Genomic DNA, 72,089 nt, shown 5'->3' with positions numbered 1-72,089 from the left:
ATCTAACTCCAGGCAATGCCATTAAGCAATCAGAGACTATTTAAAAACCAGTATTCTTTTGTTAATCAGAGATGTCACTTATTTATTTATTTTTGGCTGCGTGGGTCTTCACTGCCGCAGGTGGGCTTTCTCGAGCTGCGACGAGTGGGGCTCCTCTCCAGCTGCGGCGCCCGGGCCTCATCCCCGCGGCTTCTCTCACTGCACAGCACTCCTCTAGGCCCTCTGGCTCCAACATCTGCGGCTCCCAGGCTCTAGAACACGACCTCAGTAGGCTGGCACAGGGGTTATTTGCTTGGTGGCACGTGGGATCTTCCTGGACCAGGGATCAAACTTATGTCCCCCTGCACTGGCAGGTAGATTTTTAACCACTGGACCACCAGAGAAGCCCCTAAAAATCAATTTTCTTAATGTGAGTACATCTGATAATTGTGGAAAGTGTTTTATTTCTTTGTGCATCCTCTCTTTGTACTATTATTCCTGTTATGTTTAAACTTTAAGATTCCATGAAATTATAACTTTGGAGTTCACTTCCCCTTCTCACATTATGAATAAGTATTTCCCTTCCCACATTGGTCAGGTTACAAAAGTCCTTTCTCAAGTTACACAAAAATTGGGCATTCATCATTGAGAAATTGTAATGAAATAAGGAACTGATTTTTCAAACATGTGATAAAACATAACCTTGTTGACAAAGAGATGGGAATGTTCCTATTTTAGTTTCCTCTTTCTAGACGAGTATTCTGATTTCATTTCTCTGTTAAGTATGACTTTTGAGTTTAAGGTTTGGTTTGATCTTTTTATTTGTGCCAAATCAATTGCATATCATTAAAGTTCTTTCACTGAACTAGAAAGCAGTGATTTCAATCTGTAAATTAGCTCTGGTAACATCACGAAATGCTGGGGAGAAGAGAAGAAATAGTTGGAAATAGGGGAATAAGGTAGTGTACTTGGGTTGTATTTTTTTTTTCCCTTTCTTGACAAACATTTTATTGCTCCTCTTAAGAAGCAAATAAGATAATATGCTCAACTTCTTATTAACAACAATTTATCTGTACACACTGAATTGAAGATGATTCTCTCTTCGGCATCAATCTAAATTAAGATGCAGCCACACATTCTTTTAGCCCAACACCTCACCTCAAGTCAATATCATACCTCTGTAAGGTGACTGGTTGCTGACATGTGAGTGGTCTGTTTCCAACTCTGTCAAATCGGAAGTGAACTCACATAGCATCATTGTTCACACGGTCTCACATGAGCTGAACCAGAGATTATGAGGGGTAGTATCAGGGCTTTACACATTTATTTTGGAAAATAATTTCCTTGACTGCTGATTCAAAAGGATTTTCAATTAAAGAGTAACTTATTAATAGTAAATTAGAAATACTGTAAGAATATGGAATGATAAACTCTGCATACAGAAACTATATGTATTATCTTAGTAATTTTTATGTAAATCTCAAACTATTCTAAAATTAAAAGTTTATTTCTAAAAAAGAAGTATAAGAGAGAACATAGTATGCTCTGGAAATTCCCTTTGAAGTGGGGAGTGGAAGTGAAGAATTTGGCTAGGCAGGCAAAAAACCTTTTACACTATTCAAAGGAGATTCAATGTGTAAATTGTATAGGCTGGATGAGGATTCCTAGAAGATCTGTGGATGGGCTTCAGGGGTGTTGCAAAACCTCCTGAATTGTATGATTATATTGTCTGTATGTGTATATGTTTGCTTTTCTCTGAAGAAAGTTAAAAACTTCAATTATTATTCAATTATTCTTAAAGGGAAAAGCACCTAAAATGTGTTAATAATCACTGCTGAAGGTAATGTTGAAACTGAAATATTCTGAGCAAGAGATATGAAACAATTCCATTTTATGTGCAAAAAAGATCCCTTCTTGGTAGTCCAGACTACAGTGATAATGTATGTGTTTGGAGAAGGAAGGCAGGAGTTAAAGCCAAGATGGTAATAAAGACCCTGATCTTCAGACTCTTTTGAATTGTTGTCTACTTTGCAGGGGGAAAAAATGATCCCATAAACACCCTACCCTACTGTTGCCACTTTCCTGAGAAAAAAATTACTGAGCCTTTGGGATGAAATGCCATTTTTTTGTAAACCAAAGTTTGATGGGATTATAAATGCATCTACTTTATCATTGTAGATAAATGTACTGTACCAAAAAGGTCTTAATGACCTGTATAACCACAATGGTGTGATCACTCACCCAGAGCCAGACATGGCGTGTGAAGTCAAGTGGGTCTTAGGAAGCATTACTATATATAAAGCTAGTGGCGGTGATGGAATTCCATCTGAGCTATCTAAAATCCTAAAAGATGATGCTTTAAAGTTCTGCACTCAAAATAGCAGCAAATTTGGAAAACACAGCAGTGGCCACAGGACTGGAAAAGGTCAGTTTTCATCCCAATTTCAAAGAAGGGCAGTGCCAAAGAAAGTCCAAACTATAGTACAATTGTACTCATTTCACATGCTAGCAAGGTAATGCTCAAAATCATTTAAGCTAGGCTTCAACAAATGTGAGTCGAGCAATTTCAGATGTACAAACTAGATTTAGAAAAAGCAGAGGAACCAGAGATCAAATTGCTAACATCCATAGGATCATAGAAAAGGTAAGGAAATTCCAGAAGAACATCTATTTCTGCTTCATTGAGCACGCTAAAGCCTTTGACTGTTTGGATCACAACAAACTGTGGAAAATTCTTAAAGAGATGGGTATACTAGACCACCTTACCTATCTCCTGAGAAACCTGTATGCAGGTCAAGAAGCAACAGTTAGAACTGGACATGGAACAAGGGACTGGTTCAAAACTGGGAAAGGAGTATGTCAAGGCTGTATATCGTCACCCTGCTTATTTAACTTACATGCAGAGTACATCATGTGAAATGCTGGGCTGGATGAAGCTCAAGCTGGAATCAAGATTGCCAGAAGAAATATCAATAACCTCAGATATGTAGATGACACCACCCAATGGCAGAAAGCAAAGAGGAACTAAAGAGCCTCTTGATGAAGTTGAAAAAGGAGAGTGAAAAAGTTGCTTAAAAGTCAACATTCAAAAAACTAAGACCATGGCATCCAGTCCCATCATTTCATGGCAAATAGATGGGGGAAAATGGAAACACTGACAGACTTTATTTTTTTGGGCTCCAAAATCACTCCGGATGGTGACTGCAGCGATGAAAAAAGATGCTTGTTCCTTGGAAAAAAAGTTATGACAAACCTAGACAGTGTTTTTAAAAGCAGACACATCACTTTGCTTACAAAGGTCTGTCTAATCAAAGCTAAGGTTTTTCCAGTAGTCATGTATGGATATGAGAATTGGACCATAAAGATGGCTGAGCAACAAAGAATTGATGCATTTGAACGGTTACGCTGGAGAAGACTCTTGAGAGTCCCTTGGACTGCAAGGAGATCAAACCAGTCCATCCTAAAGGAAATCAGTCCTGAATATTCATTGGAAGGGCTGATGCTGAAGCTGACGCTCCAATATTTTGGCCATGTGATGCAAAGAGCTGACTCATTGAGAAAGACCCTGGTACTGGAAAACACTGAGGGCAGGCGGAGAAGGGGACGACAGAGGATAAGATGGTTGGATGGCATCATTGACTCAATGGACAAAAGTTTGAGCAAACACTGGGAGATAGTGAAGGACAGAGATGTCTGGCATGCTGCAGTCCAGGGGGTCACAAAGGGTCAGACATGACTGAGCGACTGAACAACACGGTCACTATGCACCGGCATCCTGCCAACAGAGAAGAAAAACTCTTCCCCCTGAACAAGGATTCCCACACGCTGCAGCAGCAGCTGTCTCCAGGCTGGGTTCTGGAGAAGGACTGAGGCTTACAAATAGTGACAGCAGCTATGATGAACAGGGCATTTTCTTGAGCTGTCTGGGATGTCCAGTTTCAGGATGAAGCTAGAGTAACTATAGATACTGTGGACTGAGTAAGTATCCTTGGATTCTTTGAACTTCAAAGGAAGAAATGTTTAATAAAGAAGATAGAACACAATTTCCTGTTAATGTGGCCAAGTGGGATCTTAATTAGGAAAACATCTCTGAATGGTGAAGCCCAACACTAAGGCAGGCCACCTTTCAGGATATAGAAGTAGCTGTAATTCTACTGAGTTACCTACCTGTAACTCAGGTACTGGATAAATATCCTTTCTTTTCAACCTCATCTTACCATGAAGAGGTTATGTGTGGCTGAATTAGCACCATCAGAGTCCACATGTCCCATAAGTGATATAAACTTGGCTCCAGATGCTTTATACATATTTGCCCAAGTAACCTATCTAAGAAAAAAGAAGGAATGATTGAAAAGCTGCACTAATCTCTATGATCCTGGCCAAGATCATTCTCATGAAGTTAAACTTTATAAAGTACGTGCTCATGCTCACAATTTATACTCTATGAAGCTCAATCTTTTCCTCTATAAAATGAGCGTATTAATGTTCATTCTGTAGCTTTGTTGAAATCACACCATGAAGATGATAGCAAAATTTAAACAACCAAGGAACGACAGCTCCTTTTCTACCTTCTAAGTTCTTTTTCCTCTCTAAACAAGAAAAACAAATTATTTTAATACATCACATGCCATAGCATTTACATAGAACACTCTTGACGGTCTCAACAAACCACAAACCCAAAGATAAGTACAGGATGAGAAGATTTTATCATAGTTGATGAATCTTATACTACAATAAGAGTGAGAGAAAACAGAGAAAATTTGTTACCTTCATGGCATCTATTTATTAGTTGATTTTAGAAATATTTGAGGAAAAATAAACAATAAGAAATACCACCTGGAAAGACCGCTATTAAAAACTTAGCACAGTAATCAAGACAGCATAATATTGAAGGAAAAATAAGACACATAGGTCAATGGAACAGAATAGAAAGCCCAGAAACAGACTCATACAAATATGCCCAGTTAATTTTTTACAAAAGAGCAAAAGCGACTAAATGGAGGATGGAAAGCCTTTTCAATAAATCACACTTTATGCAAAATTGTACTGAAAACAAATTTTTAATTTAAACTAAAAAACTTATAGAAAATAACAGGAGAAAATCTTTCAGACCTAGAATTAGGTAAAGAATTCTTAGGCTTGACACCAAAAGCATAATTCATAAGAGGGAAAAATAGATAAATTGGTCTTCATCAAAATAAACTTTTGCTCTGCAAAAGATCCTATTCAGAGGATAAAAAGACAAATTAGAGACCAGGGGAAGATTTTGCAAATCACTTATCAGACAAAAGTCTTTTGTCTAGAACACATAAAGATCCGTCAAATCTCAACATTTAAAAAATAATAATCTAATTAGAAAACTGGGCATGGACACAGAAAAGACATTCACAGGCATTTCTCCAAAAAGGATAGGTATACAGGTGGCAAAAAAACAACTGAAAAGACTTTTAACATTATTATCCATTAGATAGATGCTAATTAAAAGTACAGTATCCTGTCAAAATTAAAAATGGACTTATTATACAACCTAGCAATCCACTTTTGGATATTTATCCTAGAGAAATGTCTTCTTTCCACATAAGAACTTGTATATGAATATTCATAGCAACTTTATTCTTAAATAGCCAATAACTGTAAACTATCCAAATTTCCTTGAGGTTCCTTAAGATGTTGTATATATCAACTGTTTGCCTCTTTTTTAAAATCGCTGAGTAGTATTCCATGGTGTGGACACACCAGTGTGTTTAACCATTCACCCACTCAACGAAATCTTACTAGTTTATGGTTTTTGGCTATTAAGAATAAAGTTGCTATGAATATTTATATACTTCTAAATAATCACTAGAGTCAAAGAAGAAATCTCAAGAGAAACGAAAGAATTGTTTAAACTAAATGAAAATAAAAATACAGCTTACGAAAATGTATGCAATACACTGAAAACAGTGCTTACAGAGAAATTTATAGCATTAAATACATATATTAGTAGAGAAGATGTAAAATTAAAAAAGAAAAAAAACCACTAAAAAAAAAGAAAACAAACCTAAGATTCTACCCTAGGAAACTAGAAAAAGAAAAGCAATTCAAGCCAAATGCACAAGAAAACATATAATACAAATTAGAGCAGAAATCAATGAAATTGAAAATAAGAAAACAATAGAGAAAATCAACAAAACCAAAATCTGGCTCTTTGAAAAGATCGATAAAATTGATAAACCTCTACCAGGCTGAGTTCAAGAGAAAACACAAATCACTAAATTCTGGTATATGTGCTGATCAGTCCAAGATGAACTTAGAAAAATTATGCTAAGTGAAAGAAGCCAGTCACCAAGGACTACCTATAATATGATTCCACCCATATAAAATGCCCAACCCGGGGAAGTACATAGAGACAGAAAGTAGATTGGTGATTGCCAAGTGCTGGGGTTAGGGGTCAGTGGGTGATAGCTGAAGGATACTTCATTTCTTTTTGAGGTGATGAAAATGTTCTGAAATCAACTTTGGTGACAGGTATACGTATCTGTGAATATATTAAAAACCACCTAAGTGTACACTTTAAATGAGTGAATTGATGGTATGTGAACTATATCTCAATAAAGGCATCCAAGAGAAACGACATAGTGCAAAAAATCATATACAACAGGCTGAATTTTGTAAGAAAAGAATGGGGGGGTGACAAAATATTTCCGAACAAAAAGCTTATCTATGCATAATATTTCAGGGAGGACCCAGGAAACAGAACATATTTATTGCCTGCAAGGAAGAGAACTGGTGACTGAAGGACGTGTTTGGAGGAAACTTTACACTGTATTATCTTTTTGCATTTTTTGAATTTATATCATGTGCCATATTATTAGACAGATTTACCATGAAACTAATGAAGCTTAAATTTTGGGCCCCTCACTTGCACAGGCTCTTCAGAAGGCCCCAAGAGGGCCCTAAGAACATATTTACCTGTTTGTAAAATTTATGTTCCTATTTGTAAAATTTCCAAAAATGAGATGTGTTAACTTCCAACAACTCACCTTGCTATTTCTTTCCACTCCAAATTCCCCTTCTTTTACTTCTCCTTTTGTGATGTGTGAGGAAAGGAGAAGAATGACTCTGGCTGCAAACATTTCTGGGAGCCCAAGCTCTGCAACGAGAGAAGCCTGAGCACTGCAGCTAGAGAGCAGCCCATGCTCGCTACAGCCAGAGAAAGCCCAAGCGTAGCAAGACCCGGTTCAGCCAATAAATAAATAAATGAAAATTTTTAAAAAGAAATGTTTCACCAGTTTTATAGAGGTATAAATTACAAAAACTGCATTTTAAAGTATACAATATGATGTGTTTTTATATATGTATACACCCATGAGGCCATCACCACAGTCAAAAAAAATGATCATATTCTTCACCTTCAAAAGATTCCTCTTGTTCCTTCCTCAAATATGTGCTTTGCAAAGATTTTCTTCCAATATTTTCATTATCTTAGCAGCATCTTTTTATTATTTTTTTTTAGCAGCATCTTTTTAAAAGCAAAAGTTTTATAAATTACATTGAAGTTCATTTATTTGTCCTTTTCTTGATTGTGCTTTGGTGGTTGTATCTAACGAACAAGTCACAAGATATTTGCTTATTTTTCTTGTAGGAGTTCTATTGTTTTCATCTTGAGTTATTTTCCATATGTAGTGTGCAGAGTGGATTCAAGTTCACTTTTTTGCATACCGACATCTGGTTGTTCCAGCACCACTTGTTAAAAGGCCCATCCCTTCTCCACTACATTGCCTTTGTGTCTTTAAAACATTTTTCTGTATTTACAGAAAAGTTGCAAAGACAGTACTGACAATTCTGTCACTGAGTTTTCCCAATGTCAATTTGTTAGTTTTGCAAATGAACTAGAATTACGTAAGATGTAGACATTAGTAGATTACTACTAACTAAGTTCTAGGCTTTATTTGATCCCACTAGTTTTCCCACTAATGTTCTTTTTCTCTTCCAGGATCCAACAGGGGATACCACATTATATTTGTTTTCATGTCTTCTTAGGTTTTCTTGGTTTACACATAAATAAAATAAAAATGCACTTAGACCAAAGTCTTCAACAGGGACAAGAAAGAACATTAAATATTTTTCTGAAGTGCTAAGAGTTGTGGCTATTAAGATTTTAAAGCAAAAGGGATTTCCCTGGTGGTGCAGTGGTTAAGACTCCATGCTCCAATGCAGGGGGCCCAGGTTTGACCCCTGGGCCAAGGAACTAGATCCTGCATGTTGCAGCTAACAGCCTACGTGTCGCATCTAAGGATCCTGGATGCAGCGACTAAGACATCTCACAGCCAAAGAAATTTTAAAAGGAAGGTCAACTGTATTAAAAGAAAAGATTTTAAAGCAAAACAATTTTCTTTCAGAGTTCATAATGACCAGTAGCATTATTAAACAGCAAATATTTCATGGGAATCATCACAATAGCTGCTGTTTTTAATCCAGGAGCATTCGGAAAAATACTAAAATGAGAAAAGCTAATTAATATTTATCCAAAACACTTTATTAAAAATTAATTTTAAATGGAAAAATATGTATCAAATTAACTGGTAAATAAACAAATCAGACAGCAAGTAATACTCCATTACTGGAGATTTTATTTCAGATGTAACAGCCCTGATCAATTGTTGATTATTGTGTAATACGGTTATTATAAAAAACCTTATGAGTGATTTTTAACTTTCTTATCAACTGGAAACTAGCTATGGCTTTATTCAACAAAGTGGAGCAAGTTCTGGATGACCTGAACCTGTTGTTGAATGATATTTGTAGTCAGTTGTATGATAAGAAAGCTATAATGAAAGATGTGAATAAAGCATTCTTTTTAGGATTTGTTGAGTTGGACTCAACATTTTGCAACTATTACTTGTGTTCTTTTCAGGTCCATCTGGCAGATGAAGTATTTTAAACATGCACGCCAACTTACATGATCTACCCATGATAAAACTGTTCAAACGTTTCAATAGGAGTTCAAAAACATACTAAGGTCTCTGAACTATATTTTCAAATATTTGAAGAAAAAACTGACGATAAAGAAAGTGCAACATGTTTTTTCCTACAAGTTGAAAAAGCTCAAATAAACCATTAAAATTATTAAACAATCATAAATTTACAAGAAAGCTGAAAGAGAACATCATAAAGAACTATTTTCCCTGAGTCATTTGAGAATGAATTGCTGAACTAATACCCATTATTTTAGGTGTACTCTTACAATGACATTCTCCTACATAACCACAATCAAAATCAGAGAATTAACACTGATACTTTACTACCAATTCAGACCTTATTCAAGTGTTGATAATTATCCCAACAACGTGTTTTAGAGAAGAAGAATCCCATTTACCATCACACATTGACTTTATCATGCCTCTTCAGTCCTTTTAGGCTATAATGTTTCCTTAGTGTTTTCCTGACTTTTATAATCTCGACAGTTTTGAAATCATAGTAATTTACTTTATAGAAATATCATTCAACTTCGGTTTATCTGATTTTTTCTCATGACTAGATTTAGGTTGTGTATCTTTGGCAGGAATATTACAGATACTAGTCTATATTCCTTTCAATGCATCCTATCAGTTAGCACCTGGTTTTCATTTGTCCCATTACTGATGATAATCACTTTGATCACTTCAATTAAGGCGGTGTCTACAAGGCACCCTGGAGAAGGGCATGATAACCCACTCCAGTATTCTTGCCTGGAGAATCCCATGGACAGAGGAGCCCGGTGGGCTGCAGTCCGTAGGGTTGCAAAGAGTCCGACATGACTGAGCGACGGAGCAGCATCGGCAGCTCCAAGGCACCTCCCCTGTGAAATAATGCTTCCCCTTCATCATTAGTAAGCACTTTGCGCGGAGATGCTTGAAACTATGTAAATATCCCGTTCCTTCTCAGTTCACCCACAAGTTCAATTTGTTTGACGGCAGAGTCTGCCTGCAGTGCGGGAGACCCGGGTTCGATCCCTGCATCGGGAAGATCCCCTGGAGAAGGAAATGGCAACCCACTACAGTATCCTTGCCTGGAAAATTCTATGGATGAAGGAGCCTGGCAGGTTACCCTCAGTGAGGTCGCAGAGAGTTGGACATGACTGAACGACTTCACTTGACTTCATATAAACTCATGCTTATTTTTATAATGTGTTAAAATCTTTTATAATTGTTTGCAGCTTAGAAAATCGTGGTAAAATACATAATATAAATTTTAATCTCTTAACCATTTTTAAGTATACAGTTCAGTAGAGTTAACTGTATTCACAACATTTCCTGTTGTGTAATAGGTCTCTAGAACTTTTTCATTAAGAAGTGAACCTCATATCTACCTGAACACAACTCTCTTTCTCTCTCCCCGCCCAAGCTCCTAGCAACCAACAGAAACTACTTTCTGTTTCCATGATTTTTATGGGAAATTGGCATCATAAGTTTCACTGGGGACTGAAACAGGTGTTTCATGAAAGTGGAATAACACAGTACTTGTCCTTTTGTGACTGACTTCTTTAACTCAGCATAACGTCCTCAAGGCTCATTCTTATTGTAGCATGACAGGATTTCCTTTTTTTAAGACCAAATAATATTTCATTATATGACTAAAACACACTTTCTTCATTTATTGATGGACATTTGGGCTGCTTCTACTCTTGGATATTGTGAATAATGGCACAGTGAACATGGGTGTGTGACTATTTCTTCAAAATCCTGCCTTTTGTTACTTTTGGAATACATACTCAGAGGAGGGGTTGCCAGATCATACAGTAGTTCTATTTTCAGTTTTTAAAGGAAAAATTACATGCTGATTTCCACAGTAGGTGGAAATCATTTTACAATCCTACCAGCTATATACAAGGATTCCAATGTCTCTAAATCCTCACCAACAACCATTTTATTTGTTGTTTTGGGTTTGTTTTTTGTTTTTGTTTTTTTTGATAGAGGCCATCCTAGTGGGTATAAGGTGATATCTCATTGTTGGTTTAATTTGAATTTCTCTACTGTGGAAAATTCCATGGAGGGAGGAGCCTGGCAACCTAGAGTCCATGGGGTCACAAGAGTTGGAAGCAACTGAGCTACTAAACATCAGTGATAAGAGATGTTGGCAATCTTTTCATATGTTTATTGGCTATTCTTTGGAGAAATGTATATTCAGGTCCTTTGCCCATTCTTTAAATGGGTTGTTTTGTTGCTGAGCTGTTAAGAGTTCTTTACATATCCTAAACATTAACCATTTATCAGATATATTGTTTATAATTTTCTTCCATTCCATAGTTATCTTTTCACTCTGTTGATTATTTCTTTTAATGTGCATAAGTTTTTACATTTGATGTGGTCCCATTAATTTATGTTTGCTTTTGGTGCCTGTGCTTTTTATATTATAACCAAGAAACTATTGCCAAATTCAGTGTCATCAAGTATTTCTCCTATGTTTTCACCTAGGAGTTTTAAGGTTTTAAGAGGAGAGGAGGATTGAGTATAGTTTTCAGAAGCAATGTGTCTACATTTAAATTTCCAACTTTTGGGCCCAAAACTGTTACTCAATACATTTGTTGTTTTGGGGTGCACTGCCACAGCAGTGCTAGGAAACAAATACAGAGGGTGTCTCCCTTACCCCCTTATTATCATTTCTGGTTTCTAAATAGAAGGTAGAAGGAACTTTGGTTCCGTCACCAACTTCACTGCCCAGTATAATTGTCCACTTTAACAAAAGAATTGTTACTAGAACTGCCTACATGATTTCCCAAAAAGATTCTAATTCCATATGCTAACTCACAAATTATCCTAAATAAATAAATATACATAAGGAGTATACAAGCGCGCATGCTCAGTCCCTCAGTTGTGTCCGAGTCTGCAAACCCCTGGCCCACCAGCCTCCTCTGTCCATGAATTTTTCAGCCAAGAATACTGGAGTAGGTTGCCATTTCCTAGTCCAGGGGATCTTCCCAACCCCTGTACCTGAAGGCAAATGAACTTCTCCAGTGTACGTGTGACTGCAACATGTGAGGCTAGAGTTATGGTGAGAGTTTGTGTCCTTGCCAAGTGCTTGCATTGTCAGAAACAGAGGCTCTTTTTAAGTAGATAGACACAAAATTCTGGTAAAAGTTCATCATGCCCTCCAAGTCCCCTGTGAGGACACTGGCTTACTATGCGAGAACAAAATGAAGGTCCATCATTAGGACTGTGGAGGCCTTAATGAGGTCACTATTCCAGAACTTTATATACACTCACTACTCCCTGACCAGCTCATTGGGAGGTGGCTATCTTGTAAAAACGTGGGCTCCTTGGGAGCTTCAACTTTATACCAGGCAACATGTGGAAGATGGCCTTTCAAATGTGGCTTGGCCATTCCTGAATACAATATGACACTCAGATTGTCTAAGACCCCAGACATCCACTGATTAACAACATTTCCTTCCGGTTACTTTCCCAGAAAATGTTTTCTTCAGTCATCCCCTCCTGAATTCAGTCCAATCATCCTTTTATCCTCACCACTCCATTAATATCATTCCACTCAAAGTCATCATGAATTCCAGACGTCAAATCAAAAGGTCAACTCAGTCTTCATTTTATCATAACTGTCAATAGCTTGTGACACACCTCACTCTGTTTTGCCAAACTAGGCTTCCGAGACACCCTCCTTTTCTTTCCCTCTCCCTCATTTCCTTCCCTCTCTATCCCACACTCCCCCCTTGTCTCCCCACACTTCCATCTCTCTCTTCTTTCTCTCCTCTCTTCCTTTCTTCCTTGGTTCTCTTACCTCACGAGCTGCTGCCTATCTTTTTGGTTGCATCATTCTATCTTCCCTATTTCTAGGAATAGGAGCCCCCTTTTTCAGGCTGTTGACCTTTCTTCATCCATCATTGTTCTCCTGGTGATCCCACCTGGTCCCACTACTTTAAATATTATTTAGACACTGATACCTCACACTGTTGTACCTCTAGTGATGAAATCGTCCTAAATTCCAGATATGTACATCCAAATGAGTACCTATCTCCATTTGGTAGCCTAATCGTTGTCTCAAACTCAACATGCCCAACATGAAACTTTTTATTTCTGCTTCCAACAACAACAAAAAAATTCCCACCCAACCCTCCAGTCTTTATCTCAGTAGAAAATAATTCTATTTTTTTTCTTTCTTAGGTCAAAGACTATAGAGATATGTTTGATTTCTTTCTCTTTCATTCAGCTTTTGTCCATCAACAAATGAAGTCAGCTCTACTTTTAAAATATACTGCCTTACTGCTTCTTCACTACTGTTGCCTCAATCAAACCACTTCAATTTCTCACTACACTAATGCAAAATCATTCCAGTTGGTCTGCCTGCTCCCACAACTGCTCCCTGACCATTTCTTCTCCAGATAGTGACCCGTGATAAAAGGGGGATTATGACACTCCTCTACTCATAGCCTTCCATGTTTCCTGTCACACTGTAAAAACTAAAATCTTTACCATTCCCTATAAAGCCCTACCCAATCATGCCCCCAAACACGTTCCTAAATGCATCTCCAACCATTCTCCTCTTCCCTCATCCTACCATCCTTTGCTGCTTCACTTACCCTTCAGGGCATTTGCTCTTGCTATTCCCTCCACTAGAACGGTCTCCTCCTTGATATACACACGGCTGACCCCCTCACTGTCTCTGCATCTCTGTTCAAACTGCACCTTATAAAGGCCTTCCCTGATGAACCTGTATAAAAATACCCTGCTTTACTTCACTTAATAACTTTAACATCAGTTGGTAAATTTGACATTAAAAACAAGCTCCAAGACTAGAAGGAATGTTATCCATCACATCCAAGGCTGCATGTCTAGCTCCTAGATCTGTGGTCGGCACATGTGTTAAATGAATGAATCTCTCCCACCTGGAGAGAGATGCTGACTATACAAATTCTGATTTTAACACCATATTTGACATCACATAAACCCCTCCTCCCAAGATATCCTAAATACTGCAGCAACACCTCTGTTGGGACTAATCCTGAAACGTGCACATATAGACACTCAAAAAGTTAAGTTTCTGAGCTATGTCTTCTTCAGCCAATTTAGCTCCATAATATTCAAAAAGAACTCAGTCACAGACAGGAGCCCTCCAAACTGAGGGAAATATACCCACTGCTTCAAAGAAAAATTACCTTTTCATTTCTTCACTAATCTTAAGATGAAGGTGGTGGTGGTGGTGGTTTTTTAATGTGGCCCTAGAAGAATGCCTGGCATCTAGTCAGCACTCAGTAATTGGTAATTAAGGCCTTTCAACTGGAAGACATTCCTCACTGCCATCCACACACCAGCCTCCCTAACCCAGCCTGGCCCGCCGCCTAGTGGTAGGTGCTCCCAACACTTCGCTAGGGCCCCCTTCTGTCTCAGGAGGACTCTAGCTCTGGTTATCTCCATCTTAATTTCTTCAAGAAGCAGATTGCCTCCACTGTGGGAGTCATTAGCATGAATAGTTGTTTTCAAACAGTTTTTGAAAAAAAGGAGGCACCACATCACATAAGGAGGACAGAAATGGCTTGGCACAGGTATATTACTAAGTACAAAATTTCACCCAGAGTGGCTCCGCTGCTGCTAAGTCGCTTCCGTCGTGTCCGACTCTGTGGGACCCCATAGACGGCAGCCCGCCAGGCTCCTCCATCCCCGGGATTCTCCAGGCAAGAGTGGCTCTAGGAGGCAGAAAACTCCAGAACAGTCTGCTCAGTCCACATCCACGTACATTGACTGTATTGCCCACTGCATTCCCTCTAAGACAAGGGATACACAGAACATACTTTTGTGTAGCCTCGCATCTGACTCAACTTTCAGAATGTTTACCTGGTTACTAACCATTGTTGGTACTGCACTTCTCCCAACACCTATGCCCTGGGACGCTGGTCCCCAAGCAGTTGGCTTCCTTTAACCCATACTGTATTTTAAGGCTGTTCTGAGAGAAAGTATTGTCATTAGCTCACTTTTGATAAACATAAAACCTTACGGTGCTGGAAAAGACTCATGAGAGTCCCTTGGACCGCAAGGAGATCAATCAATCCTAAAGAAAATCAACCCTGAAAATTCACTGGAAGGACCGATGTTAAAGCTCCAAACTTTGGCCACCTGATGTGAAGATCCAACCCATTGGAGAAGATCTTGATACCTGGGGAAATTGAGGGCAATAGGAGAAAGGGGCAGCAGAGGATGAGATGGTTGGATGGCATTACCGACTCAACAGACATGAGTTTGAGCAAACTGCGGGAGACAGTGAAGGACAGGGAAGCCTGGCGTGCTGCAGTTCATGGGGTCAGAGTCGGACACTGACTTAGCAACTGAACAAAAACAGTGCTTTACATTATTTGAAAATTTGAAATAAAACATAAAAGCAATACTAGTTTAAAATACACTTTTCTAGACTATACATGCTTCTTTCTTGTTAAGAATCTGATTAGACCAGGAGACTGGTTATAACATTATCTGTCTACCATCATTATGCCCTCAACAGATTGTGTGCATACTTCAAGTAAACTGGTACCTAAATGAATCTTCAAACATAAATAGGAAATCAGTTGTTTTAAAGTAGCATTTGCAACATTTTTGGAGATCTACCTTAAGTATTAAATACTTGTTAGTGGCATTATCTAGGTATGACAGCATGATCTAGAATTCAGCTGGACTTACACAACAGGTTATTGCTATAATTGCAATCTTATTTTGTATTAAATACACCTAACATGTATTCACAGTTCAAACCATACAATTAAATGCAATATGCCACCTCAGGAGCCTCCTGTGGCATGCTCCCTTCACTGTATTCCTCTGTCTCCCTGCCTCCAGTACTATACTGAATGTTGTTCATGACTTCCTTGAACTTTTCTATTGTTTTCCTTGTATCGGAATCTCTAATACATTTTCAAAATTTTGCCTGTTTTGGAACATTATATAAACAGAATTATACTGTGTGAATGTTTCTGTGACTTCCTTTTTCTAGTCAACATAATTTTAAGATTCATTTATGTTGCTGTGTGCAGCTAGAGTTATCTTTTCAGCCCGAGTAGTATTTTCATTGTACAGATATCCTACTATTAATCTATTGTTGGTGGATATCTGTGCTGTTTCGTTTTTTGCTATCAGAAATAATGTTGCTATACACATTCTTGTAAGAGCCTCCACACACAAAGAAGCAAGTTTCCCTGGTGTGTATATATATGCACATTTACTTTACAAAGTAATGCTAAACTGTTTTCCAAAGTCATTCTAACAATTTACATCCTCTCCAGCAGTACCCTTCATTGCACCATATCCTAGCCAACACTCAGAACTGATCTTTTTTTTTCCCCTGGCCTATATACTAAATGTGAAATGGCACCTGTGATTTCAATATGCATTTCTCAGATTCCTAGTGAAGTTGAACATTTCACATATTTATGGAATATTTTTGTGTGAAATATTAACTCATGTGTTGCCCATTTTTCCACTGGATTTTTGTCATTCTCTAATAGAGCTGTAATTTATTATATATTATTGATACTAATCCCTCATTAGTTTTATGTGTCAAGTATCTTTCCCCACTTTGTTGTTGTTCAGTCGCTCAGTTGCGTCTGACTCTGCAATCCCTGTCCTTCACCACCTCCTGGAGCTTGCTCAAACTCACGTCCATTGAGTCAGCAATGCCATCCAACCATCTCACCCTCTGTTGTTCCCTTCTCCTCCTGCCTTCAATCTTTCCCAGTATGGGGACTTTGGGAAGTCACCACTTTGGGGCTTGTCTTTTCTCTATTAATATGTGTTTAATGAACAGAAGTTCTTATTCATATTTATCAGTATTTCCCTTTATGATTTGCACTTATATCTTAAGAAATCCTTGTCTAATCCATGGTCATGAAATTATTTCCTATGTATTTTTTCTTAATAGTCTAGCTTTGTCTGTCCCATTAAATCCACATTTAATCCACCTAGAATTGATGTTTATGTGTAGCACTAGGTAAAGAGTCCATTTTTCTTTTTCAGTATAATCCTTACAATTTCCATCTTAGCATAAACTCTAGTTTTCATTTACATGTGGTTTCTGATCCCCCTGCATCATTCCATGGTGTATTAATTTATTGCTGTATAAAGTTTGCACTATCTTATTACAGGTCTTGGTATGGGACAGCAATTCTTCCCTTCCTCTCGTTTTTTAAAATTTTTATTAACAACAACAACAAAAAAATGTATTTGGCAGCATCAGGTCTCAGTTGTGGCAAGATGGATCTTCTATCTTCATTGTGGCACGTGGGATCTACTTCTCTGACCATGGAACTTAGCCGGGCCCCTTGCATTGGGGACAGAAGTCTTAGCTACTGGACCACCAGGGAAGTCCATATTATTTGCTCTTAATTCCACATAAAGTTTAGAATCAGACTGTAACATACAGGAAAACTTGACAAACCTCTTGAAATTTTAGTTGGATCTGTATTAATGCTAAGTCAATTTGGAGGGAATTGTTATCCTTACATTAAATCTTCTGATTCATGAACATGGGTTTGTCCACTGATTTGAGTTCATATCAAATCAAAAGGACTCAAAAATATTCAAAACTTCCTCCAAAAGGACTTGCACACCTTTTATTAAATTTAATACTACTTAATCTGTTTCTATATTGATGTTCACAGAGCTTCATTATCTTTTGATTCTAATAACTGTAGTCTTTCATAGAATCTCCTATATTCTGTAAGTAATGACCACTAAGCCCCACTGTCACATTCTCTATATCGGCTCTTCTGACCCAAAAGTGGATTACTGCTTTGCTACTGAATCGTCCTAAATTTGTTTCCTCACCTATAAAATGAGGAACTCCAATGGAATTGGTTTCTTAAAAATACCACATGTGACAGCAGCCAGTAGATGTCTGTCGCTTCAACTGCCTTCTTACAGACAGCCCATGGTTTTGTGTTCTCATGGTATTTTGCACATTGCAGTCATTTTCAATATTCATTGGGTATAAATTATTTCATTTCCTCTCAAAGGGCAAAAAGAATATCCCTTGGCTTATATATCCTTTCTGAATGCCACATATAGCACAGAGTGGACACTCAAACGCTTAAAAAAAAAAGGCTATTCACCTAGGATTAAAAATAAAACAGGTATTATGTAGTTAAGTCAAATTAAGCCCACTCTCTTACACCTACCCTGAGAATTCTATTCAGAATGACATTAGAATACTATATACTCTTCAAATAAAAGTTAAATATATTCTCCAAATAAACAATCTACATGTAAATACAAAATATGTAGGTACAAAATTCCTTCCGTCCAAGTAACACTTATGTGACTAAATATTTAAATATTTACAATATAAAGATATAAAGTTTTCTTAATGGCATTCATCAGAATGATCAAGAGTATTATTCTCATCATCACCTGATCTTTTGGTTTGACTGTACTGCTGTGACTTAACAGGGACAACGGCTTAGAAAAGAATCTTTCAGATCTTGGATGAGAGCTTGGCTTGGATTTTTCAGCTCTTGAGTTTGCTCTAAATTGGTTATATTATTTGGGGTCTGAATGCATACACTTAACTGTTTCCTCAATTATAAGATGAAATTACTAAATTATGACATACCCTTTTATTTCTTATATAAAATTAACACTAGATGGCAGCAAACACTAAAATATTTTAAAAACTAAATATTTTAAAATATTAAACTACTGTAAAAAAATCACATTTTTTAAAAAGATACCAATTTTCACCTCTAAAATCAGTAATTTTAAAAGCATTCATTATTCAAAAGGAAATGGAGAAATATCCATTTTCACATTCACAGCCCTCTGTGGTCAGAGGGCAATTTTATGGGCCAAAATCATCAACTGTTCATATTTATTAAATCAAGCACAAGAAACTACTTTCTGAAGAATATGTGCATTTATAATTACTCATAAGAATATTCATTATAGTATCCTTCATACAAGTCAAAAATCTAGTGGAATAACATGAGTGTACCCAATGATAAGAACTGATTAAAATGCTCTCCACCTAACCTACTATACAGTCTCTATAAAACTCATTTACACATTCGTGTAGAAAAAATTCTTACTAATTACACAAGACTCAGTGTGTGTGTTCTGAAACTACACTGATAGTATTTTCTGTGATTTCATGACTTAATATTAGGTAAAGCAACAAAATATGAGTGCAAACACAAGTGGTTCAAAAAAACTTCATTAAATGCCTTGGAAAGACTGGTTAAACATGAGTCATTTTAAAAATCACAGTTGATAGAGACATTACATAATGAAAAGGGTCAATTCTCCAAGACACATAACAATGCTTTATGCCTCTCACACCACTGTCAAACTACATTAGGCAAAAATGACAAAACTCAAGGAAAAATAAAAATAAAAATCACAGTTCACAGTGTCATACTTCACACCCGAAAGATGGCTATTATAAGAAAAACGGAAAATAAGTTTATTCGAGATATGGAGAAACTGAAATTCTCATGCATGGCTCATGGAAAATATCAAACAGTACAGCTGTTGTGGAAAAGCTTCAGGGTTCCTCAAAAAGTTGAATATAGAATTACCCTGTGCCTGTGTGCCCAGCTGTCTTTATCTTTGTGACCCCATGGACTGTGTAACCCACCAGGCTCCTCTGTCTGTGGAATTTTCCAGACAAGAATACTGGAGTGGGTTGCCATTTCTTATGCCACGGGATCTTCCCAACCCAGGGATAGAACCCACGTCCCTTGAATCTCCAGTATGGGCAAGTAGTATCTTTACCGCTGCACCACCCGGGAAGTTATAGAATTATCGTGCGTGTGCATGCTAAGTTGCTTCAGTTGTGCCTGACTCTTTGCAACCCCAGGCTCCTCTGTCCATGAGATTCTCAAGTAAATACTGGACTGAGCTGCCATGCCCTCCTCCAAGGATCTTCCCAACCCAGGGATTGAACCCACTTCTCTTACAGTTTCTGCACTGGAAGGTGAGTGGGTTCTTTACCACTAGCACCACCTGGGAACTACTGTAAAATTCAGCAATTCCACTCCCATATATGTATCTAAAAGAACTGCGAGAGATTTAAGCAGATACTTACTTATACACTGATCTTCAAAGCAGCATTATTCATCATAGCCAAAAGGTGGAAACCTAAATGGCCACTGACAGATAAATTGATAAAACAAAATGTGGTATATACATACAATTTTGACTTAAAAGGAATGAAATTTTGATTCATGCTACAACATGCATCCTGAAAACTGTATGCTAAGTGAAATAAGCCAGCCACGTAAGACAACATATTCTATAATTCTACTTATACAACATATCTGGAATACACATATTCACAGAAAGCACAGAAGTTGCCAGGGAGGGTCTAGAAGTGGGAGAGGAATGGTCAGTTATTGTTTAGTGGGTACAGGACTTCTTTAGGATGGAGTTCTGGACATGTAGGGCTTCCCTTGTGGCTCAGCTGGTCAAGAATCCTACTGCAATGTGGGAGACCTGGGTTTGACCCCTGGATTGGGAAGATCGCCTGGAGAAGGGAAAGGCAACCCACTCCAGTATTCTGGCCTGGAGAATTTCATGGACTGTATAGTCCATCAGGTCACAGAGTAGGACACAACTGAGCGACTTTCACTTTCTGGACATTATAGAGGTAATGGCTGCATTGCACACTGTGAATATACTTAAGGCCACTAAAATGGTTTAAATGGCAATTTTCATTATTTTGGGGTGATTGTTGTTCAGTCCCTAAGTCCTACCCAACTCTTTGCAACCTCAGGGTTGCAAAGCCAGGCTCCTCTGTCCCCCACTGTCTCCCAGTTTGCTCAAATTCATGTCCGCTGAATTGTTGATGCCATCTAACCATCTCATCCTCTGCGTCCCCTTCTCTTGCCCTCTATCTTTCCCAGTATCAGGGTCTTTTTCAATGAGATGGCTCTACGCATCAGGTGGCCAAAATATTGGAGCTTCAGTATCAGTGCTTCCAATGAATATTCAGGGTTGATTTCCTTTAGGAGGGCTTCTCTGATGGCTTAGAAGGTAGAGTCTGCTTGCAGTGTGGGAGACCCGGGTTCAACCCCTGGGTCAGGAAGATTCCTCTGAAGAAGGAAATGGCAACCCACTCCAGTATCCTTGCCTGGAAAACTCCACGGACGAAGGAGCCTGGCAGGCTACAGTCCATGCAGTAGCAAAGAGTTGGACAGGACTGAACGACTTCACTTCCCTTTCTTCTCCTTTCATTTAGGACTGACTCGTTTGATGTCCTTCCAGTCCAAGGAATTCTTCTCCAACACCACAACTTGAAAACATCAACTCTTCCACTCAGTAGCCTTTATAGTCCAACTCTCACATCTGGACAGGACTACTGGAAAAACCATAGCTTTGATTATATGGACCTTTGTTGGCAAAGTGGTAACTTCTTAAATACTTCTCGGCCTGCACAACTTTCCAAGGAGCAAGCGTCTTTTAGTTTCATGGCTGAAGTGACCATCTGCAGTGATCCTGGAGCCCAAGAAAACAAAATCTGTCACTGCCTCCTTTTTCCTCTTCTATTTCCCTTGAAGTAATGGTACTGGATGCCATATCTTAAGTTTTTTAAATGTTGAGCTTTACACCAGCTTTTCACTCTCCTCTGCCACCCTCAAGAGGCTCCTGAGTTCCTAACTTTCTGCCATTAGAGCGGTATCATCGGTGTATCAGAGGCAATTGGAATGGTTTTGGTCACTGCTTCCTGTGAATCTGTCCACAGTTCTTCAGGCACTCTTGTCTACCAGATCTAATCCCTTCAATCTATTTGTCACCTCAACTGTATTATCCTAAGGGATTTGATTTAGGTCATACTTGAATGGCTTATGTGTGTTTCCCTACTTTTTTCAATTTAAGCCTGAATTTTGCTAAGGATCTCATTATCTGAGCCAGTCAGCTCCAGGTCTTTTTGCTGATAGTACAGAGCTTTCTCCATCTTTGGCTGCAAAGAATATAATCAATCTGATTTCGGTACTACTATTTGGTGATGTCCACGTGTAGTTGTTTTTTGCATTGTTGGAAGTGCGTGTTTGCCATGACCACTGTTTTCTTGTGTTGTGTACTTTACAATTTGAAAGATGCTGAATTAGCTCTTATCACTGTACTGTCATAAGCTTAAGTTAACAGGATAAGGTGGTAGACCTAAACTTTCAGGATATTCATTATTTATTGAACATCTACATGTAATTTGCTTATTTATGTAGACACTTGGGACTTAGAAGATCCGTGCTTTCATATGCCCTACAGTCTTAGATACAACAAACATAACATATTGTGCTAATAATATGTATTGTTAGCTAAAAAACACTTTAGAAAAAGCAGGATGAAGGAAGATAGTGGGTTCCATTCAATAGCAAGGTGAAAATAAACCTCATTAAGATGACACTGTCATGCAGATATCCAAAGCATTCCAAGCAAGGAACATGGCCTAAATGCTGAGAGGAACATTTTGTTGTTCAGTCACCAAGTCGTGTCTGACTTTTTGCGACCCCATGGACTGCAGCACGCCAGACCCCTTTCCCTAGCCATCTCCCAGAGTTTGCCCAAGTTCGTGTCCATTGAATCAGTGATGCCATCCAACAATCTCATCCTTTGTCACCCTCTTCTTTAAGAATTTTAGAGGAAAGGAACATGCCTGGACTGAAAAGGGAGGCCAGGGTACTTCCCTGGCAGTTCAGTGATTAGGACTCCAAGCTCTCGCTACTGAGAGCCCAGGTTCAATCCCTGGCCAGGGAACTAAGACCCCACAAGGCATGTGATGTGGCCAAAAATAATAAAAAGGAGGGCCAGAATGGCTGGAATGCAGTGAGCAGGGAGAGAGGTACTGGGAGCCAAATCACAGAGGAACACTTTAGGGACGGAAGCTTTACTCCTCTAGGAATGGGGAGTCATAGCAGGACTCTGAACAGAGTTATGACAGAAACTCTGACCGCGGTGCCAAGAACAGACTACAGGGAGGCAGGAGCAGAAAGCATGGAGGCCTGTTAGGAATCACCCCAGTGACACAGGGAAAAAAGGAAAGTAGTGGGAGTGGTAATTAAGTTGTCAGATTCTAGATATAGTAGACAAAAAGATTTCTTGCTGTACTGGATGTAGGGTGTGAGGAGTCAGTAATTTCACAGTATTGGCCCTAAGCATTTGAAATGATGCTGATGCTAGTTGTTGGGGCTGAGCCGGTGGTGGGGAATGCGTGAGGGTAAAAGAATTCAGCCTTGGCATGTTATCTTTGAGATGGCTATCAGACATTCAAGTAGAGATGTCTAGCTGCCAGTTAAGTCTCCAGTTGGAGAAAAATGTCTGATTAACGTCTAGTAAAGCATCCTCTAAAATTAAACTAACGTTCTCTGAAACTTAAGACTTAAAAATAAAGCAGCCTAAAAATCTTTTAGGTTTCTAAATCCTAATTTTAGTCAGATATCATCTGCTTTAAAGACCATCAAAATGGCAACACACACGCACAAACAGAAACACTATCCAGGAGGGTGGCTTAAAGATCAAAAACCAACAGTCCATTTCCCGTTATACTGCATGTATATGGATTATTATCCACACCATACACAACGGCTAACAAATCATAAGTCAAACAAAAGAGACAAACTGCCAAGTCTTATAAAAACTGTGTTTTATTTTCAATACAAGATAAATACCATGCTCGTTACTAGTGCAGTTTAAAGGCCAACAATGGCCAAAGAGCAAACTGCGGAACAGTCACCTAAATGCTAAAGAAAGAAAAGACAGAAAGGAAACATTAAACACAAAACTGCAATTACAATCATTTTAATAAAATGGAATGAGCTTTTTAATAGAAGCTAATATGGAAGTCTATTTCTCATGGACATCAAAAAGATGTGTTTATTTGTTCAAATATCACCTTACCTTTTGCACAGAAATTTTATTGTGAAGTCACCATAGAGTCAATAGCTAAAATTTTAAGACTTTCTTTGGCCTTCTGGTATTAGATAAAATTATTTACAAACCGTGGTTCAGTAATTCACGTATACTGGTAATATGATACAATTTTTTGTTAAGGGCTTTCCATTAAAAATTGTAAAACAACTTTGTAAGGCTGTACAAGGCTGTAAACTACTTTGCTAATATATCATGGAATGAAGAGGAAGGAGGAATAATAGACCTTTTTTTTAAGGCTAAAGTCGTCAATGTTATAGATGCATTCCTTAGAACACATTATGATTTACCCCAAAGGATCTTTTCCCATTAAATACCACCTGAGTACTACAATTTTCAAAGTAAAAAAATAAACATGAATTCACCATTTGAAAATAATTTAACTTACAAATGCTGGGAAGGATTACGCAGTAACAATAAGACGAAAAGAACACATCTTCAAAATGAAATGTTTCCACTAAATGCAGGGTCTGTCCAATTATGAAACGGATGTAAAACATTTACATCCATGACGGAGTTTTAGGTTACTCCCACATGAAAAACTCTCTGAAGTATTTACTATCTGTAGATACCGTTTCAAGATTTGTGACTTCAATTAAACTCTACTTAGTATTTTTAAAAACTCCCATTACAAGAGGCTAATTAATATAGCAGGAAGTCTTTAAAACATTAAAATGTATATAAACCTAACCAAGTGTTTATACGTCCCATAAAAAACCGTAATAGCTGCACATTCAGAGTGAATACCAACAACCTGAAATTTTAAAGAAACTGGTTAAGACAAACCTAAATCAATCTGAACACAATACAACTGCCTGAATATTGAGTATTTATAAAACTTCGTATTCCTTCTTTCTGATTCCAAGAAAGAAGAGTATAAGAACTTTCTCCCAGAAGCCTAGACATTTTAAAACACATTTTCTATTTCAGCTTACAATAAATTATTTTAATCCTGAATCTTTTGAAATCTCTAAATCAAAATTCTCACATTACAAACACAAGGAATGCTATATGTAAGGCCACATCTTAATAAATTTATAATTTTTGGTTTAGTATTTGTTAAAAAATTAGTCTAAGGCTTCTAAGAGTCAAGTTGCTAAAAAAAATAAAACAAATACACCAGTGTTTAAACTGAAGGTTAATGTAGAAAACAACAACACAAATACTGTAGAACAGAAAAATAGAATGCTTTGCTACAAAAATCCCACTTAATATATTTAAGCACAAAAATGTCTAATGTGTACAATGGATAAGCGTGCACTTAAAAGTACATACAGCTACAGGGCACATTACAGATGGCCACGGGATGCAAATGAACTTAATGGATAAAATTTAAAAGGCAGGTATATGTAAAACAGCTAGGATTCAGTACTGTGTTCTCAGTAAAGGATTAGAACATAAACTTCCTCTTAAAAAAACAAGCTAATGCTTAAAACACAAAAGTGAGGCCATCTTACAAGATACAGAAAACACAATGATCATTCAGGTATGAAAACCAAAATGTGGAGAGCACTGCAACAAAGTCTTGCAGTGTATCTCATTGTATCAAACAGTATGTATTTAGGTTATTGGCACATTTTAACACATAAAGGAAAGAAAGTCTTTACCATTCCAACAATTTTCCCCTTTCACTATAAAATGTTATACAACATTGATTAAAACCACCATGTTTAAGAACAGACCATAAACTAGTAGAAAACAAAGTAATATTCTCCATAGGAGAATTAACTGAAAATAATACCTTAAGCTACAATCCATAAGTTTTTTGTGAACTCCAAATTGTAGTTAACTGCTTAAGAATATTCTAGGTAAATGGGCTAAATTATCATCATTAGCCACTGCAACTTACTCCAAATCTTGCTTACGAAAATTGACAAAACACTCACAAATTTATACTGGAATATCCTTTCCAAAACCTGTGTCCTTTAGCACACTCAATTCAAAGGGTTGCTTCAGAAGCAGTACCGTTTAGTGCTCTATCACTCATTCATAACTTTACCAGCTGAAAGGAATGTGACTGCATAGCACGAATAAATGCTATGGCTTAAAATTAAACTCAAGTTTTGATTTCACAAAATTATACTCACAATTATTATCAGAAAGAAATAAGAAAGGTCTCTGGGACTCTTTTTTGGTGTCTATGTAAAGATTAATCTCTTTGGATTGTTTTTAACATTAAAAAAGTTTTCAGTAACATCAGCCCATTAAAAGGGGGGGCGGGGGGACGAAGAATAAAACAAAGCTTGTCTTTTCACCCTTACTGCTATATATTCATGTATCAGATAAAGACTTTGCAAAAACTGATCAAAAAGTTATTCCCTTTTGATGACACTTAAAAATTAATAGACTAACAGCAAACAAGTATAGTACACTCACATTGTCTGCAACAAAAGTAAGTAATGAGATCAGCCAAGCAGGGAGAAGAATGATATAGAATGAGCAATTTAAAGGGTTCCACTGATAAAAAAATGAAAACATACATGAAGGATTTAATTAGTATAAAACTTCCAGTTTTCATTTCAAGTTCAAGCACAGTTAAGATTTTTATGATTCCATTTTTAAACTTTTCAGAGAAAATTGTATCCTCATGGACATTTACTTACCTTTTAAACTATTAACTAATTCCCTTGTAATATTTATGTCCATACTTCTTCGCATTACGGCATTGTAATATTAAAAAAGCTAAGAAATAATAAAAACTAACAACACCTATACACAAAGCAAGAAAACGGATTTTGATACAACTCTCAAATGTTAAAAAGCCAACTGCATTTTCAACAAGATAAAAAAAATCATTTCTGAGAGCAAACAGTTCTGATGAACACCAGTGATTCCATGCATAAACACCCTAATCACAAAATGTTTTAAAATAAAACTGGCAATATTTGGAACAGCTAATTCTTAAGAGCTAGTATGATAGTGGACAACATGAAAGTGAAGAACTGCAGTTCTCTGGAGGGCTTCTAAGGTTGCACGTTACATAATATCCAGGGTGCTTAAATTAGCATTGTCCTAAAATTTAGCTATACTTTAAAAATGTGTATTATCAGAAGATCTCTCAAAGATTATTAGATTTTAAAAACATTAAAAACAAGCTTAAAGGTTTTAACTCAAATTTTTGAAGCAGTGATTCAGAATGACCTTCCTAAATTGACACTCTGCCTATGCTGATTAAGAATACATGCTAGCCAGGTGCTTTTAATGTGGGCTTATATGCAAGGCAGGTTTGAAAAAAAACGTTTGATTAACTAGGTAACTTTAGCATGAATTAAATAGACTGCATGAATACACAGAACTCCTTAAACTGTGGAGACAGGTACACCTATAATCTCCCATTACACATACAGGAGAATACAACCCAATGTTAATAAGCATCACATCCTTCAGAAGTCTATTTTCTGTAACTGCAAAAGAAAACTAAGGCTTTCTTTACTCACATTTGTCTGCTGCACAGCTGCCTATATTTACATCGCCCATGGCTTCAAAAATAAACCATAAGCACTATCAATATAAAATAGCAAATAACTGCTGCATCAAATCAGAATTGTCAAAATATTTCTTCAATGCTAGCAGTTTACAATTAAGCGTTTCAGTACATGTGTCTTTTAATTAAGCTGCATTACTGTAGCAAATCACGTGTGGGTTTTTACTAAAATGTTAAAATCACAAAATCTTTGTTGACCCCTAACACAATGACTGGATTGCTATATCGTGAAATTTCAGTTTTTTACAAGTTTACATACCATTCAGCAAAGTCACAAGCTTAACTAGGTAAAAACAGCTAGAAAAGCAGAATATAGAAATATTAAATATCCAGATAATCACCTATTCTAATATCAAAATCAAGGGCAAGAGACACTTAATTAGTATGTTTAATTCACTGAACGCAAGATTAGGTTGATGCATATCCAAAAACGCTATTGCAATGTTGGTTTTTTTTTTAAACGACAGTATAAATGTCATAGTAACATTATCTTTAGATATTGCTGAACACAAGACTTTCCCTGAGGTGTAAACATCAAATAACTTGAACAGCTTTACACATCAGCCCCATTGAACAGTTTATTACAACACTACATCTACTGTAATCAAAGTGGTGCTGTTTACAGACATCATCATATGAACAGTTTTTTAACAAGAACAAACTACTATAAAACAAGCATTTACTTGACGTTTTTTTTTTCCAATTGCTTGCACATTATAATGGCCAAATGTATATAACCAGTAATAAAGTTGCAAAAGCTTTAACTTTTTAAATCACACAGGTTTCCTTCAAATAAAACAGTTAAGCAACATAAAAAATAAAAGTAGAGCTACTGGTTACCATTTATGCAGATTTGCTTTATTCAGATCTATTCCTGTTCATTTTATCCATGAATCCTTACAGGTTCAGTTCAATCACAAGAAGCAAACTGCTGGACAAGCGTCATTCTTCCAGAAGACTGTTTTGTCTTGGAAGGTGTTCCTCTTCCTTCAGCTGTAATGTGTCAAAATTTATGATGTAGATTTTGCTATTCCCCATAATACACAGAAAAACGCTGGCTTAACTATACATACACAAGTCGTGCATCTACTTCACTGTTACGTATTCTAACACAAAATAAGAATTAACTGAAACAGTAGCTGCCTTTGTGATGGAGAATGCTCCCAATTTATGTGATGATTAAAAGAGACATTCTGATTTCCTTCTTCTTAAGTATTACTGCCTTATAAATTTAATGACTGAAGCAAATGAAAATGTAGCAGCTACTGTTTCTGTGAAGATGGAAACATTTATAAGTCATTTTCTAAAGTATTCATACTACAAAAATGGAAAATGCCTGTATGATTTTAATGTAAATATTTTTCATTCATCCACATAAATTCTATATAACTTATAAACAAATGAGAATTGAATATAAATGCAATAAATTATTTTACAAATTAGTTGTATTTGACAGTATACAGGAACTTCTGAAAGTATAAATCAAACGGACCTCCATGTTACAAAACTTGTAAATATAAGCTCAGTATGCACATGTAAATAAATATGACATTCACGTACAAATCTTTAGACATATACAAATTTATAACAGTACTGTCACTCTATTTCACCTATATCAAAATATCTAATGTATATAAACTAAGCCAAAACCAGCTAAATGGGAATCTACAAATTTCATTGAAAACTCACAAAAAGAAAAAAAAAACCCAATAAATGAGATAAACTAAAATTTTAGGAATACATAAAAATGCAAACTTCAGGTAGAGGTTCACAAAGGAAACATATTCAATTAACGTGATATTAGTGACCACTGAAATACCAGTTATTTGAAATATAAATTCCAAGAGAGCATGTCAATAATAAGATGATGTAAGAGGCAAAAGGGCACATTGTTTAGTAACAGTCTTCCATAAAATTAAGAATACTTTTTGGTCTACAATTAAGAATAATTAGTGTTCTGTCACAACTAACTATAAATTTTCTTTGAAGTCCTTTCCTCCTCAACTAGGGTGTAAGCATTTAAGAGCATCAATACACATATTCACATTGCCTAGCAGTAAAAACCTAAATTTTACAACTGCAAAAGAGAAAAGCAGATACTATAATCCTGAAACTTTCAAACTGTTTTTATTTGCCCTTATTTTTCATATACTTAAGCCTTTTTTAATGCTACCTTTTATTGTACTTTATCTTATGTTGATAAAGCTTTTGGTGGAATTATTTCACAGAAAAAATCTAGGAAGATGGCTGGCTTTCACATATCTTTACTACTTTTCAATATACTTAAACAAACTGGTATTGAAGCATTAAAGAGAGACAAAGCATATATTCTAACCAAAAAAAAAAAAAAAAAAACAACATTAATAGGAAATTCACAATTCTTACTGCAAGAGAACACTATCTCCCTAATTATTCTGTCATATTGGAAGGGTTAATTAAAAAGGAAAAATTAAGTCACAATGAGCAAAACAAAAATACCCAACCCTTCCAAAAACCATATGGCATATTCTGCAATTTTATATCATTCCGAATGGAGAAGTTCTACTACTTTATATGTAAAGAATCCTGTATGTGAAATTACAACATATATCTTTAGGATGAATACATTTATTGCTTGCTTTAGAGATAAGACTTTTACTACTAATAAATCTCTAATTTTTACCATACAAACATAAAATCTGGGGGATAATCTGACAGTTTTTATTTCTACTTCTAAACACTTTACATGTATCCATTTGGAAATACAAATTTTACAATCTCGAAAAAAGGCAAAATTGAAGGCAATACAACCCATTTCCAATAACCCAATTCCATATTATAGTCTCAAATTTCTAGGCAGAAATCTACATAAACAAAGATATAAAAAAGAAGCTTAAAAGTAACAAATACATTCAGTGGTCATATTTTCAGAATACCATGCAGTCAAATCTATAACGTCAAAGCCACACAATGTCTTGCTTTAGCTATCAGTTATAGGAAGATCTATGTCAACAGATGTTAAAAAAACTGAGACAGATGGAATCTATGGCTCTTTAATGAGTATATAAAGTGATCACTAAGTTAAAATTTCAATACAGAGAAGCACCTGCATTTTGAGATAAGCCCAAGAACAATGGTGTGGGTGCCCTATCCCTTCTCCAGGGGATCGTCCCAACCCAGGAACCAAACAGGGGTCTCCTGTGTTACAGGCAGATTCTTTACCAGCTGAGCTGCCAGGGGACCCCGAGATAATTTAAGATCAAGTCAGCATTAACAACTCAAATTATGAATGCTTCTGTTAGAAATTTATCCAAGAAAATTTACTGGTATCAGTTATTTCATCTTTCAAGTAAAAGATTCAAATATATATTAGATATGGATCTCTTACAGGTTTTCACATTAATATATTGAATTTGAAGGATTCTAATTTATTAACTCAGTATAATAAAATTCACTTTTTATCTGAAAATTTCCTGATGAGAGGAATGGAGATGAGGTGGGCAGAAAACAGAGAAGTATCTAAATACAACTCTTTTTAAAATCAACATCCCTTCTTGCATTGACTAGAACACAGTACACAAAATCTTGTTTATGGTAGATATTTACAAAAAACTCCCTTACTACCAAAACATTTTATACTTTCATCTTTCCACTTCTAGAGACAGTACTTACCTCATTTTAACTAAAGAATTTTATTACACTATGAAATAGAATTCATGACTGCTGCGCCAGGCAGTCTACTAAATGGCAGAAAAATAAACTTCACAAAGAATACTCATCTTTGCTCCAAAATCTGACAAAATGGCCATTTCAAAATAAGCTGTGATTTAGATTTCACTGTTGAGAGTTAAAACATGCTACCACCAAGGCATATTATATTAGTAAATCTGGATAGCATACATGACACCCTTACTCCTTTTTTGGTTATTAGGCTTCTTTTAAACAATGCTAACTATTCATTCTAATTAAATATTTATTCAAAACAATCTAATTCACAAACTAAACCAATGGTAGCAAATTTTACACTGAAATGAAGGTGAGAGATCAAAGTGACTCACACTGGTACTGATTTTTTTTTTAAAGAAACAGGGAACATTAATTATTTGTAAACAAAACCATATTCTTAAACCACAGTGAGCAAAACACACTACACATACATTCTAGGGATCACTTACTACCCTATTCTCACTGCAATTAACATACCTGTGTAGTCTCACATGTTTCGCTAATAATACTAAAAGCAAGGGAAATTAAAGCAAAAGTAAGAGGTAGCATACCCAAATGAAGCAGTTAGAATATACGGGGAAACATAAACACAGGGCTGGGCAATACTAGTCTGATCTCAGATGACCTAAGAGTTGCAGAAATAATTTTTAAATCTCATCACCACCAGTATCATTTATCAGATAATTAGAAGTATTTAATTTTCACCTAAGACTCAAAGTAACACTAACTCTTAAGGAGATAAAACATCTTAACATTTAAAAAAGAACATTCGATTCTTTGGGCTTTTTTTGTTTGTTTTTCCCAAATTAATGCAAAGCTAAAAAACTGAGTAAGGAATGCAAAACACCCTAAATCTTGTACAATGACAACAAAATCTAAGATCATAAAATTTATGATAGGAGAAGAGAAATCATATAGCAAAGGAAAGTATAATTATTTAACCTATACCCCATACATGATGCTTAAAAATCTAATCAAAGGAATGGATAATGATTTGAGAATGTGTCAAGTCATGTGTCGGGGAGAGGAAAAGCATGAATAAAAAGTATTTTTAAAAAATCCTTTCATTACTCTTCAGTACACAAACAAAAGCAGAACCATTAACAGAAATGTGCTGAGTAGTGTTGTTCCCAACAAGTAATAACAGAAAGACGAAAGAAAATAACTAGAAAATAAAATTATTTCTGTAAAAAGCATATAATATTAAAAACACTGAACTACTTTTGTTTTGCTCAGAGTGGTCTGAGAATTGAGGCAAAAATTACACAATACGAAGCACAATGTATTTACATGCTGAAATTCACAATATTGATATCTCATTAAAATATATTTGAACTTAGATATTAAATGCTTTTAGAAAAACTAATACATTTTTTAAATGAGAAAATGCAATTAACATTACCAACAGTTCAAACACAAAAAAATTAAGATGGGACAGACATTAACAGCTTGCCAACATCATTAAGTTTCCAGTTAAATTAAGAACTTGCCCTTTAAGCCATTCATCATCACTTTAATAATAGGTCACATTATTGTTTTCTTTGTATACAGACTTAACAGTGACATTCACTTCAGCTTCCAAATTACTCTTATTCCATTTAGTCCATTTAAGGTTTACATGAAAGTTCAAAAGGACTCATATTTTAAAACTTCTAAAAAAGGTCAATAGACCTTATTTTGATGGTAATTAAATGTGCAAATTTTTTTATTTGTTTAGGAAAGTTTTTCACTTGGATATATTTAATCCCAATTCCCCCCACCTCACTTATTCCATGTCTACATCAGCAATAAATACTTTTTGGTATATAGCAAAGGTACAATATTCCAGGTTAACAAAATTTTTTGCACTGGAAATGCTTATGTAAAATTTTGCTTGGATGAAGGCACATAACAATATTACAACTCAATTCTGATTATAATGTACAAGCAAAACATGGGAATTTTGGTATGGTACACATCAGCGATTAAGAAAAAATGCCGACAATATTTAGTTTGCAAGTTAAGAATTCATAGTTAATGTCTGAATGTAATGAAACTCAAACCATGATATAGTTAGGTGTACCCATTACTGGAATGTAATGTTAGTTAATTCAAGGTATTTAAAATTAACAATGGACTTTTCAGAAAGAGTTTATCTATTTATGCTAGTTTAACTAAAACCAGTAGGAAAACCTGTTAATTAACTTTGGATATAAACTGGTTCAGAATGCCCCTGATGGGCATGTCCAGTCCTGAAGAAGATTGAAAATGTATGCAAGTTCCATTCTCATGACTTCAGTAACCAGAAGCTTGTTGATAACTGACAAAGTCTAAGTAAAAATAAAACTTGAGGGACCTGTATCTTACTTTAAATGAAATGACTGATGAACATTAAGCATTTCACTAAGGTGGCCATAATTCACCTAAAGCAACTGAGGGGCACTCGGAGTTTTTTTTAAGACGGGATCAGGCCCATTCAACTTGGGGAGAGGAGGGGGACTACATCTAAAAAATCTAATGTTTATTTTTATATGATACAACATTCAATTCTTACATACAAAAACAATATCAATTCCAAAAAGCTTAGTTTTAAAAGTAAAAAAAAATTTTGCCTTATATTAAAATAATGTTTTGAAAATTGTATTAAGTTCTATAACACAGTACATGGAGAACTTTAAAATTACAATTTGATATATATTCAAGATGCATATTCATAATGCAAGGAAAAGTATTAAAACTTGCCTTTCACTTCAAAAAGCTCTTAAAACTGTAAATAATATAATAACTTATTTGTATACCACAAAAATAAGACTTACATTGCTTGTTTCCTAAGTAGTATTACTTAAAAAAGGATCTCATTTGCTAAAATATACCTACTTTACTTAAAGAAACTGCTATTCTGTCACAGAATTACATACAAGTCATTGGTTTTGCCCATTACAATTTAAACACTACCAATTACTGAATTTTCAGTATTTCCCAATTTTAGTTACGGAAAATAGTCATGTAAAGTAGTAACCTATAAGGGATTGGTTTTAGTCTAATTTAATTTTGATATGCCACCAACCTATGAAGAAAAAAAAACCTGTTTACAGAATAACTTCTGTGTCACATGCACAAGCCTTATAGTGCCCTCTTCCCACTCTTCACATGAATAAATGTAGTAACCTATAAGGGATTGGTTTTAGTCTAATTTAATTTTGATATGCCACCAACCTATGAAGAAAAAAAAACCTGTTTACAGAATAACTTCTGTGTCACATGCACAAGCCTTATAGTGCCCTCTTCCCACTCTTCACATGAATAAATGCTGTTCACAAATATAAAAATAAAATTACACGTGAAAATGAAGTATAAACAGACAACTCTTCCCGCTTAATGAAAAATGTACACAATAGTTTTAAAATACAGAAAAAAAAAGACATAATGATTATGGTTTATGAATGAAACATCAAAGAAAATTACTTCAAGGTTATTCTAACCTGAGATGTATGATTTGATACAACTTAAAATTCTCTACATGGAATACCTTGAATTCATTTTAACTGAGTAACTTTCTTATCTTCTTTGCAAATCAAAGAATACTATTTCTTTTAAAAACAAAGCCCAGATGGCAGGAAAAGTGTCTTTTCTCAAAAAAAAAAAAGTTTTTCTCAATGCTAACAAACCACCTTCCAACTAGCAACAAGTGTCAGATTGTCTTTCAAATTTTTAGGGATAGTTAGTTAGTTCAAGGAGAGAAACTTAAAATTTATTTTTTGAAGTCCAAGCATATTACAGTAAGAATTAACTCATATTTTATATTTTAAATCACATGCAAACTGTGTATGTGATTAAGAGAATTCCAATTTTTAGATTTTAGAAGTAGACAATGAGTCCTCTTGATTATTTTCTTGCTTTCTTAGGATCACTAACAGTCTGAGACCTAAAAGCTGTAACTCAAGCAAGCAGTATTTAAGGATAAGAGGTCAAAATGTTTACCTGTCATTACTCACCTGTCCTTTACCTCAGATGACTCCAGAAGATTAAATTCAGAACAAGTAGTTGGATGGTATAAAATGTGGGTATATACTGTATAAACAATAGCCTTGGAGTTATCATCACTATGAATGACAGGCATGCTGGAAGCAACAGGACAAGGAACACCCACCTGCTAACGATGACGATACTCGCGCTCACGGTCGCGCTCTCGGTCCCGGTCCCTGTCCCGGTCCCGGTGTCTCTCTCGCTCCCGGCTTCTCTCTCTGTAATAATCATCATGACGATCTCTACTGCGGGATTTATGACGCCGACTCTTTTCTCGTGATCTACTATGATCCCTTTCTCTTGATCGTTCACGTCTTCTAAAAGAAATTACTGGATTAATGCTCTCCATAATTAGCTTTAAAATTTAATATTTTGATGTTTAAAAATATCCAAGTCAAAAAAATAACTTACAAATATAGTTTAGACTAAAACATCCTGAACAGACAATAATGATTTACCAACTCAGCAGCAAGCATGAACTAGAAATCCCATTTTAAAAAACATTCACCTAAAAATTGGGAAGCAGACACACCATGGCAATACATCATATCATCTATTACAACCAGGAGCCTAAAAGAGACATGTGATATTTACTGAATGAAAAGCGGAAAGGTAAAGTAGAGAAAATCTCATAGGACTTGTGTTTTAACCGAATGAATATATAGAAAAGTAGTTTTTTAGAAATAAAATTCATGATATCACTCAATACACAATGAGACTTAAATACTTAAAATTATAACCCATTACTGTAAGTTACCTAAACATACATGTAAGTATCAATCTTATATTTATAACTAGCCAAAACATGGTTCATCCTAAGTGCTACCCTGCTAAGAAACTTCCTGAAGAAATACACACATATGTATGCTTGGAGGATGGTAGTGCTGAGAAGCATAGTGGCAAGCAAAGAAGAAACTCAGTAAACACGACCACTAGAAAAGATTGAGCAATTATTCACACTGTTATTTAATAAAGAGAAATGCTGCATGAACTTCCTTTAGAAACAAACAAAAAACAGATACTTTAACCAAAGTATATATCTTAGAAATCCTACTAATGTAAGTTCTGAAATTCACAATTAGGAAATAACTGCCGATTAGTTTAATCTCTATTTTGTATTTCTGCACCGGACAGCTTAACTTAGCAAACATTTTTCTTTTTAGCAAACATTATTAAGTGTTAAGCTTGTGATCAAGGTAGAAGTTATTCTGGACTTAAAAAGTTAAAAGACTATGTAAGATACAGTCTTTAGCTGTGAAAATTTGTTGAGATCCAAAGATCCTTAAACTGGGTCACAAAAGTAATAATTATAAAGTTGGGGACCACGACAAAGACAAGCTCCTTTTCCTAGCTTAATGAAGACGACTCTACCACCTGGTAAGTACACCAAAGACCTAAAAGTATCATGTCAAGATTAAGCTTTACTTTTCTAAAATATGTAAAATTTCAACGTTAGCAGTAATGCCAAAAAAAGAATTGCCTAATTTTAAAAAAACCCTAAGAAATACATCATAAACTCCCTTGTCCAAGAAATACTTATTTAGCACCCATTCTCTACATATTACAAACACACTAATGAACAAGACAGGTAAATAAGACCCCTCCCATTTTTCAATGTGTTCTAGTGAAAAGAAATAAGAAAGAACAATAAGTAACAATACTTAACAACAATAAGAAAGAAGAGATTGCAGGAAGAATTATTAAAGAAATAAACAGAATAATCAGAATAACCTGGGAGAAGACCCCCTCCTAGAAAGATTGAATTGAGAAAAGAAGAAGGAACAGCTATGTGAAGAGCCAAGGAAAAAGGCTCCCAGTAGAAGAAATACCAAGTGTTAATACAGAAACAAGAGTTTGATATGTCAAGAGGAAGAAAAGGGAAACCAATATTGCTAGAGAATAGTGAGCAAGAGAGGTACATAATGAGGCGAACTGTATCATACTGTTTACAATGTTTATATTTGTATTATTACATTTATTCTAAGAATAAGAATTATAATAACTGAAAGCCTCTGAAGGGTTTTAAGCAAGCAAACACCTGACATTTATTAAACAACAACAAAATCACATTAGCTGCTAAATAAACAGTAATAAGTAAAATCAAAGTCCTATAGAGTCCCAAACACAACATTTCTATTTGCAAAGCAGCAATTTTAAATAGACATGAGACAGGAAAGTTTTACCTTGATCCAGAACCATAAGACTTGGATTCAATTCCATGAAGGCAATCTTGCAAAGAGCTAATAAGAACTTTGCAACGATCATCAGCAGATACTTTGGATTGTTTAATTAAAGAAATTGCTGTTACCAATGTCTCAATAGCACTCCCATAATCACCTGTGAGTGGAAGGAGACAGGTTTAAGTCAAACAAATTTTACTTTCAAAAATATCACCTAACCATTTGAGGCGACCATTTTAAAAAAGCAATGCACTTTAAAATAATTATAGATGATGTCTTCATTTTTTCAGTTTCATCATTTGGGAAAGGCTTTAATGTACATGAAGTTTGTTGTTGTTATAGCAATAACACGTGATCATTTAGTAAATATGGGAATAAACGAGCTGCCTTAGGGCCCCTGAGCCATTAAATGTCAGGGCTAATACTTAAATTTATATCTAAAATGTTTAAATTAGGGGTATTTCACTACACTGTGACATACAGTTCCCTTCAATGCCTTTTAAATAAAAGATAGGTAATGACTGGGAAATATACATGTAGATGACCCATCTTCAAAGTTGTACTTAAAAGCTTTAGGTCATGCCTAGACTTCCCTGGTGGTACAGTGGAAAAGAGCCTCGGAGCAACTAAACCCATGCGCCACAATTACTGACCCAGGGTGCTGCAACTACCGAAGCCTGTGTGCCTAGAGTTTGTGCTCCGCAGCGAGAGAAGCCACCACAATGATGAGCCAGTGCACTGCAACTAGAGAGTCGCCCCTGCTTGCTGCAACCAGGGAAAGCCTGCCCACTGCCAAAACTAAAATCATTTTTTACAAATTTTAGGTCATTCCTAATAACATAAATAAGAAATATTAATACAGAAAGAAATATACAAACCAGCGCTGGCATCAGACACAGCTCTTGAAATAGCACTGCTTGAGATTGCCCTATTTCTATTCATGATTTCTTCAAACTCAGCTTCACTCAATGGCGTTCTTGCAGTATCCATCTCCCTATAAAATCAAAATAAACCTTCAATCATACTCAAGATTTTCTAAATTAGTCATAATAGTGTAATGCAATTCAAACAACTGCTTTTGACAAGTGCCTCAGAGCTAATAGTTATTTTCTCATATTGAAATATGCTATTTTTCATACAAACAGAGCAGGTGTATGCAAAATTCCCTTGTACCATTATCTTTCAAATGAAATAAACTAGCAATTTAAAAACCTTATCTTTCTGGAGGTCAGAAATGCTATATCTACATAAAATGCAATAAATATTTTTTCAGTCATACAAAAACATGTAAAAAATTGTTTTGATGTCTCTCTATATATGTATGTATATCTAAGCAAAACATGATGACTGCAAAAAATACAACAATACCCAAGCCAGGGCCAAAATCTGGTTTCATTTATATTTGGGTCCTTTAGGCACAGAGCCCAACTCACAACAGAATAATAATAAACCTCTAACTAATAACATTCCAGGAGGGACAAGATCTTAGACCTATCTTGTATGCCCCACTGAATCCCCAGGATATCGGGCAAATAAAAGATCCTCAGTACCTACAAATATTTACTGAAAAAAACCTAACTAAAGCCCAAGATTTTCTAAAGCTGCTGGACAACTTAAAAAATTGTGACTATGTGTGTAGTACAGAAAAGGTAAACGTTTTGCCATCTTAGTTATTAGTTACTAGGTAGGATATTGAATCGAGGCAAGCAGAAGCAGTTCATTCAGATGAGATGAGGAAAAGCTAATACAACCTTCTGCATGTTTATAAGGTGTTATTGTTATTCTCAAAACCTTATAAACAGTCTAACCAAATTATAAGTTTTTCAACATTCATGTATGATTTCAGATCAATTCTGTGACTCATACCCATCCTATTTCCTTAAGAAAAAAAAAAAAAGCAAGAGTTTTCCTCTCACTTCCAATTAAAAATTACTCAGTAATAACCAAATACATACACACAAATATTTTTAGAAAAACTGATACTACAGAAATTCAATTATGTTAGAAAAAAGACATGCGATTCAAACTCTAAACTTATCAAACCAAGCCACCTAACCCACTCCCATACAATGAACACTTAATAGACAGTTGCTCACTGGAATTAAGTCCAACAGAGGAAAAATTGTGCTACCTTCCTAGATGTAACATTTCTCAAAAGAAAACAAAGTATTCCAGGCACTCAAAAAGATACAATGTCTATGGATAGATAACTGTCAGAAGACTTTATCTACAACATCAGATTTATTCCCCTGGCCCTGTACACTTGTGTGAAATTAGGCAGATGCTCAAATCCATCCCTGCAGGACATGAAATTTCAGACAAACTGAAATACAGAGTAATTCAACAGGAACAGTTAAAGAATATAAAATCAAACAATAAACTCAACAAAAACTGAAGGGGACAAATGCAAGTAGTTCTTAAAGATTAACACAGCTCTCCAGATTAGGATTTGAGCGTGGATAGCTTTAAAAGTACTTTAGTTTCCATGCAGCTTTTCTCTAAGGATTGCCATTAACTATTTTAATTCCTATAAAGCCTGTGTTTTACAAGTCTTTGTCTACCCAAAGATGCTTATAAATTATTTAATGTTCCCACTTTAATTAAAAGTTAGTAATTTTGCTACACAGGACTCCTGATAAGCATGAGATACTATTTAATAAACTGACCTAATTTCTAAAAAAAATGAAGAAACTTTAGCTTTCTATGTAGTGTCATCAATGGTAGATGATATTGACTTTAAAATTTTAAAAGTAGCTTGAGGATCCCACTAGCTTGCTTCAGTATCTTTATCAACCTCTTTTAACTTAAAAACGATAGAAATAAAGTGACTTGCCCTAAAATCACAAGGCTGTGGAAGTGGTAGAGCTGGATTATTCCCAACCCTGTTCAGTATGTTTTTCACCGTATCATACTGCTTCTTGCAAGAGAAAACATACAGAAAATAATGTATCTGGGGAAAGCTCCTAATTTTTTAAAACTTCAGAAACAAGAGTGAAAAATAGCTTTTGCAGATCAAATATATCAAGTCTATTTTTACCCATGCATACTAACTTACCTCCCAGGAGGCCCATAGTCACCCCTATCATATGGTGGAGGCCGGCCATATGGATCTGTTGGTGGTGGGCCTCGGCTATCTGATGTAGGCATGCCGCTGTTAGTTGGTGGAGGAAAGAAAGCTGGGTTCACATGTGGAGCTGGCGGCGGGGCCCCTGGAGGTGGTCCAGGAAGATGCGGAGGAGGAGCGAGTGTAAGGGGTGGCCCAAGAGGACCAGGTGGGCGAGGTGGAAAGGGGCCTGGAGGCGGAGGTGGTCCCTGTTGTGGAGGTGGTGGACCAGGAGGGGGGCCGTAGCCTGGAACTGGAGGCGGAGGGCCGGGAGGAAGTGGGCCCAGCGGAGGCTGCCCAAAAGGCTGTCCAGGAAACAGGACTGGTGGAGGAGGGCGATCGCCTCGATTAGGAGGCCCAGCTAAAGGAGGCGGCAGAACCTGACCAGGAGGTGGAGGGCCTGGTGGACCGGGCGGGCCTGGAGGACCTAAGGGTGGACGTGGTGGTGTCTGTCCAGCTACAGAATAAAGGGGAGAGAAAGAGAGAAAAAAAAAAGAAAAACACTTCAATAAGGTGTTTTAATATTCATGCCACAATTATACTTTTAAAGCATAACTTAAAGACCAAGACTCTTTCTCTTTAAATGAAACCCATATGTTAAATGCTACACTAACAAGTTACAAAGGTGAAGTACATCCTTACACATTTAACTAGCTCAATTTAATGCTTAAGAAAAACTACTGAAACAAAAACTTTAACAGATTACAATGCTTAGAGATAGTTTCCATCTTTCAGCATACACACACTTCTTACAGTGAAATCACCCACCTTATAGTCTACTCTGATGTCAAGCTAGAAAGTGAAACAAGGAAAAATGGTCTTGAAAGGATTTTTTAAGAGGTAAGAAAATAAGACGGATGTAAATATTCTATATATAAGTCAAGCAAGTTTGGAGAAAAATAAAGACCTTTTAGGCCAAAAATGGGTAATTCCTCTATGCTGTGCCCCATATGCCATGGAATCCTAGTTTCCAGGAACAAAGGCCGAGTTCCTTTAACAAGATGCTTGATCAAATTTCCTGGATTCCAAAAATAGCATAACAAGGAGAGTAAGTCACATTAATAATGCATTACTTGAAAAAGAGAGAAAAGGAAAAGAGGTATTAGGTAGACACATTTTATCCATGGCAATTTAAGAAAAACTTTACCTGGAAAAGGTGGAGGTGGCCCTCCTGGTCCTGCTGGCCCAGGAAATCTGTCCCCACCAGGAACAGCCCCTGGAAAACGGCCCCGTCCTCTACCACCTTGTGGAAATGCTGCACGTGAACTGCCTCCCGGAGGACCAGCTTTACCTTCCCCAGACATTTGTCCTGATTGTGTAGCTGCAAACATCCAAATACTCATAAATAGCATTTATTAAAATAGTTCTCTGATATGTAACCACTGTTAGATATTAGAAACAACTCTAAATCAAAGTTTATGTATACTGCTTACTAACTTCCAGATGCCTTGGGCCAGTCCAAACTACATGAGAAGTACCCATTTAGGAAAACATTCACATCTATTTAAATTCTTTTGAAGTCTCAAAAGATCTACGCTTAAATATATTTCTGATAAACAAATGATGAGTTACTTTGAAAATACCAGTATTCTGCAGCAGCCAAGACCAAAATTCTCTAACAGAAATCTAAATTTCAGTAAGTATAAATCATTCAAAGTCTTCAACATTCATCAGTTAAATTTTAAGTGCTAGAACATTAAGAAAAACAACCACTCAAATTTCCATTAATTACATAATCATCCGTTTATCTCTTTAAGTGATAACATTCTTAAGTGTATATATAATGGCAAATCTTTTCTATAGTCACTTTACCAAGTGGTGATAGGTCTTGGTGCCAAGCAGAAAATCAACGAATACTTTCTGGTTATCAGTAGTTTCTCCCCCACCATAACAGACATCCACATAACTTTCCTTCAACCTAAGGATTAGAATGTAGTTTCTTCCTTTCTTTAGGATGGGAATGACAGGATAAGAATGGCAGGGCTATAATACTTGCACTGTTGTATAATGTTGGGTCTGTAACATTTAGAGAAAAATGGGAATAGGTTTCCAGTACACGGAACCAGTCATAATCAGTAATTTAAATCAAACTCAATGCATGGATTTTCTAAAATGGATTCTCCAATGAACTAAATATAAATATTAAGATGACTTCTCCAATACAACACATAACAAATGCTAACAAGACTGGTTAAAATGCACATCTTTTAAAAAAAGCCTCTGAGGGGGTGCTTACTTTTCCTGGACTGCATTTCAAATTGACTCAGGAACTGTTTATTGCATGGAGTTACAACAGGATTCTGACCATGAAGCTCTCTCTTAGGCAACAAATCCATTAACTTTTTTGAGGATGCTTCAGATCCAACACCAACAAGGGCAAACCTAAAAGGTGTTTAAAGGGGTGTGGGTAGAAAGTGAGGAGGGATTAACTGTTATTGCTGTTATTAAAAATGAAATGGTCTGAATTTAATTTTACCTACCAAAGAAAACAAAATATTTCTTAGAATACAATGGTCACACTTTCATCTTTAACTTTTTTTTATAATAACACATCATATTATTCAAAGTGTACAGAATTCAATGCTTTGTTTAGCATACTCAGAGTTTTACCATCATAAACACATCAATTTTAAGAACATTTTCATCATTCAAAAAAAAAACCCCGTAACTGTTAGCTGTCACTCCATTTCCTCCCATCCTCTAACCCTAAATCTGCAGATTTGCCTATTCTGGACACTTTATTAAATATGAATAATACAGTGTGTGGTCCTTCATGGGGACTAGCTTTTTTCACTTAGCATGATGTTTTCGAGGTTTAATGCATGTTAAAGCATGTGTCAGTGATTAATTCCTTTTCATATCTTCATTATAGAGATATACCACATTTCCTCAAAATCACCAACCGACAGGCATTTGGGCTGTTTCCACTTTTTAATTACTACGAATAACATCACCATAAAAAGATACTCAATATCATTAGCTAACAGCAAAATGTAAATCAAAATCGTAATGATACCACTTCACACACTAATCAAAAAGACAATTAACAAGTGCTGGTGAGGATGTGGGATAAACTAGAACCCTCATACACTGCTTGATGAAAAAATATATAATGGTACAGACACTTTGACAGATATCCCAGCAGCTTCTTAAATGGTTAAATATAATAGAGTTAAAATATCATCCAATAAATCTCCCGGGAATTCTCTGGTGGTCTAGTGGTTAGGAGTTGGGGCTTTCAGAGCCATGGCCCAGGTTCAATCCCTGGTCAGGGAACTGAAATCCTACAAAACATAACTCCTGAATGTACACATGTACCTAACAGAACTGACTGAAAATATTATGTTCATACAAACTGGTACATGAATATAGAGGAGTATTATTCTTAAGAACAAAATTAGAAATTTTTATAAATGTTGATAAATTTAACTTCTTTCACTAAAGATTTTTCTGTCTATATGAAAGGATGGCTTTGGAACAGTTGCAAATCATATGGGAACTACAGTGTAATTTATTTAGATAAAAGAAACAATTTCCTTAAAAAAAATGCTGCTAAAACTCATATATGAACATTCACAGAGGCCTTATTCATAGCAGCAAACATGGGAACAACCTAAATGTCCACCAAAGAATGGATGAAATTTTCAGAATTTCTAAATTTTTGAGGTTTTAAATGTGGTGCATTCACATAGTGTAATATTTAGTGGAATATTAATATTTTTAAAAAATAAGTACTGACAAATGTTACATGATGAGACCTGAAAATATTATGCTAAGAGCAAGAAGCTAGGCACATGGGACCACATTCTTTATGATACCATTTCAGAACAGGCAAATCCACAAAGACAGTTGCTAATAGATGCCGGATTTCTTTTGGGGGTGATCAAAACATTCTGGAAATAGACAATAAGATTGGTTGTACAACTTTATAAATAAAGTCCACTGATTTGAATACTTTAAAAGGATGAATTTTATAGTATGTGAATTTTATATCACTAGGAAAAAATAAATTTAGAACAGAAAAAAATGAATGATTGTCAATTCATAAAGTTGTACAATATTCTAAATTATTCTCAGAAGGTCTCTTAGGAGCCTTTACTCCCTCGTATTCAAAATGGTCCTTTAATTAGATCCTGGTCAACAAAGTCTGCTGTTTGATTCAAGATTACCTTGGGTCACAACATTTAGAAACAATTTAATTAATTCACTAATTTAAGAAACATTTATTGAGCACCACTTCCTATATGCCAGGACCCATTCTAGGGTTAGGGAATACAATAGTGAACAAAGCTCTTTTGGAACTTACAATCTAAATATAGTAGGAGACAAGACATAAACGAATAACATACAATGTAAGAAAAGCAGGGGGAAAAAGGAAACTGATGACAGCCGAAGATCTTGCACAGTGTGGCCAGAGAAGGGGAACTCAGGCAGAATCCTGAATGAAGTGAAAGATCCCAAAGGTGGATATTTTGGGGAAAAGTAAATCAAACAGAAGAAACAATGTAAAGGTCTTAAGCAGCAGTGTGTCTGAGGACCAGCGAAGACTAGCGTGGCTGAAGCAGCATAGCAAAGTAAACAGTAGTAGGAGATGAGGTCAGAGATGTAGTGGGTAAACAGGTCTCAGTGCCTTACAGACCACAGTGAAGACTCTGGGTTTTACTCTGAATAAAATGGATAATCAAAAGAACATTCTGAGGAGACAAATATTGATGTCACTTTTTTTCAACTTCTGCTATGTGTCTATATAAGACTGTAGAGAATCAGAACGAAGGCAGGTACACCAGGCAGGAAGCTACTGTTCAATGAGATAACAGTGGCGTGGACCAGGCAGTAGATGTGAAGTTCATGAAAAGCAGTCAGACTCTGCACATGTTTGAAAATATTCCTAGTTACTGCACACTGGCACACTGGATATCATTCTGTAGTTAGCAAATTATCTCTTAGAAAATCCAAAATCTATGCCAAAGATTTAAATAAAGCATTATTTATAATAGACAAAAACTGAAAACTCAAAGACCAAAAATAAGAACGGTAAAATAAATTACAGTAGCAAAGTATGAGTATGATGGAAAGAACTAATACATTAGAGAAGATGTATATTTATTGTTAATTTTTTTTACTGTGTTTCAAGCACACTGTAAAACATAAATTGCAATCCTATTGTTTTTGCAATAAAAATATAAGCACTAGGAAAATACTTGAAAGTATATTCACTAAAATGACAAGAGTAGTCACCCACAGATGATGACATTATATTTTTTTACTGTCTTACTTTTGGACATCTATATTTTATAATGATCCTACCTCATCTGTGTAGTTTAATAGTTAAAAAAATAATGCAAAACATCCATGCTACATTATTCTTCAGTTGCCCATATTCCAATACCTCTTAACCACAGGGATAGTAATGCTTCTTCAAACTGTCATTGTTCAACCATAATGGAGAAAACGAAGGAAAATTGGAAAAGAGACCTAATCTCCCAGCTCCACTAGTTTTAGGGAGGTAGATCACAGGATACATTAAATGAGAATGAATCTTTGCCCAAGAACCTCCTGTCAGTGTAGAAAAGAAACATCCTACACATGTGTAGATAAGTATTAACTTCAAGTAAAGGCACCCCTAAAACTGTAATTGCTAGCTACTAAATCCCATTGGGGGAAAAAAAAAAAAGAATTAAAACAAAATTCTTACCCCTTTGACTGGCCATTTGCCCGATTTTCAAAAAACTTTATCTCCAAAATATCATTTACTCCCAAAGAATGAACTGCTTCAGTTAAGTCTTCATCTGTTGTCCACTGCAAGATATTTCCCCCTCATTAACCATCAAAACATATCTAAGATTTTTATTGTTTCAACTTAGTTTGTAAGGGTAAACTCAGGATAAACAAGAGAAAATTAATCCTTAGTGCAAACTATGTACAATTACTGCCAGTCAGTCTCCAATTTTTAAATAGAACAAAAGCACCTGAAGACATAATTTCGTCTATTGATAAGAGTTTTGGAAATAGAAGGTACATACCCCCACAGAGAACACAGAATTAAAAAAAAAAAAACCTTAATGTGTTTTTGGTCTCTTCCAGCTTTCAACTGCTATGACCTTAAATTTTCAGTAGACCAATCTCACCTGCCGCTTTTTTTTTCTTAAGAGAAATTATTTGGGGAAACAAACTCCACCTTACGTTTCAAAGTATACAAACAAAATCCTAACATGTATTCATTCAGTGCCTACCATACCCTTTTATCAAATATTTAATTCTCTAAACATAGAAGTCCCATTTTACATATAATTCCTATTTTACACTCTATGCAATAGAGAGGTTAAAGAAGTTGTCCAAGGCTATAAAACATACATAGGAGCCAAGACTCAGCCTTACTTAGCAACCACACTCTTTATGTCTACAATGCTACTGTCTGCAGCATTATAAAAATTGCTCAGATGATGGGAGATTGGCCAGTTTTTTATATATGTAAACATTTAAAAATACTATTAAGGAAATGTACAGTAACAACTGATTTCTAGGCAATTTTTAAATTTTCAAGTATGTGTAATAAATGTTTCTAAATAGAGATGCAAAAACTCTACAGGACTATTTTAGTAAATATTTAAGATTCAATTCTAATAAAACACAGATAATAGTAATACTAAACATTCAGCTAATGAAACTCCAATCAATAAACCTACAGTCTCATAAACCAAATTAAAATACAATATATAATAGCAGTATTTCCGTAAATCAGATTTCAAATTTAAGAGCAAAAATGAAACTCAGCATGTCTGTAATTATGATTTGGATACTGAAAACTCTTAAAAACAAGAATCATATTGCGTATCTTTCCTTCTACATTTCTGAATCCTGGCTTGAGACTTTATGTGAGCATTTTCCTTTGTAAGCTGGGATAGCTGAAGTGTAGGAGTAGTAAAAGATAAAATAATTGAACTACACTTAACTGGAATCTCTACCAAAACAAGCTGAATGTCTACAAAATTCAGAACTAGAAGATTCTGGTACTTACTATATTTAAAAGGTACATGTATGTCGTCCCCCCCCACCCCACCCGACCCCCACCCCAGTGCATAAGAAAGCATGCAGAACCAATTTAATAACTTGAAATTCTTATTTTATAAAACTGGAGAAAAAATTAACTACTGGAATAGTTTGAAATCAATCACTAAGGATTTAATGCAAATCAAGTCACTTACCCATGTGAGATTCCCAATATACAATGCAATCCTCTTTCCCGTATATGTATAGACAACATTTGGTGCTGCTCCTTTACCCACATCATCACCAACAGTTGGTGGGAGAGTATCCATGTAATCCCGATCTTCTGGGGCATCTCCATTATTTGCAGATGGAGAGATGACATCATCATACAAATCTATCTGATCATGCCCACCATATTCAGCTTCCTGAGATACAGAAATAATGTTCTAGATTATACAATAGTCAGATGACTTCTAAAACAGATTTGAATGCAAATTATTCAACTATTTTCTTTCAAAAATTTGGTAGAAGACACAGGTCAAAGATCTCAGTACAAATCTTGCACTCTATGCCACTTCTTGAACAGTGCCTATAAAGTGAATTTCTATACAATGAATTCTATTTCCCCACTGATACTTATTATAGGAACTAATGTTCCTCTAGGAACAGAATAACATGTAGACAAAATAAAATAATAAACTTTTCATGGAAGCAAAATACTCTACAAGTACCAACACTGACTACAAATTTTTGATACAAAAATATCACAAACAAAAATCAGAGCCATTATGAATCTTTAATATTTTTAACTGCAGAAAAATACAACTATTATTTTCTATAGTATTCAGGATCATGCTTCCCAATTCTGTGGAAGCTGTTTTAGAAAAATCATAGTAAGCTAAGCCACAGGAAAGGGATAAAGAAATGTGGCTATGTAAATGATTCTATATGTCACAACAAATGAACAGGGGAAAGAGGAACAAAATGCAGGTTAAACTATCCAAATTAGTGTCTATTAATAGTTTTATTATTCTCAGTCAACAAAGAGTTAATGCTTACCTGACTTTTTAGATATATAGTCAATTAGCAAAACATATCTACATGGTCAAGAGAAAAGGGACATGAACAAGGAAGAATCTAGTAAAGTTCTGCCTTCAAGTGTCACCAGCAGAATTAAAACAAGGCTAGTAGATGCCACTTACATGCCTAAGTGATATGCAAGTAAGAGGAAAATGAAAAATTAGCAAATATGTGAACAGGAGAAAAATAGAAAAATAAGAGTTCAACCTGTAAACAAGCACAAGAAAAATGAAATGCAGGTATTGGCAGACACTGAGCATCATTTAAAGCCTTTGGTAACAGTTACTGGGCCACTGGCTTGACTAGCCAGTAGCAGAGGGCAAGCTCTATTTTTAACTTCCTTTCCACCACAAAGTACCTAAATGGATGTGAACCATTTCATTCTGAAAAGTGAAAGTGAAGTCACTCAGTCCTGTCCGACTGGTTGCAACCCCCCAGGCTCCTCTGTCGAAGTAATAAGAGAGGCAATTACACTGAGAAAACAAATATAATTCCTATCTTCTCCATCAATACAATTCAGTAAGAATGAATACAAATGGCAGGTAAGAAGAAGCTAATAGTTTTAGGTATTAACCATTTTAGGGATAAAGAATGACACTGAAAAGGCATTAGTAATATGACTATGAACAGATCAACAAAATACTGTTATAATAAGAGTCCCAAGGAAACATGGCTCTTGTTTTGCTATTCAGAAGGAAGCCAGAAAAAGATTTTTTTAAAAAGAAACAGAAAAAGAAAAAAAAAAATCTAGAAGGGGAAATACCACTTATAACATATAGCGTTTCAGGTAATCTTCTGCATAATGAAGTTATTCAATTTGCTGATTATGCAACAGAATCTCTACATAACAATATTGTTATGAGGCTGATGTATGTAACTTATTTAATAACGGACAAGATCTTAAGATAAGTCAGAAAAGAAAGACCTCTTTAGCAATGGGCAGAAACTAAGACCACAAATCACTGAATAATGCCATAATTTTGTTTCCACAGCAATACCAAAATAACCTTTGAGAACTGAGTTTTTTGAAACCAAAGAACACGACCAAACTGCAGTGACAGTAAAAATTAGAAAAAAGAAGGGTGAGTTTTGTTAAGAAGTTTCAGTGTAGCTAAAGCTTCAGGCGGCATGGCTGCAGCAGTGATTCCACAAACTTAAGATACCAACAAGTGTCCCGCAAGGGGCAGCGGGCACTTTGAAATCTTTTGCAATCCAGTTTTGTACATCAAGTACAATTATTGTTACTATTATTCAAATGGAGTTGTTTCCATCCTCCTGAGCAGACTATAATCACAATATATGGTTTGAAGGAGAGTAAAACAGAATGCAAGGGTTATTAATAGCAGCACTGAAAGTATTTCAATTTATACTTTCATGAAGTATTATTTGACTTTTCACTAGTTATAAATCTAGGAAAATGTTCACATAAGTAGACAATAACTTACGGGCATAATAATTGCAGCTACACTAACCTGATGAATCACAACTTACTATTTTTGTCCATCCACGAATTCCTATGTTGACACCAACCAATTTTCAATACTGGTATGATTCTACCAATATTTACGATCAGTCACTTGGTCTGGTAGTTGGACTGCTTCCAACTGATTGAAATATGATGCTAATTGAGACCATAGTCCTGGGGGTTTGATCTCCAAGTAGACTAGTTAGCTTTGCTCAGTTCCAAGGCCACAGCCTGTACTTTTAGCCCCATGGTATGCATTTGGACTTGGTGAAAAAATATTAATGAATTTGAATATATTACCACCATTACTAAGAGACAACTCAAAACACAGTCTTCTGTAGTATCAGTAACCTTCCTTTTCAGCTTCACCATATCACACCTACCCTCCAGATTAAAAAAATAATTATATACAGAACACATCCTACTTTCTGTTCCCATTCTAAAAGGAGGAAAATCATACACATTCTAAAATTATGTAAAATGAGTATCCCAAGTCACGGCTTCCCTGGTGGCTCAGTGGTAAAGAACCTGCCTGCAATGCAGGAGACCCAGGTTCAATCCCTGGGTCAGGAAGATCCCCAGAAGGAAATGGCAACCCACTCCAGTATTCTTGCCTGGAGCATTCCATGGACAGAGGAGCCTGTCCTCTGTAGACAGAGGCTACAGTCCATGGGGTCCCAAAAGAGCTGGGCACGACTTAGGGACTAAACAACAATAGCACAGAGCACATATAAAGAAGGTGAGCTCTGAAAGTCTACTGGACAAACTTTGTCAAAGAAAGAGAGTCAACAGTGTCAAGTTCTATTTGCGGGCTTTTCAATTATTACCATTGGGAAATTTTAATGGTACTCAAAAACAAAAAATAATCAATATTACCCCTCTAATTATTTTAGATGACCAAATATTGCCCTATTTGTTCATAGCAACTAATAACCAATAGAACTATACAATATATATAACTTCCAGTAGGCAACAGCTCTTAGGGTTTGTTTAAAAAAAAATCCACTATTTCATTCCCTACATTTAATTATGATAATCATTTTAAAGGCAAGGTAGACTTTCAAGATTCTGCATCTCAAGATCATGTTCCTCATGACATATGAGCAGCTGCAGCCAGGTCAGAGACAACACTCAAATTAAGACGGATAGTAAAATAACCAAATTTCAATTCGCTCCTCTTAAAAGCAATGTTTCTCACCCTTTTTTTCATTATCACCATGCCCTTGCTCTGAAGAGGGACACACTTTTGCTGATCACCTCCCATATAATTTGAATGTCAGATATACTGTACATCACTGGGATGACTGCGGTAGTTGTCCTATAACCTTCACTCTTCCTGACACGCACAACACTACTTTTGGTGTTCCTAAAATTGTATCAATGCCACTCCTGCGTTATATGTTACCACCACTATTGTCACAGCAAAGGCCACTTGTTCAAAGTTCCTCTATTGGGGGGGAAAAAAAAATTCCATTTAGAGAAATATAAGCAAAACATAATTTTTGCACTTATAAAATGTTTTCTATACCATGGAAAAGAATACACTAACACACAAAATCCACAAAACAGATAATCTAATACATACCTATCTTTTTAGAAAATATTTCACTTTCTGATTTTGTTTACATTTCAAGCAGATATTAAAATCAGTTTGCAATCTCTGTTAAAAGCTCAACTAATGGTAAGGAAGCCAATTTGGTACCAAAAATATGGCACATAAACCACAAAGTGAACAACAGAATGAACTACTTATAAATAATTAAATAATTAAGAGTTTCAGCTCCCCTCAACATTTCTACCCAAGTTTCTGAATCAGTCTCTACCTACCTCAGTTTCCATCTTACATGCCTTATCTTAGAGGGTTCTCTATTCAATATAAATTTGGTAGAAATAAGATGTCACAGATATTTGCCTAACAAAACTTATTTTCCAAAATTAGCCAAACATTGGCTATAGTAGATACACAATAACTAAATGTAAATTATGAGTCATTATATAAAGACAAGTACACTTATAAGGATGTCTAAGTCTGTAACTTCCAAATGAATTTCTTCCCATTACCTACATACATTTTCATTTTGAAGTTTGATTGTCAGATCACTGAATGAGCACTGCTCTCAGCGACCTACTACCAGGTATATCAAAAACTAAATTCTACATGAAGGGTTTTGCTCCCCGAACAAGCAAAATACACACTACTTCAGTGCACCCAGTATAAGCTTTCCTGAAGTTCAGAATTTGGCTTCCCTCTCCTCTCCTCTTGGAGAAGGAAATGGCAACCCACTCCAGTGTTCTTGCCTGGAGAATCCCAGGGACGGGGGAGCCTGGTGGGCTGCCGTCTATGGGGTCGCACAGAGTCGGACACGACTGAAGCGACTTAGCAGCAGCAGCAGCAGCTCCTCTCCTCCGCCAACAAAAATCTTTCACATAAAGACAGACACAAAAGAGTGGTTTCTGTAACACATGACCTGTGAGTGTCATATTTCTTACATAATCCCACTACACTGCACTTAGTCTAGACACTATCTAAACTTTGTATCCTTCCTTGTTGGCATACAAAATACTTAAGAAATATATAATGAACCACTGAGTTAAAAAAAATTTAGTTTAGTTTAGGTCAAAATAAAAGCCTGTAACTATTAAACATGAGGCTAGTAATTACAACCTTCAAGTACAAATTCCAGTTCAAACTGAACTGATACACACTATCAATTCAGTTGATAGTGTGAGACTGAAACCAACAGCTTTCTTTTCAACTCCAGATCCAAGGAGTATAGAGGTTTGGAAGGAGTCCAAATTCTTCCACTTGAGCAACTGTTCCCAATTTGGTTCCATCCAAAGATCTTCAATTTAAGAACTAAAGAGCAGCTATAAAGGATAACTGAGGTCCTTGTGCCTTCTTCCCTTCTCCAATTTTATTCTTCATTCTAAATTCATCTGGTGAAGAAAGGGGCTGTTCTATAGCTTCAGTAACTTTTTCTCACATCATCTCCAAATTAAAGTTTCTAAGACAGTTGAATATCTCACTTTTTGAGACAGGTTTACACTGCTCTTTACCAAAATACATACATGAAATGAACATCATACAAGTATAACTACTTAAAACAGAAAAAATAAAAAATACATATACTACAAAGAATTTCAATGCAATTAAAACTACAGCTCACATTGAAGAGATCTTTTAAATGTTTACAGCAGTTTAGAGGCCGAAATAAAACCCGTTATACTTAGCAAAACATTCTACTCGACTACAACAAAATAAAGTCAGTTTAGCAACCAGCAGAAGTAATGTCACCAGCTAATAAGAATGCAAATTAAATCAACCAACAACAATTTTGTAGTTGCTTCTAATTCTGATAAAAATTTCAGGTAAATATTCCAATACTAGTAACATTTTTAAAAATTAAGAACAAACCTTAAAAAACCATCAACTATCCTTTTATGGCCATATTGTGAACAGGAATTATCAGAGCAAGCAGTGGATTACAAAGGCCAGCGATACACAAAATAATAACAAAAACATAGTCTCTATTCAATGCCATTAATTGACTCAAAAGTATAAAGATCCTAGAGGCAAAAAACCATTCAGATACATGTGCAATATAATTATGCTATAGGTAAAATCCACAAAAAGTTATTTTTAAAAGAACTCTATACAGCAGTTCATCAAGGCTACCAAATTCTAATCTCTTCTTTCCTCCAGTTCGGTCAGCACTAGCTGGTGCACCGAGATAAGCAAGTATCACTCCATCCAGATACAGATGAGAAAAATGCCCATCCCAAATTAAGTATGCAAAAACCTAAAAAGTATTTCATTAAAAGGCTGTAAACGATGCTCAATTCTAAAATTGTAGTCCAGTTCTTCCTTTACTGTGACTAGAAAGACAAAAGGAAATATATTTTCTTGGGAGAGAACTAATGAAGACTGCCTTGAACATTTGTTTTTTTACTTGCAGATATGGACCTCCTGTAGAGGGAATGTTACACTCATGTGATAAATAAAGGGAAAAGAAACTTCCCAGAGGTCTTTGTTTACTGACCTTAAAAAAAGCCTTAGAATCCGACTGTGTTTAGCACTCAAGGTAACTTTCTAAACTGTCACTGACACAACTCAGGCATAGCAAAAAAAATTTAAGCGCAACACAATAAAGATTTTAAAAACATTTGATAACAATGAGTTACGTTTAAATATACTCTTTTTTAACAGAGTAGAAAACATTTAAAGCTAATTGAACTTTTCTTCTAATATTTAAACTTAAGGGCACCATCATCCATCAAAAAAAACAAAAACAAAACAAAAACCGGATTTCTAGTTTTCCCTATTTAAAAAAATCCTTAACTCCTAGCACAAATAAAATCCTTAATGGAGGGGGGAAAAAAACCCACAAAAACACATTAACCAGAATTTTACTAAGCTTCTCACATGGACCTGGAAAATGTAAGAAAGCTATTAGGAACACTGCAGTTAAACACAATTTGCTTTTTTTAATGTGTTACTATATAAAAGACAGCAGATGTGACCAGAATTGCTTACAGCTTAAACGTCACTGCTCTAGTAACAACCTTTTGCAAGGATGCACATCAGACATCATAGCTCCGCGGCTAGTCCTAGGCAACTGTGGCCTGTTTGATACCGGAAAAACCTTGCATTCTCACTTTCTCCAGCCTTTCCAAACCCCTCGGAGAATAGTAAACATTTTGCTTTCGGAAATCGGCAAACAGCTATAACCCTTTATTTTAAAACTAACAAACACCATGTGAATTTCGGGTGAGATTCTTTAATCACTACTCTGATCTCGTCTCTTGGTGAGCTACCATCTTTTTTGTTCCATCCAACCCTCGCGCTTCCAAGTCTTCCTTTTGGCCCGGGCCACCTATCTTCACTGATATTTCCATCACAAAGACCGAGAACGACTGGGCCTCAGAGGCACTGCAAGCCCTCGACCACCGAGGTAGGACCAGTGCACCGACTTTTTAAACACGATCCATGGGTCCGAAAGTCAAAGGACTTGTTGCAAACGTGCCCGCACCGAAGCCTTCCTCCCAAAGAGTGAGAGAAGGAGCGGGATGGCGCCACGCCGAAACCTGTCGCAAACGCGGGCAGGGGAGCTCAGGAAGCTGGGCGCGCGGGATACAAAGGGCCGTGAACGCGGCCTTCCATGAGACGACCGAGCGGCGACAGAGACACAAAATGGAGCGACCGAAGAAATCGGAGCCCGAGCGGCAGGGCCAGGGGCGAGAAGGCCGGCGCGCGCCCCGCCGGGCTGCCTCCTCGATCTAGCCGCGGGGGAGGGGGCGCAGGGGCGGCCCGTTCTCCCCGCCGCGCACACGCCGCCCCGCCACCCGGGCCTAGCGAGGCGGGAAGCGCCCGCCGGCCTCCGCCAACAATGGGGAGCGAGGCGGCGGCGAGGGAGGAGCCGGCGGCGGCTGCACAGTGGCCGGCATCCGCGCTCGGGGCCCCGCGAGGGGTGGCGGCGCCCGCCGCCCACGAAACGACGCGGTAGAACGAGGGGCGAGGGGGGCGCCGCGCCAGGATCGGGCGGCGCGGCCCACAGGCGCCAAGGGCGCACGGTCTGCAGCCGCGCCGGCTCGTGGCCCGCAGCGGGCCCGAGGTCCGCGTCCCGGCCGCAGCGCCGCCCACTTCGGCGGCGTGAGCCCGGGCCCACACGTACCTGGTTGAACTCTTCGCCCACATCCGCGTAAATGTCTATATGGTCCACACCGTCCGCCATCTTCCCTCGGCCTCGGCCGCCGCCGCCGCCTCCTGCAGGTCCGCCCGCCGCGGCAGCAGCAGCGGATCTAGCGGCGGGGGCGGGGCGCGCTGCGTCACTTCCGAGGCCCGAGGGCCGAGGCGGGGGCAGCCGGGGGCGCGGGTCTCCGCCGCCGCCTGCTCGGCGGGCGGAGAAGAGAAACTGCACCTCGGAGGGCGCTGGCGGTTTCTTTTGTGTGTCTGGATTAGGCTTGGGGGGGCGGGGCGGGGGTGGTCCCAGTCGTCTCCAGACAGCTTCCACGTTGTCTTTGGCACACTTAAGCATTTTGCGATATTTTCATTTCTCAGTTTTTCTTACTTTTCTCACAGCCAGGGCTTTTAGGGAGGTGGAAGTTTTATATCTAGATGAAACACCAAAAAGTGTAGCTCGGTTTTCCGTGAGCGCCTCCAGAGGGTGTCTTACCTCTGCATCCTCAAAGACCTGCAGAATTCCGTCTGCCTTGTAAATGCTAGTTACCGGTCGATGGTTTTCTTGAGTTATTTGCATGCTATTTATGCTATTTGCATACCGTTTATCTTTCCATCTGGATCTTCTGCATCGTCTTCTTTCATCTCCTCCCCCCGCCCCCTTTTCATCGCCCGTCATTTTTAACCTCCTTTGAGCTGCAGTTGGTTGTTCAAATGCCTCAAACTTGAATGCGGTCCCCGTTGGGGCCACCCTATAAAAGTGGAGGATCTTCAGACGAGGGGACATTCTCCTCTCATAGAATGTCAGAGAAGGAAGGGAACTGGAAAAGATGACTTTAGGCCCGAACATCTCATTTTACAGATCAGAAAGGGAACTGAGGCCTAAAGAATCTTAAGTGTCTTAACAGGAGTCACGTGGTTAATAAAGAAAGCGTTTGCCAGCCAATGTAGCAAGTCTGTCCTGAAAGAGAGTTTCAGTTGCCTGGGGTCAACTGCAGTCCAAAAATGTTCAATGGAAAATTCCAGAAATAGTTCCTAAGTTTTAAGTAGCTGTAGTTTTGAGTAGCATCCAAGAAATCTTTAGCCATCCTACACCAACCAGCCCTGGAAATGAATCATCTTTTTGTCTAGCACCTTTTATACACTACCTGTTAGTCCAGAAAAAAGACTTGGTATATTTAGGTTTGGGTACTACTGCAGTGTCAGGCATCCACTAGGGGTCTTGGATATTCTTAACCTCTAGCCACCTGGGAAGCCCCAACTGGGGACTGCTCCACTTTAATTCAAAGGTGTCTCTCCAGTTTGAAACCTTCTATTCTTTTTCATCCTTTTAAAAACCCACCAAGTTAGAGTGTGTTTATAAGATACATCCTGCCCAGAAATTACTCATACAATGGTAAGCAAAAGTGATAACTGTACTTGAAATGGTGGAAAACCTTGGTTGGTTGAAGTTTTAGAGACGGGTCTGGTGATCTGGATACAAATTTCTAGTCAGTTACTTTACCAGCTAGATGACCTCAGTCAAGATACCTACCCGCTCTCAGGTTCAATCTCAGAAAATCTTTAAAATTGGGGTGGTAATGTTCACCACATCAAGGTTGAAGGTTGATAGTGGTTTAATGTATGAAAAAATGCCTATCCACTTTTGCTTCTTGGAAACACTTGATTTCCCCTTTTTCCAAAAGCCTTTATAGGAATAAAGAACACTCCTGATAAAAGACAAGAGCACTTTTTAGACTCATAATGTGGTAGGTACCATAATGGCTTGTCATAGAGGTCCACATCCCAATTCCTAGAATCTGGGACTCTGTTACCTTACATTCCAAAACAGACTTTGCAGATATGATTAAGTTACGGACCTTGAAACAAGAACCTTGAATTCTGGATTTCCTGGGGGTGGCCCAAAGGAATCACAAGAGTCCTTACAAGTGAAAGAGCAAGGCAAGAGTCTGACGAGACTGTGAGGATGAAAGTAGTTTCTGTTCTTTCATTAAGCTGAAAAATCATTTCAAGATTCTGACTTGTACTGCTACCTGTGAAACGTCAGCTCTTAGTGTGACTGTCATGTTGAAAGTCGTTGGAGTTTTTTTCCCCTTTGGCTGCTTTAAAGATTTTTTTTCTGTTAGACTTTGGTTTTCTGCCCTTTTACTGTGTATGTCTGGAAGTGTATTTCTTTTTATTTATGATGCCTGTAATTCATTGGGCCTTTTGAATATATTGATTGATGCCTTTCATGAGTTCTGAAATGTTTTCAGATATTACCTATTTTAATATTGTTTCTGCACCACTCTTTCTTCTCTCATATAACTCCATTTAAATATTCGTTAGATCTTTTCTATTCACTATTTCTCTTACCTTCTCTTTTTTATTTTCTACATCTTTATGCTTTACATCTATGCTTCATTTTGAATAGCTTTTTGCTTTTCTTCTGGGTTACTAATTCTTTCTCCTATAGTGTTAAATTCATCTACTGAACTGTAATTTACTTTTTAAATTTTTTTTTAAATTTTAGGTTCTAGAACTTCTATTTGATTCTTTTTTAAACTTAGGTTCATTTTAATGGCATCAATTTTTTTTTTTTTCTCAAACTGTCAATCTTAGGTTTTATCTCTTTGTGTATAATGGGCATCACTGGTATATGGTTTTGGTCTCTGATAATTCCATTACCTGGAGTCTTGTTGTATCTGTTATTGCTTCATTGTTCTAGTTATTTATTCTTCATTGTGCTAATTCTCACTCATGTTGTCTTGTTACCTGACTGTAAGCTGGGCATCATAATTGAAACATTTGAAGAAATAATGTGAGATGTATATGATTTTCTTCCATGATTGGAAGATGGTTTTCATTTTCTTTGAGGCACGTTTCAGTAGCAACAAACAAGATCAGCCTAACCCAGGTGATTGGGGACCTCGGGGAGACTGCTTTAGTTTGGCTGGCCTTTACTTCCCCGAGTACTGCCCTTGTGAAGACCAGCCCAAAACGTGGTATACCAAAATCATCACTTTAAATATATGTATACATGTATTTATTTATTTATTTATTTATTTGGCTGCATCAGGTTGGCGCACATAGTTGCAGCACATCGGTTTAGTTGCTTCATAGCTCGTAGAATCTCAGCTCCTCAAGCAGGGATTAAGGCAGATCCCCAACCTCTGGACACCAGGGAAGTCCCGAAAATCACCCGCTGTTGACGGGTCCAGAATTACACTTTTGACAGATTCAAGACTCCATATTTTGTTCTTCTAGTTGTCAAAAGTGGAGTTCAACCTCTCAGTCATCTCTTTTGAAGCTAAAAATGCCCCCCAGGGGAGAATGAATACATATATATATATATATATATATATATATATGGCTGAGTTGCTCCTGACATGCACCTGAAACTGTCACAACATTGTTAACTAGTTATACTCCAATATAAAATTAAAAGTTTTTAAAAATTTTAAAAAAGAAGAAGAAAAAAAAAAAGAAACAAAAATTAAATTAAAATGCCCCCTAGGACAAAATCACTGTGAGTGTATAGACACTATTCCCTTCTGCTTCTTAGTCAGGGAATTCCTAACTCACTTCTTGGTTAACTTTTTGATTATTTTATTTTTAAATATAATTTTTATACAGTTTTTTTTTTCTTAATTTTAATTTTTTTGGCCATGCTGAGTGGCTTGCAGGGTCTTAGTTCTCCGACCAGAGATTGAACCCTTGTCCTCGGCAGTGAAAGTGTGGTGTCCTAAACACTGAACTGCCAGGGAATTTTCATATACAGCTTTTAAAGGTTACTTCCCATTTACAGTTATTACAAAGTATTGACTATATTCCCTGTGCTTTAAAATACATCCTTGGGCCTATCTTACACCCAGGAATTTGCATCTCACATTCCCCCAACTTTTTTTTTTCCCCCCCAACTTTTTGATGATTTAAAAATGTTGTTCCAGGGGACTTCCTTATTTGGCCACAAAATGGCATTGCAGTGAATTACAAAGGAAAATGCATAATAATAATGACAGAAGTGACAAACTCTGGCTTATTGAGTATCTTCTACATAACAGTCTCTTTGTTAGGCATCTTACAGTTATTAATGTACACAGATGAAAGATAGGAGACTTGGGTTCTTATACTGCCCTTACAACTGATTAGCCAAGTAACCTTAGACAAGTCCTTTCCCTCAAATTCTCCATGAAAGTCCCTCTCAGTTCTAAATTGCCGTTGCTTAAAGCTACAGAGAATTCTCTGGAAGTTCAAGGTGCCTTGTGGCAATCGTATATTAAATATTGTAGAGGAGTTTCGTACTAGCCCACCTGCATTAGTCTCCTGTTGCTGCTTTCTGTGACAAGTTACCATACACTGAGTGACTTGAAGAAACACAAGTATATTATCTTACAGTTTTGAAGATCAGAAGTCTAAAATGTATCTCACTGGGCTAAAATTAAGGTGTTGGCAGGCCTGCATTCCAGAAGGCTCTAGAGCAGCGTTCCCCAGTCTTTTTGGCATCAGGGACCGGTTTTGTTGAAGACAGTGTGTCTGGTGGGGGTGGGATGGGGATGGCTTCAGGATGATTCAAGCACATTACTTTCATTGTACACTTTATTTCTATTATTATTTCATTGTGAGAATGAAGTAGTATGAGTGGGGGGGGGGGGGCGGTGGCTGTAAGTGCAGATGAAGCTTCGCTCACTCTCCCACTGCTCACCTGCTGAATGGCAGCCCAGTTTCTGACAGGTAACAGACTGGTACCTGTCTGTTGCCCAGGAGTTGATGTTGCCCAGGAGTTGAGGACCCTGCCTTAGAGGAAAATTCATTTTCTTGCTTTATCCATCTCCTAGAGGCTGCCCACATGCTTTCTTTATGACCCCCTTCCCACAATCTCATCACTCTAATAATATAAATAATATAAAATTAAAATATTTAAGATTAGCAAAGAGCTTAGAAGAGAGATCATGTTCTAAGGTTCCCTGTACATCTGCTTTCTCTCTGTATGGAAGAACCTTCTCTCCTTTTCCATGCACATAGTCTTGCAACAATGGCAACCTCAGCTGCAGATTTCAAATAACCACTATTCAAGAAAATGGCCATCTGTCTTAGTTTCAATTCTAAAACCTAAGGAGAAAGCAACTGTTTAGCGCAGCTTTAATAGAAGTCTACTCCTACTCCAGCCAAGTTTGTCTAAGGCAGTGGGGTCCCAGAGTAACAATCTGGCTTACAATTTCTACTCTGTGATTTCGGGAGTTGTGGAGTCTTGTGAGTGAAAGATGGTTGTTTTGAACCGAGCAGACACTCCAGTTGTTATCTAACACATTCCTCTTATTGAATGACATCACACAGACAAAAGCCTGATGGTAGGGGACAGCAAATCCAATCCACAAATACTTAACACAGGCCATCATTCTGACTTACCCCAAATAAGTCAAGGCCACAACCTCTACAGGAACATGATTTTGGTTCTAACATACTGTACAGGTCATAGTTTAGCCCTATGGTCCCCAAACTTTTAAAAATACCTACCCTTATCAGTATATTTTAAAACATGCAGCCATAATATATGAAAATATAAATATTATTTTATTGAGACATGTTATATTGACATCAGACTTAAATTGAAGAAAGTGGGGGGGGAACCACTGGACCATTCAGGTATGACCTGAATCAAATCCCTTATGACTATACTGTGGAAGTGAGAAATAGATTTAAGGGACTAGGTCTGATAGACAGAGTGCCTGATGAACTATGGATGGAGGTTCATGACATTGTCCAGGAGACAGGGATCAAGACCATCCCCAAGAAAAAGAAATGCAAAAAGGCAAAATGGCTGCTGAGGAGGCCTTACAAATAGCTGTGAAAAGAAGAGAAGTGAAAAAATAAAAATAAAAATGAAAAAAAAAAAAAGAAGAGAAGTGAAAAGCAAAGGGGAAAAGGAAAGATATACCCATTTGAATGCAGAGTTCCAAAAAATAGCAAGGAGAGATAAGAAAGCCTTCCTCAGTGATCAATGCAAAGAAATAGAGGAAAACAATAGAATGGGAAAGACTAGAGTTCTCTTCAAGAAAATTAGAGATACCAAGGGAACATTTCATGTAAAGATGGGCTCAATAAAGGACAGAAATGGTAGGGACCTAACAGAAGCAGAAGATATTAAGAAGAGATGGCAAGAATACACAGAAGAACTGCACAAAAAAGATCTTCATGACCCAGTTAATCACAATGGTGTGATCACTCACTTAGAGCCAGACATCCTGGAATGTGAAGTCAAGGGGGCCTTAAGAAGCATTACTACAAACAAAGCTAGTGGAGGCAATGGAATTCCAGTTGAGCTATTTCAAATCCTGAAAGATGATGATGTGAAAGTGCCGCACTCAATATGCCAGCAAATTTGGAAAACTCAGCAGTGGCCACAGGACTGGAAAAGGTCAGTTTTCATTCCAATCCCAAAGAAAGGCAATCCCAAAGAATGCTAAAACTACCGTACAATTGCACTCATCTCACACACTAGTAAAGTAATGCTCAAAATTCTCCAAGTCAGGCTTCAGCAATACGTGAATCGTGAACTTCCAGATGTTCAAGCTGGCTTTAGAAAAGGCAGAGGAACCAAGATCAAATTGCCAACATCCGCTGGATCATGAAGAAGCAAGAGAGTTCCAGAAAAACATCTATTTCTGTTTCATTGACTATGCCAACGCCTTTGACTGTGTGGATCACAATAAACTGTGGAAAATTCTGAAAGTGATGGGAATACCAGATCACCTGACCTGCCTCTTGAGAAACCTGTATGCAGGTCAGGAAGCAACAGTTAGAATTGGACATGGAACAACAGACTATTTCCAAATAGGAAAAGGAGTACATCAAGGCTGTATATTGTCACCCTGCTTATTTAACTTCTATGCAGAGTACATCATGAGAAACGCTGGGCTGGATGAAGCACAAGCTGGAATCAAGACTGCCTGAAGAAATATCAATAACCTCAGATATGCAAATGACACCACCCTTATGGCAGAAAGTAAAGAAGAACTAAAGAGCCTCTTGATGAAAGTGAAAGAGGAGAGTGAAAAAGCTGGCTTAAAGCTCAACATTCATAAAACTAAGATCATGGCATATGGTCCCATCACTTCATGGCAAATAGATGGGGAAACAGTGGCTGACTTTATTTTTTTGGGCTCCAATATCACTGCAGATGGTGATTGCAGCCATGAAATTAAAAGATGCTTACTCCTTGGAAGGAAAGTTATGACCAACCTAGACAGCACATTAAAAAGCACAGGGACATTACTTTACCAACAAAGCTCCATCTAGTCAAGGCTATGGTTTTTCCAGTGGTCATGTATGGATGTGAGAGTTGGACTGTGGGAAAGCTGAGCACCGAAGAATTGATGCTTTTGAACTGTGGTGTTGGAGAAGACTCTTGAAAGTCCCTTGGACTGCAAGCAGATCCAACCAGTCCATCCTAAAGGAGATCAGTCCTGGGTGTTCATTGGAAGGACTGATGCTGAAGCTGAAACTGCAATACTTTGGCCACCTGATGTGAAGAGCTGGCTCAGTGGAAAAGACCCTGGTGTGGGAAAGATTGAGGGCAGGAGGAGAAGGGTTGACAGAGGAGGAGATGGTTGGATGGCATCACTGACTCTATGGACATGAGTTTGTGTAGACTCCAGGAGTTGGTGATGGACAGGGAGGCCTGGCGTGCTGCAGTTCATGGGGTCGCAAGGAGTCAGACACGACTGAGCGACTGAACTGAACTGAACTGATATTGACATTTTAATGCCAAGAACATATATACAAAAAATTCTAGAGGATGAAATAAACAAAATTTTTATATGTCTTGCAATCATAATGCTAATATCTTTAGTGGGATGTTAAGCCACATTTTAAATCTTCTTGAAATTTGGGGTTTACTATTGTCAAATCTGATTGTGTCATCACTGTTTTCATCTATTAGGTACTTGACAAGTGTTCGTATTAGAAGTAGATAAGTGTTGGTTCTGCCATTTTCTTGTTTTTCGCTTGTACTTTCCTTGTTAGTACTAACTGTGAACTGTGGTTTCTTAAGATTGTTTTTAAGATGCTTCGGCATTTTTTTTATGGTTAGTTTAGTTAATACCAGAGAATATAATTTGTAAGTCTTTCTAACTGGGCTCTCATAAACTGCCATATATCATAATACACTGCGAGCCCATGGATGTAGCCCGCAAGGCTCCTCTGTCCCTGGGATTCTCCAGGCAAGAATACTGGAGTGGGTTGCCATTCCCTTCTCCAGGGGATCTTCCCAACCCAGGGAGTGAACCCAGGTCTCCCGCATTGCAGGCGCATTCTAACCATCTGAGCCACCAGGGAAACCAAGAGAACATAATTTGTGAGTCTGTGTATCTGGGTTCTCATAAACTGCCGTGTATCATAATACTCTGCAAGTGAAGCATATTAAGTGCCTGTGTAGGGAATCTTTTTAGAATCCTCTGTGTTGAAGATGAAATTCCCCTTTTTCCTCAGGATTGCCTCCAATAGGAGGGATGATGTAGGAAGAAAAGAAATCAGTTACTCAAAGCTCTTCACTCTCAAGGGCCCATTCCAATTCGAGACCACTATTCCTTTCCACTCCATTTTCCTTTCTGTCATACAACCGCTCCTCATGCTGGATGGGGTTTGGAGTGGCAGCGGGCATCTTTTTTAATCTAAGTGGAAACTGAATGATGGGGTACATTTAGGTTGGGGTTAAAAGAAAATATTTATGTGTAAATTATTGCTAGCCATCCTGATATAGGAATGCTTTCCAGGAATTTTTTTCTTTAACTTTTTGTGTTATTCTTTTTTAACTTTTTAAAATTTATTTTTAATTGGAAGATAATTGCTTTACAGTGTTGTGCTGGTTTCTGACATACAACAACGTGAATCAGCCATATGAATCCACACGTCCTTCCTGCCTGAGCCTCCGTCCCGCCTCTACCCCATCCCATCTCCAGGGTGTCACGGAGTACCAGGTTGAGTTCCCTGTGCTATACTGCCATTTCCCATGAACTATCTGTTTTACATATAGTAATGTACATGTTTTGATGCTACTCTCTCAATTCATCCCCTCCTCGCCTTCCCCCATTGTATCCACAAGTCTGTTCTCTATGTCTATTCCTGCCCTGTAAATAGGTTCATCAGTACCATTTTTCTAGATTCCATATATACGCATTCATATACAATATTTGTTTTTCTCTTTCTCATTTACTTCACTCTGTATAACAGACTCTAGCTTCATCCACCTCACTAGAACTGACTCTGAATGCTTTCCTTCTTATGGCTGAGTAATGTTTCACTGTGTATATATATCACAACTTCTTTATCTATCCATTTGTCAATGGACATCTAGGTGGATTCCATGTCCTGGATGTTGCAAATAGCACTGCAATGAACATTGAGGTACATGTATATTTTCCAATTATGGTTTTCTCAGGGTATATGCCCAGTAGTAGGGTTGCTTGCCCACGATCCAGGAATATTTTTATTGTTATTGTGCCAACTTATCCAGCTTCTGTGACACAAAGATACAAGGCCAGATGCCATACTGTGATCTGGGTGTGTTCAACTGTGCTAGGCTTTAGAAGTGTTAGAAGTGAGTAGGAGCTTTAGAAGTGACTAGTGGAGGAGAAACAAAGTCTGAAATGTATGAAATTAGATACTATCCTTTTACATACAAAATGTAAATGGAAGATTTGGTTCTCACAAACGCCCAGTCAAAATGAAAGTCTCTACTGGCAGAAATACACCAAAAATGAAGCATAAAAATTTATTGACTCACTATACACTTTTTTTTTCACTTTATGAGAAAATCACATGAAATGGAAATTCCTGTGTTTCTTTTCTTCTAAATAACAATTTGCTTTCATCTCTTATTTTGTTTCCATAATCTTTTTGTTCCTTTTCTTTAAGAAAGCTCCCTAAGTATAGACATATCAGGCCCCAGAAAACCTCAATTCATGCCTTCCACCTACCTTAGTGACATAAAGCCATTTGACATATGAATTGAGTGAAGACACTAGTGTCAACTCATATATTAAATATTAGTTCAGCCTAATTTGTTAATTTTTAAAATAAAAATTATAACAGTACTTTTCTATATCCCAATGAACAGATTTGTATACTCCACTTCAGGGCCAGATGATTAAACCAGCTATTTTGCTATGGCTAAATAAGCAAGACCTATCACAAGTCCAGAAATGTGGGGAACATTCCTTCCTTGAATCAGTCATTTACACATTTCAAACCCTGCACTTCCTGTTAGCCAAATTCTGCTAGACTGAACCACCTAAAATTGCAGTTTTTATAGGACAACAATGGTCTAACATTGGTAAGTTCATAAGTTCACTCTAATATATCATTTAAGAGGTACTCAGCCATAAGTTAAAGAAAGAAGACTCAAATTGACAATAAAAGTAAGAAAATACACTGTGAGATATCAGTGAAAACACAAAATTCACTGAAGGACTTGAGAACCAAGTTTGGAAAACGAGCAGAAAAACCAAAGAAGTCAAAGTAGAGTCAGGATCATGCTGCAGAGATAAATGGCCTAGGAAGCTTTCGCTAAGCATTGTTGCCACTAGATAATTGCTGTTGCTCTGCTGGAATCCCCCTTAAAGGTTGCTTCTTGCTAGACTTCCATACCTTTGACTGAGCTGCAGCCACCTCACACCTATTCTGTTGTTTATTTGTTTATTTATTTATTTATTTTTTGTACATTCCCGCAAGATTCAAAGTCCAGGGCTGGAACATTAAACCTATAGCAAAGGATCTTGTCCTCACTGCCAGGATGATAGATACTGGCCAAAATAAAAAGTTCATCTCAAGTATGTATAGACAAAATACTGACTACGAACTCACCTGAATGTTAATATCATTTTCGGGCAATGGGATTCTGAATATTTTTAGTTTTTTATTTATTTACACATTTCTGTTTTCATTATTGCTACAATATCTATCTGTGTGTGTGTTAGTCACTCAGTTGTGTCTGGCTTTTTGTGACCCCATGGACTGTAGCTCACCAGGCTCCTCTGTCCATGGAATTCTCCAGACAAGAATACTAGAGTGGGTAGCCATTTCCTTCTCCAGGGGATCTTCCCAACCCAGGGATCGAACCCAGGTCTCCTGCATTGCAGGAAGATTCTTTACTGTCTGAGCCACCAGAGAAGCCCTAATACCTATCTATTAACTTTATCATCCAGTGAATTTTAAACTTTAGTTTTAAAAATTAACAAAGCATAGAATTAAGATTTTATTATGCAGTGTTGCTATTCATTTGGACTCAGGATGGAGCTTGGCATTTGTAATCCTAATGAGTTACATACCAGATTAAAAAATAAAAACATCTGAAGGCTCCACTGTAGTTTGCATAGCCTACTTTTCAACATTTGTGTATGGCAGAAAGTGAACAAGATCTAAAGAGCCTCTTGATGAAAGTGAAAGAGGAGAGCGAAAAAGTTGGCTTAAAACTCAACATGCAGAAAACTAAGATCATGGCATCCAGTCCCATCACTTCATGGCAAATAGATGAGGAAACAATGGAAATGGTGAGAGACTTTATTTGGGGGGGGGGGTCCAAAATCACTGCAGATGGTGACTACAGCCATGAAATTAAAAGATGCTTGCTACTTGGAAGGAAAGTTATGACCAACCTAGACAGCATATGAAAAAGCAGAGACATTACTTTGCCAACAAAGGTCCGTCTAGTCAAAGCTATGGTTTTTCCAGTAGTCATGTATGGATGTGAGTTGGACTATAAAGAAAGCTGAGTGCCAAAGAATTGGTGCTTTTGAACTGTGGTGTTGGAGAAGACTCTTGTGGTGTTGGAAAAGACTCTTGAGAGTCCCTTGGACTGCAAGGAAATCCAACCAATCCATCCTAAAGGAAATCAGTCCTAAATATTCACTGGAAGGACTGATGCTGAAGATGAAACTCCAATACTGTGGCCTCTTGATGCGAAGAACCAACTCATTGGAAAAGATCCTGATGCTGGGGAAGATTGAAGGCAGGAGGAGAAGGGGATGACAGAGGATGAGATGGTTGGATGGCATCACCGACATGATGGACATGAGTTTGAGTAAGCTCTGGGAGTTGGTGATGGACAGGGAAGCCTGGCATGCTGCAGTTCATGGGGTCACAAAGAGTCGGACATGACTGAGCGACTGAACTGAACTGAACTGAATGTTTAAAAAATAAAAAGGTTCTCTCCGTGACTTTAAAGTGTATTGTTTGTTACAATTAGTCTTATTTTGTGCTTTCTAAAATGTATTTGTCTTTGTGTTTTTAATTATTTGTTTCTGGAAATTACTGGAGGTGAAACGGAAATATAAAATCCGTATGAAGGATTTTACTTCAACAAAATACAATAATATTAATGTGAATGGAAGTATTTTTCAACATCAAAAATCACTTTGTATGGAGTAATGGGGCTCAAAATTAGTAATCATACTGTTTATTTTTTTCCTACAACTTCTATGGCAACCAAACAAATGTATAATGTTAATGTTAATCACTCAGTCTTGTCCAACTCTTTGCAACCCCATGGACTGTAGCCCGCCAGGCTCCTCTGTCCATGGAAATCTCCAAGCAAGAGTAGTGGAGTGGGTTGCCATCCCCTTCTCCAGGGATCTTCCCAATGCAGGGACTGAACCCAGGTCTCCTACATTGTGGGCAGATTCTTCACTGTCTGAGCCAACAGGGAAGCCCCAAGAGTCTGTGTTTTCATTGCTGAAGGCCAAGGTTCAATCCCTGGTCCGGGAACCAAGATTCTGAAAGACACAAGATAAAAAAAAAGAGAGAGAAAATTGAATAATGGAACGAATAAATTCTACATAGTGTAGAATTATTATTCTATTAATTCTAATAAATTCCATTGTTCAACACATTTCTTTTTTCTTTTTTTGTCTGGCATCTTGTGAGATCTTAGTTCCCAGACCAGGGATTGAATCTGGGCCCTCAGCAGTGAAAGTACAAAGTCCTAACCACTGGATCACCAGGGTATCCCCTCAACACATATTTTTAATGCAACTACTGTGTGGGAACCACTGTAGTAGGTGGTAACAAGTGTTATAAATGTAAATAAAATTCCATCATGATGTAGTAAGAAGTGGCATGGTAGCCTTCAATGTGACAGATCTTGGTTTGACACCCAGCTCTGTCATTTGAGACCCAACTGTGACATTTTAGGCAAAAGTTACTTAACCTCAATGAGACCTGTTGAAAAAAATAAGGATAATATTAGTACTGTCTACCTCAAATGGAGTACTACGTTAAAGACATGAGAAATGGGAAAGAGCCAACAATTACTGAGCATATAGTAATATGTGCCAGCCCCTGAGATGAATGCTTTATAAGCACCAACTCAAATTAGAAAGTATATGCACAGTGTGGGGTGGGGGAGCTGGTAATCTTTAGAAGCACAGTTATTCCTTTGGAATTCTCTGGGAATATGTGCCAGTCAGAACCCAGCAGGAAAGGGATGCCTCACGCACTGGGGAAGATAGAGAATTTAACTGAGCAATCATTTATGAGAGCATGGGCAGGGATAAGAGAAACTAATTAAGGATGATGAAGCACTGTAGGGCAAGCCTGAAGGGACAAAGAGAGCAATCAGTTGCTAAAACTCAGGGAGAAATCTGTAACTTTTAAGAGAAGACTGATTGCCTAGGCTGTAGCCTTCAGTAGAGGCACACAGCAGAGACAGCCTAGGAAGTAAATACCTGTCATTTCTCCTCTCTTGACCTTGGATCTCCTGGTAGGGCCTCTCATTGAATGAAGCCAACCGGGAGGGTGGAAGATATACCATAAAGGGGTAGAGAGCAGGGTGCAAAATGGCAGAAACTGGATCTGGACGGACCAAGAAGAATGTGCAGCACAGAACATATAGAAATGAGGAAGTGTTACCTCCTATGTTTGTTCACTTGTGGGATCAAAAAACTTTAATCCAACTTTTTGGAGACTGGGCCTTCAGAAAAGGGATCTTTCAAGGCTAATGTTACTTCACATCTTGCTTGTTCTAAATTCTAGCCTAAGAGTAATCCGATTACAATGTATTAGTCAACAGCTCTCACTGCCTGGGTTGTGGGTTCAATCCCTGGTCAGGGAGCTAAGATTCCACAAGTCTCAAAGCATAGCCATAAAGAAAAAAAAAAGTAAAAACAGGTTAGTCAAATATGGCTAAGCCCTCCACATGACCAATTCAGTGATTTAATTCTTCACTAGTGAGCACTTATACCAGTTTTGTTTTTTTTTTAATGTCTCCTCTTCACTCAAAGTCAAGAAGAAATGTTTCATCTCCGAAGTTAAGAAAGCTATTATGGAATTTGAGTTCTAACTAGCAAGCTAGTGGGTCTTCAGTTCCACCTCATTTTCATGGATCCTTCCAAAAGAAAGCTAATCCTGCCACCCACTCCTTTTTCTGTGTGCTGTCTCCCTTCTTCAAGAAGCAATCCCAGGGACTTCCCTGGTGGTCTAGGGGTTAAAAATCTGCCTTAAAATTCAGGGGACATGGGTTCCACTCCTGGATGGGGAACGAGGATCCCATATTCAGGGGAGCAGCTAAGCCTGTGAGATACAACTAGAGTCTGTGAGCCTGGCAGCCCACTCCAGTATTCTTGCCTGGGAAATCCCATGGACAGAGGAGCCGGACGGGCTACAGTCCATGGGGTGGCAAAGAGTTGGACACAACTTAGTGACTAAACAACAACAGGGATGGAAATACCTAGACTGAAGTTACAAACTATCTCTGTACTAGACTACAACAATGTTAAGACTGACCTTGGAAGCAAGCAGGCCTGAAGAAAAGAACATTGGCATTGTTGATGGTGATGATGAGAAACCCTAATGTCATACTTACAATACTGTGAATTTCTTGAGGTCAAGGAACATATTTCACTCATTTTTATATTTTGACAGCATCTGGAAGAATGTCTTAGTTGTTAAAGGTATTAAATGAATGCTGGCTGAATTGACTTCTTAAAAAAGAATCAAGAAATTTCAGAGCTAAGAAGGATGTATGAATCCAAGCTCCCCCCTTTTTTAATGGAAGAGAAAATCTAATCCTAAACAGGTTGGTGGCAGAGAGATTATTCAAGTTTTTGAATAAACAAGTAAAAGAAATTAGAACTAAGATATAGATTTTTTTACTAGGTAATGTTGAAAAAAGGAAAAGAAAAAAAAAGCAAATTATTGAAAAGCCTGGGCTCATTCAGTCTCAAACCTATTGAATTTTTCTTTGACTATTTTTCAAATACTTTCCATTCCTTTGTTATTATTATTATTTTGCCCCAGGCCTTCATCACCATCAAAGATAATCTAATACCATGTGCTGATTTTACAATGAAGAAAGGTGACTTGCTCCAGATCATAACTAGAAGGAATGCATTTTGTTCCCTTTTTAAAAACCATTATCAAGTTTTACAAAGTGGAGATTGAATCCTAATCTATCAATACATACTTTGTTGCCTTAGTTTTCCTAACTTCCTTTCTAGCTAGGGACTTGGTTCTGGCCAGTGCAAACTACTTGGAATTCTGCTAGCAGCATGTGAGAAAAGTTTTGGTTTCTTAATAAATAGGATAGATATAACCTTTTTCTTCACTGCCACTCTTTCCTCCTTTTTTCTGCCTTGAATGTAAACTTGGTACCAAACGGAGTCATGGCAACAGTATTGTAACCACGAGGCAGTAAACACATAGACAAAAGCCAGCACAATAATGATGGCAGAATGCAATAGCTTGTGCTAAGGTTCTGTTCTGCATTATGATAGAACTATTGAAAAACTTCAGACAAAGGTAAATACAGATTATATGTTATATTGTTATATATGTTAAATAGGTTACTCAGAAAATTAAAGGTAACCTCCAAAATCAGAGTTCAGGAGGTCAGAAGGTTGAAATGGATCTCACTGGGCTAAAATCAAAGTGTTGGCAGGACTGTATTCCTTTTGGAGGCTTCAGGGGAGAATCTATTTCCATGCCCTTTCGATAAAAGATCAGTCTTCAGCTTAAAAAAATATCTAGCAAAAAAAAAATATATATATATCTAGCAGAAACCTTTGACTGTGTAATAATGTGCACAATAGCCCCCAAGCCTGTAGCACAGATATTCCTTTTGAAAACTAAGCAGCCCCAAATATAGCACATTCTACAAAGACTACTTTAGATGTAACTAGAGACAAGAATGGACAGAAAGAACCTCCCATAGGGTAAAATTTGGGTCATGGAGAGTAAAGGGCAAGGATTCAGAAGAGAGATTTCCACATCCCCCAGGCAGCAATAATAGCAACTGCCATACGAGATAACCTAAGGACTCACTCCAATACCAGGGCAGGGAATCTCTGCAATTACTGATGTGTAGGATTTGATGGTTGCAATGAACCAGAAGCTGCTGTGTCTTTCCCTCTTTCCCATTCTTCTCTTTACTCATTCTTCTCTCTCTCTCTCTCTCTCTATATATATACATATATATATATAATAGGCAATCCTATTCCTGTTTTACAATTTATAACAGGATGATTGGAGGCAGGTAACTTTCTTTTAGTTTAGAGGCTACTAGACCATAAGGAATTA

The 72,089-nt window shown here is 37.1% G+C and overlaps 1 protein-coding gene across 4 annotated transcripts; it reads right to left on the bottom strand.

Annotated features, from left to right (window-relative positions):
• Positions 1-27,888: 27,888 nt before the first annotated feature.
• On the bottom strand, positions 27,889-55,751 carry CPSF6 (cleavage and polyadenylation specific factor 6). 4 transcript variants are annotated; one of them, XM_043446390.1, is made up of 11 exons: positions 55,537-55,751; positions 47,535-47,744; positions 46,025-46,128; positions 42,566-42,711; positions 41,477-41,650; positions 41,237-41,347; positions 40,282-40,786; positions 38,105-38,220; positions 37,230-37,383; positions 35,171-35,363; positions 27,889-28,329 (listed from the first exon to the last, which is right to left on the bottom strand). In XM_043446390.1, exons 1-10 carry the CDS (start codon positions 55,594-55,596, stop codon positions 35,174-35,176), a joined length of 1,770 nt encoding a protein of 589 aa, XP_043302325.1. In that variant the 5' UTR covers positions 55,597-55,751; the 3' UTR covers positions 27,889-28,329; positions 35,171-35,173. The 4 variants fall into 4 exon arrangements, with proteins under 4 accessions (XP_043302325.1, XP_043302326.1, XP_043302327.1 ...); XM_043446391.1 differs by having other exon boundaries at positions 35,171-35,360; positions 55,537-55,748; XM_043446392.1 differs by lacking the exon at positions 41,237-41,347 and having other exon boundaries at positions 55,537-55,744.
• Between the last annotated feature and the right edge of the window lie 16,338 nt (positions 55,752-72,089).

This window comes from Cervus canadensis, chromosome 25 (assembly GCF_019320065.1).
Source record: "Cervus canadensis isolate Bull #8, Minnesota chromosome 25, ASM1932006v1, whole genome shotgun sequence".
NCBI lineage: Eukaryota > Metazoa > Chordata > Mammalia > Artiodactyla > Cervidae > Cervus > Cervus canadensis.
Note: the sequence above shows the minus strand (reverse complement) of the source record. Positions and strands in the feature narration are given on the sequence as shown.

Excerpts from the sequence above, each read along its gene's own strand:
- CPSF6 (XM_043446390.1), bottom strand. The coding sequence starts at position 55,596 with ATGGCGGACGGTGTGGACCATATAGACATTTACGCGGATGTGGGCGAA. Across the intron at positions 40,787-41,236 it reads ACCCATTTTTGGCCTAAAAG|CTGGACAGACACCACCACGT; the intron begins GTCTTTATTTTT and ends TTTATTCTGTAG. Across the intron at positions 35,364-37,229 it reads TCTTATGGTTCTGGATCAAG|AAGACGTGAACGATCAAGAG; the intron begins GTAAAACTTTCC and ends AATTTCTTTTAG.